At 42.8% G+C, this 62,601-nt stretch overlaps 1 protein-coding gene across 1 annotated transcript; it reads left to right on the top strand.

Moving 5' to 3' along the window:
• The first annotated feature begins 7,161 nt into the window (after positions 1–7,161).
• Positions 7,162–50,100, top strand: galnt12 (UDP-N-acetyl-alpha-D-galactosamine:polypeptide N-acetylgalactosaminyltransferase 12). The gene is made up of 11 exons (XM_083788042.1): positions 7,162–8,218; positions 9,856–10,135; positions 13,315–13,484; positions 21,085–21,274; positions 22,899–23,084; positions 28,713–28,830; positions 32,194–32,370; positions 37,068–37,199; positions 38,534–38,644; positions 40,653–40,808; positions 49,938–50,100. Exons 1-11 carry the CDS (start codon positions 8,098–8,100, stop codon positions 50,079–50,081), a joined length of 1,785 nt encoding a protein of 594 aa, XP_083644168.1. The 5' UTR covers positions 7,162–8,097; the 3' UTR covers positions 50,082–50,100.
• The last annotated feature ends 12,501 nt before the right edge of the window (positions 50,101–62,601 follow it).

Below are 62,601 nucleotides of genomic sequence, written 5' to 3'. Positions count from 1 at the left end.
AGTCGGGTAGTCTTACAGCTTAGCTGTGCCTCTCGAGGTTCACGTTTTGTACCTGTATTAGCCTGTCCTATTCACATCCCTTCACAGGTCCACAGGCTTCACTTACACTTGGCAAATATCCGATCTTCAAGCTCACAACGTGTGTCATTGTGAGCTTGTTGATCGGCTATTTTCGGGTCATTCCGGCGGTGTGCACCTTTTCTCTAAGAAGCACCTGTCTCAGTACTTGAAACAATAGAGCTACAGAAGTCCTGACGTCACTCGTTCATCCTCTGGTTCGCAGACGTTTTTCTCTATGGAGAATTATATATGTTTATTTTTTTCTGTTTTTTTAATCGTCTCAAGGATTGTGGTCCACAAATAAACATGGGATTTGAAGACCGATGGAACTGTAGCCTATAGGAACTAGAGCGGCTTTTAGAAGACCAGGATTTCTCGCTGTATCGCTGAATAGCTGCTGCATCGTTGTTGAAGACCGCTGCTCGGTGTCCTTGCGGTCCTTTTGCACCTTATGAATATCAAATATTCATACTAGTCAGTGTGTGTGTTGGGGGGGGGGGGTTGGGTGGGGTGACTGATCATTCAAAATGACTCCAGGCATCGTGAAGGGTTGCTCAATTTAGTTTGTGCTGTTTTTTTATCGACTTTCTTTTAACTATTGCTGTTTTTATGGTTTAAAAGGGACCTGAGTGGGACAGTGCATCTCTGGAACTACTGAGCTAAGAACAAGGGATGTTTGGTTGTGTGTGGGTAACCAGAACGCTCCCCCCCCAAAAAAAAAAAAAATAACGCCCCCATTTTGTTAATTTTGTCATTTTAGATTTGTAACCATTATTTCATACTTTTGCTGATCAAACAATGGCAGAAATACAAGCTCACAAAGTGGTGCACCATGAGCCTGCCATCTTTGAAGAATCGTGAACATTTTGCAAATCTTTGAATATATATTTTTAAATGGCTTCCAACACAAAAACTAAAGATTGTATCAACTCAGTTCATTTTTTTCCTGGAAGCAGATACATGTAAGTCAAGCATTCTCTGAAGGTCTTTCGTTGTCGCACATTCACAGCAGAGAATTTTCAATAAATCATCCACAAACGCCATTCTGCCATAGAGAATCCTATCAACTACGTTGAAATGCCTTGGATCTGGAAAAGAGTTAAAGCGAACATTTTTATTTCAAATCTTTGCTCCTGGTGGTCCCTAAACAAACAAAATATTTTGAGATGGGGCCAAAATACATTACAGTTACAACAGTTTTTAGAAAGATTATTTTAAAAGTTTGCTAATAAGGTTATGTTTAGGCATAGTTTTACTTAGGTTAATACGTTTAGGAATAAGGTTAGGTTTAGGTATAGTTTAGTGAGGTTAATGTATAGCAATGCCTGGATTTGACCCGGGGCGAGCGTGTTTTGGGGGTGAGCGTTCTTGTATTCATTGTATGGTATGATTGGATAATTGGGATGGGGGTATTGTGTGTGATTTGTTTCAGGTGGGGATCAAAATGATGGGAAGGATTAAAAAAAACTTTATTTGTGAAACTCACTTGTGCTGTATATTTGTCCTTTGCTCCATATATTCAAACTATAGGCTACTTGTTCTACAATTATAACAACATACATAATTGGCTAGCTCGTTTATCTGGCCAATGGGAACGGGAATCCAATCTGTGAACGTGAGTTAACTTTATTTTTGCCATGCACTGAAACTGAATACTGCGTATCATTCCATCTCCATTCTGAAGCACTAACCACTGTTGGTCTGTAGGCCTCTGCTCGGTCCTTTAGCACCACCTACTGACAGGAAAGCAAAACTACACCTCTGTCCAAGTAGTTGGACTATAGGATCATCGTTCAAAGTTCAGATCATCTTTTATAGTAGATTGAAATAGATATGGCATGAACCATAAAGATATGACATTGACCTGAAAGTATTATTCTCCGGGGTCATCAACATGTCCGTCGTACACAGACAAATGTGTCAAAGACTTGTCCTTGTCTGTGGCAACTTTTAGATTTTCCTTTTTACATAATGTTCTTATTTTGCCCAATTACTGAATGTCAGTGTCCAGGTTTTCATATTTCATGACAATATTTAGGACACTTATTTACTTAGACACATTAGGAGTGCACTAGTAGGCTACTATAGGTGCTCAAATGTTTTATTTGCAAGGACCCCCTTGAGAGTGTACGGATATTAATTTACCCAATTCTCTGCACTCCATCACAATGGGCCTATTAATAAATTTTTCTGGCGGCTTTCACCTTTATTTTATACAGTAGGCTGACAGGAAATGGGGGTGGGGGGGGGGGGGGTGACATGCAGTGAAGGCCGTCGGGATCGGGAGTCGAACCCGTGGCACACTGCCAGACTCGATTGCCAGCCAAACAAAAAAACAAAGCAATACTACCTCATCAAAGTTGGTGTTGTGACTTTATATATTGCCAATGACTTCCATGAGAGGGGGAGAGCTGGAATTAGTTACTTTAGCAGACATTCTGAGGGTCCAATATAGTTAAGTGGTTTTGTCCAAAGCACTTTTTACTACTTTCCATCGGTTCAATATTTTCGAAACGACACACAGACATGAAGGGTGTTCAATAGCACTGATGTATGAAAACAAAAAATAAAAAATGGAGTTTGATGTTTCCTCCCGACAGCAATAAGTTAATATATAAATGCACCATTTACTGGTAACAACCCCCAGTTTGCCAACCACTGTATTAATAATTATATTTACCATCTGCTAAATGGCTAATTAACACAATATTATTACATGGTCAGGCCACATATCAGCCTTCATATCAACACAGTAGGCCTGGTACTGTCGTGTGTGGTTCGTTGGCGGTACAATAAAGCCAGTGTAGCATTGGCACATTACAACACTGGCTTTTGTGCTTCAAACACAATATAACATGTCATCAATCAAACTCAAACCTACTATAATGCCACTCAAATTACCTCTTGGCCCCTGAATGGAGAGGGCATTGCATTATTCATCATTTTAATTTAATCCTCAAACATACACACTTTGTGTCAGATGGATTTCAACATGGATAATTAAACTTTTTTTTTATTTTTTATTATCGGCCTCATTTGGATGAGGCTCATTTGGAAGAGGCTTGTAGCCGATCTGCAAGCTCACAACGCGTTGCGTTGGGACGTGTTGTGAGCTTGTAGATCTGTTATTTTCAGCATGCAGCCAAGCACAAAATGACTTGTCTTTTAGTTCTACTGCATCTCCTCTCCACTATAGTACCTCCATAACATTTTAGTCTAGTTTTTTATTTTGTTGACAGAATCGTCAAATTAGTCTTAGTTTTAGTCATCATAGAATAGCTTTTAATTGTTTTTTTGTAAGTGAAAAAAGGTAGTCGACAAACATCTTTTGTCATAGTTTTAGTAGCTAAAATAGCCTGCTTTTTCGCATGGCTGCCAGTTCCCACCTGATTGTGTGGGAGTCCTGACTGCTTCAAACCATATTTTTTAACTGCTAGCTTGCATACTGTCTTGAGACTAGGACTTAAGTCTAAGACGTACTGGCCATCAAAGGGTAGGTACGATGATGTATTGTATCCACCGAAGAGAAAGATGAGATCTCCCACCCTGCAACAGCTCAAGTGGGTTTCTGAACGTGGAACATTGCCCTTAGCCTCAACCTTCTTCCAGGAGAGGGTCTCTGGGTTGAATTTCCACAGGTCACTGAAGTTCTGGCTCCAGTCCTGACCACCAAATATGTACAGCTCTCCATTGTAGGTAAAGGATGAATGATCTGAACGGCCTTTTGGAAGAAGCTGTGCCGTGCTCAGCCAGCAGTCTGTCTCTGTGTCAAACACTCTGAGAGTATCGGCGTAGATAGTGTCCATCATACCCCCAAATACAAACATCTTTGTCCCGATGATGGTGGCACTGTGAAGTATCGAAACAGGCGGTGGAGTGCCCCTGTTGTTAATTATACACCAGACCATCGTGGTGGTGTACATGTCATGATAAGTGTAATCTGTGAAGTGTAATAGCTCCACATTAGTGTATCCTCCATAGATATACATGCTCTTCCCCAAGACACAGGCTGAGTGGCCCGTCCTCTCCTCTGGAACTCTCCCAGATGTTTGGGGCTCGGACCATCTGTGGGTGTCGACGTCGAATGCGTAAGTGGGCAGTGGGCCATGGTGGAGTCCTCCACCCCAGATGTAGACGACGTTATCTCCTATCAGCACAGCTGTGTGGCCGAAGCGCATGGAGGGAAACTTGTGGGGACAGTGTCCGCTGCCGGTTGTCTCTGCAGGGGACAACTTGACCCAGCGTAAAGACACTGTGTTGAAGACGTGGACAGCCATCCTCTGAGAGCTGAAAAGGGACCCTCCATAGCCAAAGGTGTACACCTTATGTTCCACTGTGACGGCAGCGTGATCCTTTTCAACGAACAGCGGGAAGATTGGTCTGTTCCTCAATATTCCAACGTCCCATTGTCAGTTTGCTGTTCCGAAGGACCAGGTCTGGTCAGATCAATGGACCGTCGGCATATCGACGTCCGCGACACGAGCTCATACAGCCCATTGTTCCGAAAGTAAATGGGCCCCCGAGTGCCACGAAACAAGCTTGTATATCTGTTATTTATTTTTCAATAGCTAAAATAATGGTTAAAGTGGCTAAAAGCGAAGGTGGGGTTAGGGGCATTAACACAGCATGAAGCCTGCATGTATATGGATAATACAGCAGGTGTAATGGAAGATAAGCCTTGTTTGTTTTCAGATTATGAACGTGACGTCTCGTGACAGTGGGAAACAAAACAAAAGATTACATCTGCCACATTGTCCATTAACTTCTCGTCAAGTCAACAGTAGATAACACTCGTTATAGTTCCTGTATTTAGGCTACAAGCTAAGCTATAGAGCAGAATGTCCATTAGCCTTGTCGAGCCATGCGGCCAATAGGGCAGGAGCCTATCTGCTGTTTCTGTAGCGTGAGGCAATGCGTGGCTTTGGAAATGACGTCATAGTAGTCTAACGTTTGTTTAAGGCACTTCTAACAAAAATCTCATGGCAGCCAAGTCTATGGACTTTTAATGTTTGTTTAGGAAACTGACGTGCCGACATGAGACGCAACGTGGCCAATATAAATACACCTTGTGTTGTATTGTGACTGGTTTCGTTTTATATAAACACACTGCATACATTCATGTCTCGAAGTGTAGATAGTGGCAGTGAATCTGCAATGAATGAAAATGACTCTGCCGCATATGTGTAGGATTCTAAAAGTCAAAAGTTTCATTTCAACATTACCAGGCACCCCTCACTTTTTTTTTTTTTACTTTACTGGAGTATTTCCAGTTCTCAATGCTTCAATTTACATCTACTCAAAGGAAAGGAAAGGTATTTATCCAGGGTAACTGGACTAAGCTCAATAACTTGTTTACAGCCAGGCCCTGCTCATAGAACATTTCATGGTAGGGGTTCAATGCCTTGTCCAAGGGCACTTCAGTCCACTACATCTCCACTACATCTCCACTAACTAAATCTTTGGATTTATTTTTTAGGCCTTTGGTTATTTGAATATAGCCGATCGATCTACTAGCTCACAACGCATCACTTGCTTGTAGATCAGCTATTTTCAAAGGTTTTTTATACATTTGGAAATGGGGACATTCCTTCCCTGGCCTACTTGGAACGATGCAAGTTGGAAATGCATGCCCCACCCAGTTATGTCTGTGTCCCTTTTATGCCCATATATGGAGTTCTTTGTCAGGCATGCTCAAATGTCAATGTGATGTCAGATCAGGCCAGCTCCATATATGGAGATCTAGGTGTGATCAATAAAGAGGTCAAATTAAGCAGCTCATTGCATTTATTTAAAAAAACTCTTAAAAACAATATGATAGACAATTATAAAGTGGATTGATATCATAAAAGTATACCCACAATACTCCTTCATCCCTTGTGTTTATTATTATTACTATTATCATCATCATTGTCATTACCATTATTATTATTATTATAATTTTTGTTGTACTTTTCCGTTTTTTGTTTGTATGTTTTTTTTTTTTTTTTTTTTGTCTTGTTTTTGTTTTGTTATGTTTGTTTTGTTTTGTTTTTTTCTGTCTGTTTTGTTTTTTTGTTTTGTTGTATCTTCATCCTTTTTATAGCTATTTTGAATATTAAAAGGGCTGGCTTTATAAGCTGAGGCTTCTGCCAAACAATCCCTTTTGGTCAAAACAGAAAACCCTGAATACATTGTATAAGGTGTGTGTGGCTAATTTGGGCCCTGTCCAGAGCCTCTAGAGTGGTGCCGGCTGGGCACTGGCCTACTTGGAAATGAATGCCCCACCCAGCTATTATGTCTGTGTCCCTTGTATGCCCATAAGGGCAGAGGCTTTTGTGGCGGTTCTGGACAACGGTGTATACGACGGACTCAACAGCGGGCACAGCACTATGTGGTGGCATGGAATATGTGTGTCGAATTTGAAAAATCTTGTCTAGGGGTTTTCTCTTTTTCTGAGGTAATCTCTCTGCGATATCGGTAGAGGGCACAGTGGAGTATTACTAAAAGTATTTTTGTTCCGGTGGAAAGAAATGTGTTTATTATTATTATTATTTTTTTTCTAGTAAAAAGTCAATGCCCCCTCCCCCCCTTTACAGAACATATTTCTATGATGTTTTGGTGTAGTCATTCTCTGATGAATTGAAAATGGTGGACCCTGGTGTAAACCAGTGTAACGCTTTATCAGTGTGTTGTCCACACAGTAACATAACAGCCCTTGTATTGAGTTGTGCTTTCATGTGAAATGTAGGCTACCCATTCTGCAAACCGTTACGAAAATGAAAGCCTCATGGGCATGGGTACCGAGGCTAGCAAACTGTTAATAAATACTTCAATCAATATATTGTCATTAAATGTTCAGATTAATTGAATATAAAGGACCCCGATGGAAATAAGCCACGTGTTTTCTTGGGTTTAGTTAAATCCTCTTTAATAACACATGATGTAGCACTAGCAGACCTTAATTGTATTGGAACTGTACTAAGTACAGTCCGTATTATTAGTTTTCAATCAATCAGTCGTAGACAGTGGGCGATACTTTTATTTTGAAACCAAACCGGGAAACAGCGCCGACACACGTCTCCTGTCTAGACGCACCTTGCCAGCCCGGGTTGAACTTTCTCTCCAAAACTTCAAGACAAGTAGCTGAAACGAGCCGAGCCGCTACATGTAGCCAGCCAACCTGAGCCGGCTACTATAGAGTCCCGTTAGCCGTTACAAGTAACACAGACAAGCAACAGACAGTTGGACTCTTGGAATGGATACAATGATGCCACGATGAAAAACAAACCTCAATAAGGGCAGCCGGCAGCGCGAAGATTAAAACGCATCCGACAACAAGTTTAAAGGGACATGATCGGACTGTTGGTAAAACTTTTCTGAACAGATTGCCGAAGAAGCAGGAAGGACGTCGGATCCATGATGCAGCCAGCCAACAGAAGAGAAGACGCCGCGGCTATTTAAACCCCCCCGTACAATGATGATTTGACCTGGATTTCACACTGATAATCCCTGCTGGAGCCTGGAGGTGTAAACACACGTTACCTATACCCTACAATACTCCTGCTAATCCTACGATCCTTGTCCAATGACCATTATCATACCACAGCACGTCTACGGGCTCAGACAGCGAGACGCGACGCGAGAGGCGTGTTCCGTTCAATCATCAATATATAACTGGCCCCTTATCAAGATGAAGTGAACGTCTGGTTTAGCTGCATGGAACTCAACTCAACTTCGCCTCCGAGACAAAGTTGACCAGCCCCGCAGCGCTATAGCTACTCCCCCTCCCCTCCCTTCCCAAAAGACTTATTTTCTAAAACTGTCGCTGCGTAAAAATGCTGGATTGTTTAATACGCGTTTCTGTTATAGTGCCAGCCAGGTTGAGTTGCGTGTGTGTGTGTACGGTACCGTATAGGGTGGTAGAATGAGTGTGTGCCGGTTACTGGGTGTTGTTGGCAGTGCCAGGAAGAAGAAGACATGATGGCAACTGAACGACCGTTGACTCCAACGACATAAAGGAAGGAAGGAAGAGGGTTTTTTTTAGACACGTAGAAGTAGATGATGGCAACGCTGTGCGGCCGCAGGACCAACCGAGCCCGGCTGCTGCTGCTGCTGATCGGGGCGAGTCTGGTGGGATACCTCCTGCTGCTCAGGAGCCACGCCACCGCCGGGGCCAGTGGTAGGGGCCGTGTGGGTGGGTGGGTGCTACTCAGTACTCACTCACTTTATTTTATTTTATTTTTGAGGGGCGCTAGCCTTTCCTATGTCCAGCTTTGAGCGTTCGTGTAAACACACACATTGTCCTTTTTGATTGATTGATTGATTTAAATATGTATTAACAGTTTGCAGAATTACAGTACATTTCAAGCACAAACTCAATACAAAGACTGTTAACTGTGAGTGGACGACCCAATTAAGCATTACACTTGTTTACAAGAGGGTCCACCATGTTCAATTCATCAAAACATTTAGAGACGTACAAATAGACACTACTATATAGACAAAGAACAGAACAGGAATTCATCATATATTCATCCTAACACAAACATTGGATGCCATTGATGATGAATGGCCAGTTTTGAGTGTTTGTGAAAACACGAACATTGAGTGCCATTCACAACGAATGGCCAGTTTTGAGTGTTTGTGAAAACACGAACATTGAGTGCCATTCACAACGAATGGCCAGTTTTGAGTGTTTGTGCAAACACGAACATTGTTTTAACACAAACATTGAAGACAAAAGTGAGGACACAAATTGTGATTGGTCGAAATGAGATGATGTATGATGACGATAGACTTAAGTTCACACAGGTGTGATATATAAAAAAGAATTACCACCACCAGTGAAAAAGTAGGCCTACTCAATTGTTGTAGCTAAAGTACCATTGCCAATACTGCAATGCAGAAATATAGGCCTACTCTGTTACGACTCACGAGTGAAAGACTGGAATTCAAAATGTAGGCTACTTGACTAAATAAAAGTAGGCCTACTGGCTTCAAAATTTACTTGAGTGTAGTACTGAAAGTACTCGTTATGCAGAATGTGTCCCATTTAAAGTTTTCAAATGTATAATATTCGTTTGAAAATGGATCTACATACAAGCATGGTGAGCTTGTAGATCGGCTATTTTCAAATGCCTGAAATGTAAACTTATAGTTTTTGTATTGACTTGTGCTTTTGTTTGAAATGTATACCCATTCTCTAACCGTGAAATAAAAACTTCAAAGGTGTCTGAAGTGGGTAATGCATGTTTTGTAAAAGTAAGTGTAAAAGCTCTGTTGCAAGTAAAAGTCATGGTATTCAAAACGTATGCACTTAAGTAAAAAATGCAAAGCTATTCAAAGTAGGGAAAGTATGCAAAGGTCAAAGTATAGGCTACTTTAAAGTAGGCATATTGAGCTGTTCTTGAGCTTAGTCCAGTTATCCTGCAGGGTAAACAATAAACATAGTATCCTTTCCTTACTATACTAGAGTGTTGTTAGCTAAGTGTCGTGCCACAGAGTGTCTACTTATTAATTAGTCGTCTGATTAGTTTCCCAGGCTAATTACCAAAAAGCGGCACAAATTAGCTGACATCACCCTACGATACCTTAATGTATACTTCTGTAGAATGATGGTTTAGTTAAAAATAAGTATTTTGGTCTCTAAATGGTCTCGTACTCCTTTTTCGTTTTTGTGTAGGACGTTGTTGTACTGTTAAGTAACTTGAAAAATAACCATAAAAACGTGTGTAATAATATTGTGAATTGTGATACAGCTTGGGAAAGAAAATGATTGTGATATTATGCTTTTTCCATATCGCCCACCCACCGTAGCACACGGACTGCCCGAGGCCGCCGCACAGCGAGGAGAGGTGGATGTGGAGGTGGAGGAGAGGGAGGTGGCGAGGAAGCAGCGTCTCAAGAGGCCGGTGTACGAGAAGCCGTTCCCGTTGGACCTGAGCGCCCCGGGGGAGATGGGGGCGGCCGTCAAGCTCAGCCTGGACGCGGAGGAGAGGAGGAAGGAGGAGGACGGCATCAAGAAGCACCAGATCAACACCTACGTGTCCGAGAGGATCTCGCTGCACCGCACGCTGCCCGAGAGATGGAACCCGCTGTGAGTGGAATTTAGAACTCATTCCCTGCCAGGGTCGTTTTTTATACACATCTTTCTTTTTTTATTATGGTTTGCCCAGAGGGCCAGGGACATCTTTCACATCTTTGGGGGCGGGTGGGGGGGTGGGGGGTTATTGATTCAAAATGGTCACAATCTCTAATATCTACCGAGTAGTATGCTTCCCTGTCGTTAAGCAACGCTCGCTTCCTCTGCGGTCCCGGTCCGTCAATGAAATGATTCCCCGCCCGTCCGCCATCACGACGTGTCGCGAGCTTGTAGATCGGCCCATATTCACTACTACTTAAACATTTGTTTTCTAATTTATGGAATTTCTTTGAACTTTCTTTTATTTCTTCGGGGAAAAAATAATTGAATTTATTTTTAATTGCCTTTTTGGGACTTTTTTTTAAATGTTTTGAAATAATAATAATTAAAAAAACATTTTGAGAAAGGAAAAATAAAGCGAACCATAAAAATGTGTCTGCGACCCACTGTTTGGGAAGCAGTGGTCTATATGGCACTGCATGGTGGAAAATGATGCCCATTCTGACACCCATATTATGACACATGGTGAAGGGGGTTGGGGGGGTGAGATCATAGTTGGGTGTGTCTTACTTTTAGTTTAGGCCAGTGGCAAGCTTAACCGCTTGATCCACAAGTATCCCTAAGTATTCTGGGGGGAAATATCAGCCAAAAGGTTACCGATCTACAAGCTCACAGTCACAACTGCACATCACGTTGCAATTGGGTCCTTTTTAAGAACTTTAATGATTCCCTCCCTTAATTTTCAGTTTCCTTGACCAGTTCTCTTTAACGATTTGTATAGTGTGGGGTTACAAAATACAAATGGACCTTTTTGCAGGGCTGTAACTCTGAGAGTACCAAATGGAATCTGTTTGGTTCCATTTGTACACTCTAAGAGTTATGGTTGTCCTTGCTATTGTAATTGTATAGCAGAGGCAAAGTCCACATAGCAACTCTGACAGTGTGATAAAACCGCCTTCCCAAACTGTTTCAAGTGATGTAACCGATTATCTGTTTCCTCAATTCCTCTCTTGGCCGCTTCAGGACTTCCTTGTATACACTCACACCTCAAAACCACTAAACCTGTTCATGCTATTAGCATATTACTTGTACTACTGCTTATTTCTGACCTTTACACAAGGTGTTGTATTGTATTTTCCATTTATTTGTCTAAAATGAGTTGAGGGCTAGGGATGTGTGTGGGAGAGCATGAGCACGCTATCTGTATCTGGTTCCATGTACAGTTTCAACTCGGACCCATTTCACTAGTAAAGGGTTTCATTTGTTAATAGATCTAGGACAGGTTGGATTTGCTTGATACCCTTAATACCCTTAAACCCATTTTGACCTGAGGACGATTAAAAAAATGTCTGTTTGAAAATGACAGTTTTCTGAAAAAGCTATGTTTCTATGTCAGTCGTTTCCTCGATTTTTCAAACATAGCAGACCTACAAGCTCATAGCTCTACTCTACTCTACTCTACGAGTTTGTAGATCTGCTATTTTTCAATAGCTAAAGCATAACATGATGCTAACACCAAAAGTGGGTTAAAGATCCAGTAGGTAATAGATGTTGTGACGGGTGACAAAGGGTGACAAAAGAAACACCTGAATAACTGAGTGGACACACAATGAATTTGACCTAGATTTCTGTTTTTATTGAGCCCACCTGAGAAGCAGAAGGTCCACTGTTCGATTCTCGGCCCTGGCAATGTGTTTCCTCTGTCACCCGTCTAGGGAAATATACAATAAATAATACAATCTATTCCCTACTGGATCTTTATGAAGGGTATCATTCTGGGAGACAAATGTAGACCTAGATTTATTAACCAATTGATTGATTGAATAGGTTTTTTTAGACTGAATGTATAAACGGCAAAAGAGTACAGTCAAACACTCCAAAAGGGATTGCACCAATCATCCTTGCGGTCTTGTTTCCATTTAGGCCATTGCAATCAATTCATAGACATGACATGAACAATAACGACAACAAAATTAAACCCTCTACTAGTCTAGTCCGAGTTGAAACCAGATATGTGCATTTTGCATCCCAAAACGCAGTTTATATTTAAGGGACGCAATACAACAACGACCTCTGCATCCACGGGATACAATACTGTACTGTTTTTTTATTCTAGTTTTTTTTACTATAGCTTTAGTTATAATAATCATTTCTTCTTCTGTTTTCTACATGAATATAACCACATTATAACCATATAAAATGAAATGGGAGTTAGATGCTGCAATTTGTAAAAAAAATGGCAAAATATGACTCCTAACGTCGCTGAAGTGGGACTCATCAAATGTCCCTGGGACTCATCTAAAAGAGCATCCCTGCATCCCGGGACTCATTACATTGAAAACCTATTTACACCACTGTGAAACTGTACTTTGAACTTTTTCTTCCATCTACCAGTACATCAAATCTCTTTGAAAAAGGTTGCCACTCTACAAGCTCAAGCGATGCTCACAACATATTGCAACTAGGTTTGGGGAGCAGTGGCGTGCACAGTCGACATTTAGAGGGGCAGGTGCTCAAGTGAAAAAAAGGGCACCTTGTGCAGCACGTGGCACCGGCCGGTTGCCTTAACCCATTCTGACCTGAGATCAGATTCTAAAAATGTCTGTTTGAAAATGACAGTTTTCTGAAAAAGCTATGTTTCTATGTCAGTCGAAAATAGCAGATCTACAAGCTATGAGCTTGTAGATCTGCTATTTTTCAATAGCTAACACCACAAGGGGTACCCGCCCAAAATGGGTTAATAGTGTGAGTTTTTTAGATTTTGGGGCATAAATAATATATTAGAAGCTTCTTTTTTTTAATCAAGAATTGATCAATGTCACCATGGTCCACACACTGTACACGTGTACAGTGTGGTTTTTTTTCTTTCAAAAGGGCACATTGCTGTCCAGAGGGCCAAGGGCAGGTGCTCTATAGCACCACCTAGTGTCTACCTGTGCACGCCACAGTTGGGGAGGAACCGGACATCAAGGAACCCCTGAGGGTCCCTGGACACCACACTGTCCTAGATTGTTTTTAAATGATCGGATCGGTACTCGAGTTCTGGGTATTAGGGAAGGAACAAAATGCCACCGGTGGTACATTCTCTACCGTGTCCATTGCTAACACTCGCCCCGTCCTTATGCCTGGTCCAGATGCAGGGATCTGCAGTATGACTACAGCTCGCTGCCCACCACCTCGGTGGTCATCGCCTTCTACAACGAGGCCTGGTCCACGCTGCTCAGGACGGTCCACAGCGTGCTGGAGACGTCGCCCGACGTCCTGCTCAAAGAGGTGGTGCTGGTGGACGACTACAGTGACAGAGGTATGGAATGGATGGACAGAAACCTGATAGAAGTCGCTTGTTTTCAACCTTTTTCACATCACGGTCCATATTTTATTTGGCTTTTATTCACTATTTTAAAAGGGACATTTCACCGCTGGCAGTCACTCAATGTTCATTGCAGAGCCCGATTGGTCATTCCCGGATGCCATTCCCCAAAAGGCCCCCGCCCGCCCGCCCTGCGCAAAGTCGGCAAAGAGCGTTTCCAGGAATTTCCAGGAATTACATTTTGGTCAGGCAAGATGTGTTAAACACATTTGGGTAGATTTTGAAGGTGCGTTTTACCAATGGAAATACATAAATTGGCCTCGCTCTGCGCACATTCGTATTATGAAAGGCATATCGGCCCGTGTTGAACGCACTGACCCGTGTTGAACGCACACACATTATGGCTTACCGCGGTCCTGAATATTTTAGCATTGTGGGAGTGTCCATATGTTAATTATTTTCGCTTTGCGCAATTTGCTATTAAGCCCCTTGACCTAAAGACACTCAGCGCATAACGATTAGACGTGGGTCTGACCACCTCATAAACGCAAAAAGCACTGTTTGATTTGACACTTGAGCGGCTCTGGGAAGCTGGTAGAGTGTTGCCATGTCTGTTTATTATAAGCGGCTTATTTTTCTGTAAAGTTGCTTTCTGTGTAGTTGTTTTTCTTGTTTCTAAAGTGGTTATTTGGGCTTTTCTCCTAATGTTGTTTAAACCAGTGATCCTCACACAGCACATTCCGATGACAATGATCCCCAGATGAATGCATTTGCCCAACTAAGGACAGCTAATCCAAAAATTAAATAAAAAGATTACTTTTGAAAATAGCAGATCTATACCAGCTCACAATGCATCACATTCATTCATTAAAACTATGAACTCTGACTGCAGGGGGATATATAATGATCATTATAACAATGTGCAAGAACATATTTAAAAAGAAGGAAGAACTTTATATTTGTGGACAATCAAAATATGTTTTTTTATTTTAATGTGGTGTCATTCAAATTAATCTGGATATGGCAGACTCACTATTTAGAAAATAAAAACATGGCACTTCATTTAAAATAGGTTACAGACCCCTGTTATATGCGCTTATTTTTATAGACCTATTTACTTGTTTTTATGAGACATGGCAGTTTTGCGTCTTTTTTAAAAGAATGTTGAGATTAGAAACGGCCATAATTCTTTCATTTCTCAACCTTAAAAATAAATAAAAACATCTCCATAATCCGTGGGAAATGTGCTTTCATATGCTGTATCACACCCGATTCAAGTCTCCTTCAATAAAATGCTACGAGCGAACTCAGCGAAGACCATACCATCGGGGCCACAGCATTACGCAGCACGCATTCAACTCATTCCTTCGTCGTGACTTGAATGAAATAAAATATAATAAACGTTATTTTACTGGTGTTTTTCAATAGAAACAAATAAAGAGCGTGTGTAGGCTACTGTGTGCAAGTGCAACAGTGCATATACATGCATGCACTAGGCTATATTTCTTCCGTGTCGGGATGGTGATTGAGCTCTTCAAGTTCACAGCCCGTTTGGTCTTTCATAAAAAAACGTTGATATTAGCCTATAAACACTCATGGTTCTCTCATTTCTCAACCGTTTTATTAAATGTAAAAATCTCCATATTCCTTAGGAATCTTGCTTTCATTCGCTGTATGGTACATGGTTCTATCGTTATCGAATTAATTAATTAATTGCCAATTTGCCAATATGCTGCTATCTACTCGCAATTCCATTCCGATCTGAAAGGTGGGTCTGTTCTTTTGAGGCATAAAGGTGACAGCATGCAGTGCAATAGGAATAATTAACCCAAATGTGACAAAGGCATGTCATGTCTTCTATGGTGCCAGCCTGAAGAAATGTCATACCACGATCCCCAAAGTGCGCATTCCGTATGTGACATCAGCTGACTGGTAAAGAGAATAGTACGGACATGTTGATTGGGTACGTCTCAAACACGCCTTAAACACACCCATGACTAATTCAAGGCCGTTTTGCGCACTCCGCGGGGTGTCAAAAGCGCTTCTTAACATGCCCAAAATTGCAATATGACATACTACACGCCCCCAGATCATAATACTGTAATTAGATTAGTAATATAGAAGTAAGTAAAATAGAAGTCCTAAATCGACCCCGTTGTGTGCCCACACAACACTTTCAAAATAGTAACCCAGGGTGCCCACTTTTTACATTCATTTTTTTTTACATTTTGTTTTTGCTAAGACGTCTACAGACGTCTTGGGCACTATAGCGGGATTTCCCAGGACGTCTGTGGACGTCTTGGGCTCACAACCTGTTTTAACAGATGTTATGAGGACTGAGTTAGTGCACAGAGATCCATTCAATCCAGGACCAGATTTTTCTTACCCCAGAGACCAAAATGAGCTTTCCATACATGCTTTAATATTACAGAGTTGGCTTTCATACTCCACAAAAAAAAATGCTGTGTATTGTTTTTGCTGTAAGCTCTTTTCTACAAAAGACTACAACATAATAATGACTGGTCAAATATCAATGCTGTTCTTCTGCAAAGCCATGAGGGTAGTTCTGAACACACAAGTAATATGATTAAGTGGAGAGAACTTAATCTACGCCTAACGTCGCGGACAGACGCTAGTTGGCCATATTCAAATGACACTTTTGGACGGCTGAAAGAACGAGATGGCGAGATGTCCTTACACGGTTCATAAGTATCACCCAGTCTCATGGCTGAAAGAAACCTAGCATTCACCCCTGAATGCTGGTCATCAAAACAACTCTTCCAACCAGATAATGGAAACTTCCTGAAAGAGGTTGAGTTTCCGGCCCGCGGGCGTGAGACCCCCCCCCCCCCCCCTAGTCCAGGAAGGAAGGGAGACCAATGAATTTTGAAATACTAAAATATCTAAAACCCACATATTACACAAACAAAAAACCGAGGAAAGTGTTCTAAATGTTCTAAAAATCCTTTTTTTTTTGCAAAGGGGTGAAGTGGCCCATTTTAACCTATTGTTCGTGAGTGTATACATGTTTTTTTTTCATCATAACATGATGCTAACACCAAAATGGGTTCCCGTTCAGAATGGGTTCCAAAGCCATGCCCATGATGTAAGTTGAGATAATGTATTTGCCTTTTATTACTATTTGAAAAACATTTTAAAATAGTTCAACTAGCCGATCTACATCGACACCTTGTGAGCTTGTAGATCGGCTATTTGAACTATTTTGATATACATTTTTCAAAATGGTAAAAACTGGCAAATACGTTTAGGGATAAAGGGTAAGGGCCCTTTAACCCTAAGGGCCCGTAGTTTCTCTCTGTCGTTTTTTATCTGGCAGGCTATAACCAACCAGGGCCCTGTATGCAAATATGGGGCGGGACATTGCAGGGTAAAAGAAATGGAATACTCAGAGGGACGAGACTAATATCCACACAGTGATATTTATATCACTACGCAAGGCTAGGTTGATATATTGCAAGACCAGTCCTCCCAATGTTGACTTTGAACCCCAGATTTGTGTGTACTCTGTCAACAGGTTTCTATCAGACTGCAAAGTAATTAAAAAGTACTTAAGGTTGTTGCCAGTCACAGGAAGGAATGTGCTCACTGACTCTACGGTATAGCATTTAAGTTGGGGCATCACTCTCCCCTATTTTGTCTACTAGCTCACACTGTGTGTGTGTGTGTGTGTGTGTGTGTGTGTGTGTGTGTGTGTGTGTGTGTGTGTGTGTGTGTGTGTGTGTGTGTGTGTGTGTGTGTGTGTGTGTGTGTGTGTGTGTGTGTGTGTGACTGCACGCACGTTTGCGTGGCTGCGTGCGTGCGCGTAATATGTCTGCTGCTGCTGCATTTTTCAGAGACAGTTTAAATGGGCATGGCAGCCATATTGACATGAAATGGCAGGGTAAATACAGGTGTTGCTAACGATACCACCTGTAATTAAGGCTCCATTCCATTCGGAGTATAGCGGCAGTCTTTTTCTTTCCACTGTGAGCCGTGGGTGCAGAACAATATAAAACACTCACACGCTGGTTGACCTGAATGGAATGCAGCCCGTAATTACTTTCAAAGTAAAGCATGCTAAATTGATGCAGCACCGGTTACTACATTCCCAGAGTAACTTTGCTATAGATCAGGGCAACTGTTTGACATGCCCATGTTTTTAATGTTTTAGTCAGTGTTTAATTATGACACCATATCAAATCAAAATAAAATGTTTTTTATTGACTATTTTTCAATATCCTTCACACTTGCTAGGGGACAGTGTTGGGGGTGTTGCATGGCACCCGTGGGTGCTTGCTAGGGGACAGTGTCGGGGGTGTTGCATGGCACCCGTGGGTGCTTGCTAGGGGACAGTGTCGGGGGTGTTGCATGGCACCCGTGGGTGCTTGCTAGGGGACAGTGTCGGGGGTGTTGCATGGCACCCGTGGGTGCTTGCTAGGGGACAGTGTCGGGGGTGTTGCATGGCACCCGTGGGTGCTTGCTAGGGGACAGTGTCGGGGGTGTTGCATGGCACCCGTGCCTAAGGTTGCCTACTCCTACTTTTTCAGTAACGGGATCTTCTCCATCTCTCCAGTTAACCCATTCTGACCTGAGATCAGATTCTAAAAATGTCTTTCCCGCCCAGAATGGGTTAACAGACAAATACACTTTCAGGTCAGACATTTTTGATCGGCGATATTTGTGTCTCGTAATAATTGCAGCGGAGTAAAAAGTACAATGAACATAGGCTGCTGAGAGTAAAAGTACAGTACAGTACAGTACAGTACAGTACAGTACAGTACAGTACAGTACAGTACAGTACAGTACAGTACAGTACAGTACAGTACAGTACAGTACAGTACAGTACAGTACAGTACAGTACAGTACAGTACAGTATTGGAAAATGGAGAACCTGAGAACATGCACTTACTTACTTACTTGCTTCACTGGCTAAAAAAAGAAAAACTTTAATGAAGGTTTCTCTACTAAAATAAAATGATGAAGCATCTAACGAGGCCTTAACTGTGAATCCCTTTTTAATATAGGCAAAAATTCCCGCCCCTGTATGCTCTGTCACATTTGTAATTATATCCGATTGGTGACATAGCAACGAGGTGATTAAAGATGCCGTGAGGATGTGTGCAGACTCTCTCTCATTCATGACAAAGTTAACCCATTTTGGGCGGAAGCATCATGTTATGCTTTAGCTATTGAAAAATAGCAGATCTACAAGCTCATAGCGCGCCACCGAGTGGCGCGCTACGAGCTTGTAGGTCTGTTATTTTTGAAAAATCGAAGAACGACTGACATAGAAACATAGCTTTTTCAGAAAACTGTCAGGATTTAGAAGACATTTTTAGAATCTGATCTCAGGTCAAAATGGGTTAAACTCATTATGTAATTGCATTTTCCTAACCCATTCAATCCGGGAAAGCATCTAGTGTCATTTTCGGTTTGTGGTTCTCAAAGTGGGGTCCGGGGACCCCCAGCAAGACGGAGTTAATGCCGTCACAATCATTTTAACCACTTTAACCATTATTTTATACTTTGGCTATTCAAAACAAATGGCAGATATACAAGCCCACAGCGCGTCACTTCATGCCACGCTATATGACCTTGTAGATCTGCTATAAAAACAAAACCTTAAATGTGTTGCATATTTTTAAACTGAAAAGGAAAGGAAAAAACAGCGCCCTTTTTTCCTTTGAATTTATTGACGGAGTCAACTGTCTGTCTCGAGAGAGAGACTAGAGATTTAGTAGACATCTGGAGAAGCAACATCAGGTCTTTGTGGTTTAAACGCTGTAAAGTGCTGTCGTCCCGAGAATGTAAAGTACTGTCGTCCCGAGAATGAACTAACTTCAGCAGGGAGACAATGGTGGAAAAACCAAAGAGTCTCCTGCTCCCTTTTCTTTTTAAATTAAAACGCACCAAGTATAGCTAAATAATTATAGATAAGACCTCGACGAATTATGTGTTTTAAAATCCCTTCACCTCGTCGCCAACAATTTCCATGCATATTTTGTTCCTCTCTCTCATTTAGTGAATGTCACCGGACACTTGAGTCTAATGAGTACACCTTCATCACTGACTGTCCTGCTGTTACCTTTTGTCCCCAAAATGTTCCCGGGCTAAAATTATAATGGACCATATATTATTCGCATGGCGGCCATGTTGGCAGGGTGGCAGGGCTGGGGAACGTCGTTGACGCCGCCCTACCCTACTGACCCTGCACAAGCAAACAGTGAAATACATGCACAAGCAACGGAGTGCATGGCGCTCCAAGGTTTCGCGCCCAAATCAAGAAAATCAAGTAGAGTGCTTCAAATGTCCACTGAGCAACTTCCATTGAAATGAATAGCAGGGCGAGGGGCGGTCTAGTTTATATATTACTCTATGGTAGCAACGGGTGGCCAGTGGCGTGCACAGATAGACACTAGGGGGTGCTAGAGCACCCCCTGCCCCTTTGGCAATGTGCCCCTTAAAAATGCAGAAAAAAATCATTTTTTGTACAGTATGTGGACCATGTTGACATTGATCAATTCTTGATAAAAAAATATTATTTAGGCCCCAAAATCTATAAATCTCACACTATTAAGACAACTGGCCGGTTCCACGCGCTGCACAAGGTGCCCTTTTTTTCACTTGAGCACCTGCCCCTCTAAATGTCTGTGCACGCCACTGCAGGTGGCATTTCATCAGTGGTGGAAAGTAACAATGTACATTTACTCAAGTGAGCACCTGGTTATTCCTTTTTTTCTCTCCTCACATTTACTCAAGTACTGTACTTGAGGTACTTTACTGGGAGAATTTCCAATTTTCAATACTTTTACTTCGATTCCTTTAATGATTCCAATAGGGAGGTCTGTACGAAATGATCGTTCCATTTGTACACTCTCAAACTTTAACATTTTCACCATACATGTGATGAAGTCCACATTCACACTCCAGCTCTGACGGCGTGTAAAAACTACGGTTCAAGAAACGGTTCCAAATAATTATGATGGCACAATGGTTGGATCGGATTCATCCGGTTCCGGGATCCCGACCCAACCCTGGTCACACCATGACGTGGCTCTCCCTCCATCTGCACCAGGTCTTCTTTGTGTATTTAAGATAACGGAGAAAGAAAAGCAAACTCTGGGCCGGAATTACACACAACTGCCTTGAGCTACGCCCGTGTAAGCACACACTCACTCGGCCGGGTACACACACACACACACACACCTCGGTACACGGATATGCGCACGCACACTCGCACGCACGCGCACACACACACAAGACTCTTATCTACCTGAATGTAACAAGCATTCTGATAGACTGGTGTTATCCATTCAGCAATATTGTATTACTGTTCCTTTTGTACGTTTTTACAAACTGTTATAGTATTTAATCAATCAATGCAAACGTTGGTCATAGACATGCCAACAGTCATTAGTCAGACAACCCCGTGCTGCGGGTTAAAAATCACCCGTGGCTCCAGACATGCGTGGCGGGTTAAAACTAACCCGTGCCGCGGGTTAAAAAAAAATCACCCGTGGCTTTCTGTGAGCTTAGGGTATTTGGGGGGAGGGTGTCTGTCTCATGGTGTGTCTATCCTGTCTTAACTCCGCAGCTCACCTGAAGGAGCCGCTGGAGAACTACATCGCGGGCCTCAGGAAGGTGCGTCTGGTCCGCGCCACCAAGAGGGAGGGGCTGGTCCGAGCCCGCCTGCTCGGCGCCTCCATCACCACCGGGGACGTGCTGACCTTCCTCGACTGCCACTGCGAGTGCCACGAGGGCTGGCTGGAGCCCCTGCTGCACAGGTGGGGAGACCCCGTTGGTGGGCGACCGGCGACCGCGCCTCTTTTTGAGATTTAGGACGGTGGTTCCCCCCAACCTTTTCATGTCAAGGACCCCCCAAATTGACACTAATTAGCCCCGCGGACCCCCATTTGAAAAGATATGCCACTGACCCCCATAAGATAAGATTTTTATGTCTCTAAGCAATGATTCTCAACCCGTTTAATTTCAAGGACCCACAGTTTGACATGCATATTAGTCTACAGACCCCCGTTTAACCCATTCTGACCTGAGATCAGATTCATACGAGGTTTCCGCCGGACACACACTGGTCTGATGAACCCATTCTGACCTGATATCAGATTCTAAAAATGTCAGTCGTTCTTCGATTTTTCAAAAATAGCAGACCTACAAGCTCGTATCGCGCCACTCGGTGGCGAGATATGAGCTTGTAGATCTGATATTTTTAAATAGCTAAAGCATAACATGATGCTGACACCAAAATGGGTGCCCGTTCAGAATGGGTTAATGGCATTTCTATCTCTGAGACCCCAATTTATATTGTAAAATCGATATGAATTTAACGGGTCCATTTGGTTCCATTTGTACACTCAGAGTTCCAGACCCATAAGGGTCCATTTGGTTCCAAACTATCATTTAGCTGGGGACCCCCTGGAACTTCCTCAAGGACTTTTCAGAAATTAGAATGGAATTGCAACCAAGATAATTTCATGAATAAAAAAAAAGAAAAAATAAATATTATAATTTTTTATTTTTTTACAAACTATAAAAATATACAAACTAGCAGATCTACAAGCTACAAGCTGTTTTATTTTGTTATGTATTGTTTTGGTTTCATGAAAGGCGCTATAAAGTTTGGAAACCTAACTTTAGCTTATCATTTCTCGCCCCTCAACCAGTCCATTGTAACCAGATAGACTGATATATTGAAGGGGAGAAACCAGTCCATTGTAACCCGATAGACTGATATATTGAAGGGGAGAAACCAGTCCATTGTAACCAGATAGACTGATAGATTGAAGGGGAGAAACCAGTCCATTGTAACCCAATAGACTGATAGATTGAACCCTCAACCAGTCCATTGTAACCCGTTAGACTGATAGATTGAAGGGGAGAAACCAGTCCATTGTAACCCGATAGACTGATAGATTGAAGGGGAGAAACCAGTCCATTGTAACCCGATAGACTGATAGATTGAAGGGGAGAAACCAGTCCATTGTAACCCGATAGACTGATAGATTGAAGGGGAGAAACCAGTCCATTGTAACCAGATAGACTGATAGATTGAAGGTGAGAAACCAGTCCATTGTAACCCGATAGACTGATAGATTGAAGGGGAGAAACCAGTCCATTGTAACCAGATAGACTGATAGATTGAGGGTGAGAAACCAGTCCATTGTAACCAGATAGACTGATAGATTGAAGGGGAGAAACCAGTCCATTGTAACCAGATAGACTGATAGATTGAAGGTGAGAAACCAGTCCATTGTAACCCGATAGACTGATAGATTGAAGGGGAGAAACCAGTCCATTGTTACCCGATAAGACTGATACATCGAAGGGGAGAAAATAATCGACCAAAGTTATGTTTCTGATCTTTTTCTCCTGTCCTTTTCCCCGTCACAGGATAAAAGAGGAGCCGTCTGCCGTGGTGACTCCGGTGATCGACGTCATCGACTGGAACACCTTCCAGTACCTGGGCAACTCCGGGGAGCCGCAGATCGGCGGCTTCGACTGGCGCCTGGTGTTCACGTGGCACAGCGTGCCCGATTACGAGCAGAAGCGCCGCCGCTCGCCCACCGACGTCATCAGGTGTGTCTGCGCGTTGTAAAAGGAACGCGTTGTAACGGGAAAAGGCCGTAGCACTTGCCGTAGCACTTGTCGTAGCACGACCTTACAGGCGTTATGCAAAAGGCTCAACTTACAGTATATAACTTATATAGCATTTTATGTGGACATACTGTAGTACTCTATAGTGTACACTGCATGAAAAGAGGAGTTAACGGGCAATTATGGGCACTAGATTTTCCCGTAAACCTCACGTTTAGCAGGCATATACAGTAATATACAGGTGTGATGGTGCAATTTGGGGGTTTACTGGAGTTTGTTGGAACGTTTAACGGGAGTTTCCTGTAATATACTGTACACATCCATATTCCATGCTTTTTGCGCAGTGGTATACGTATGGTTTAATTATATAGATAGATATTCCACTGTTGGGTTCTCAACGTACGTATGATTCTTGATGACAATCTTTTTTTATGTATTTGATGTGTTTTTGTTCTTGCTGACTGTAAGTCGCTTTGGAATAAGAGCGTCTGAATCGGACCGCTAAGAGGGAAGAAACTACAAGCTATGATGAATTAAACTATGACTGAATGTAGTGACATTTCCGTCAACAAATAAAAACTTGACTCAGATGTTATAGAGAGGGACTATAGTGGAGAAGAGATCCAGTAGAACTACAAGACAAGTCATTTCACGTTTGGTTGCGCTCGGGCGTTGCGCTCTGAAAATAGTCCTATCTACAATCAACTGCAGATTTAGCCGACTACAATCTTATGATAATTAGTGGTAGCACTTTACAATAATGACCCGTTATAAAGCATTTATAAACGTTTATAAGCAGTTTGTAGACTATTAACAAATCATTAACAACCTGCTTGTTTACATTTGTAAATGATTACTAAAACCTTTATAACAAATTTACAAATAATTTATAAAGTATTAGTAAGTAGTAAAACTATTCATGAATAAGCCATGTATAATACATCTGTAAATGATTATTAAATCATTTGTAACTGATGTTGTATAATATATACAAGCTATTTGTATATTTGGGAAATGTGTTTGTTCATGTTTAACATATACTTTGTAAAACATTCCTAAAATATCTATAAATCCTTAGTACATGTTATTAAGTGGAGGAGGACAGTCATACTCGGATACGAGTGACCGCCGATGATGATGAAAGTGACGACAGTTCATCATTTACAACTGTCTGTTAATGTTTGTTCATGTTTAACATATGCTTTGTAAAACATTCCTAAAACATATATAAATCCTTAGTACATGTTATTAAGGTCCCTATAGTAAAGTGACGACAGTTCATAATTTACAACTGTCTGTTAATGTTTGTTCATGTTTAACATATGCTTTGTAAAACATTCCTAAAACATATATAAATCCTTAGTACATGTTATTAAGGTCCCTATAGTAAAGTGACGACAGTTCATAATTTACAACTGTCTGTTAATGTTTGTTCATGTTTAACATATGCTTTGTAAAACATTCCTAAAACATATATAAATCCTTAGTACATGTTATTAAGGTCCCTATAGTAAAGTGACGACAGTTCATAATTTACAACTGTCTGTTAATGTTTGTTCATGTTTAACCCTACATCATTTTATGTTGAAGATGTTGTGTTGCATTGTGGGTAATCCTCAGTACAGAGGAACTCCATACTGAGGGTCTCCTGTTTGCTCAGGGACAGGCACAAACAAATTAATTACAAACATCTAAGCTTCATATAAGTGGCCAGATATGCACTCATGTTTACATAGTGTTATTCAGTAACATTCGTTTTTGTATGACATGGTATCATATGACATTGTTTATTTAATTGTTTGAAAAACGGTTAGCATGTTAGCTAGCTGTTAGCACAGCTGTTAGCTGTGCTGTGTAGCCTGTGTTACATGAGAATTATGTAGGGTTCATAATTTACAACTGTCTGTTAATGTTTGTTCATGTTTAACCCTACATCATTTTATGTTGAAGATGTTGTGTTGCATTGTGGGTAATCCTCAGTACAGAGGAACTCCATACTGAGGGTAAGATGGTCTCCTGTTTTCTCAGGCACAAACAAATTAATTACAAACATCTATGCTTCATATAAGTGGCCAGATATGCACTCATGTTTACATAGTGTTATTCAGTAACATTCGTTTTTGAGAATTCACTTACATGAAGTGTCAGTGAATTCTCATGTAACACAGGCTACACAGCACAGCTAACAGCTGTGCTAACAGCTAGCTAACATGCTAACCGTTTTTCAAACAATTAAATAAACAATGTCATATGATACCATGACATACAAAAACGAATGTTACTGAATAACACTATGTAAACATGAGTGCATATCTGGCCACTTATATGAAGCATAGATGTTTGTAATTAATTTGTTTGTGCCTGAGCAAACAGGAGACCATCTTACCCTCAGTATGGAGTTCCTCTGTACTGAGGATTACCCACAATGCAACACAACATCTTCAACATAAAATTATGTTGGGTTAAACATGAACAAACATTAACAGACAGTTGTAAATGATGAACTGTCGTCACTTTACTATAGGGACCTTAATAACATGTACTAAGGATTTATATATGTTTTAGGAATGTTTTACAAAGCATATGTTAAACATGAACAAACATTAACAGACAGTTGTAAATTATGAACTGTCGTCACTTTACTATAGGGACCTTAATAACATGTACTAAGGATTTATATATGTTTTAGGAATGTTTTACAAAGCATATGTTAAACATGAACAAACATTAACAGACAGTTGTAAATTATGAACTGTCGTCACTTTACTATAGGGACCTTAATAACATGTACTAAGGATTTATATATGTTTTAGGAATGTTTTACAAAGCATATGTTAAACATGAACAAACATTAACAGACAGTTGTAAATTATGAACTGTCGTCACTTTACTATAGGGACCTTAATAACATGTACTAAGGATTTATATATGTTTTAGGAATGTTTTACAAAGCATATGTTAAACATGAACAAACATTAATAGACAGTTGTAAATGATGAACTGTCGTCACTTTCATCATCATCGGCGGTCACTCGTATCCGAGTATGACTGTCCTCCTCCACTTAATAACATGTACTAAGGATTTATAGATATTTTAGGAATGTTTTACAAAGTATATGTTAAACATGAACAAACACATTTCCCAAATATACAAATAGCTTGTATATATTATATAACATCAGTTACAAATGATTTACAGATGTATTATACATGGCTTATTCATGAATAGTTTTACTACTTACTAATACTTTATAAATTATTTGTAAATTTGTTATAAAGGTTTTAGTAATCATTTACAAATGTAAACAAGCAGGTTGTTAATGATTTGTTAATAGTCTACAAACTGCTTATAAACGTTTATAAATGCTTTATCATGGGGTCATTATAAATGATTTAATAATAATTTACAGATGTATATAAATGGCTTATTAATTAATAGTTTACTACTTACTAATACCTTATAAATGATTTGTAACCATAGTTATAACGGTTTTAATAATCATTTACGAATGTCAACAAACAGGTTAATAATGATTTGTTAATAGTCTACAAACTGCTTATAAACGTTTATAAATGCTTTATAACGGGTCATTATTGTAAAGTGCTACCTTTAGGTGCCTAAAACTAGACTTGAAATAAAACATTACGGATGACTAAAATGTGACTAAAACTAAGTGTAATTTTATTCAAAAGACTAAAACTAAATCAACAGTGCCACAGACAGCCCAGGCCAGACTGCTGCTGACCTAATTGGACCCCCGGGCGGCAGGGATCAATGGCATTCATTCTTATTATCATTGGATGGCTGTTGATCACAGGCCTTTATGGGTTCTGAAAGAAACCCGTGGGTCGTCAACATTTACTCATTAACCCGCTGAGCATTCGGTGAAAGCCAAAGTAGCTGCATCTCAGTATTGTTATAGGGAGGGTGCAGTTCATCTCAGTATTGTTATAGGGAGGGTGCAGTTCATCTCAGTATTGTCATAGGGAGGGTGCAGTTCAAGGAAGTGTCCTTTCTGTGTAGAGTTTGCATGTTCTGTTTGTGTCCCCTATAGGGTAGGTACCCTCACAAAAAACATCCTGGTCTCTATACTGCCTCCCCCTGGCCAAAAAACATCCTGGTCTCTATACTGCCTCCCCCTGGCCATCCTGGTCTCTATACTGCCTCCCCCTGGCCATCCTGGTCTCTATACTGCCTCCCCCTGGCCATCCTGGTCTCTATACTGCCTCCCCCTGGCCAAAAAACATCCTGGTCTCTATACTGCCTCCCCCTGGCCATCCTGGTCTCTATACTGCCTCCCCCTGGCCAAAAAACATCCTGGTCTCTATACTGCCTCCCCCTGGCCAGCCAGAATGTCCTACTGCCGGGAAAACTCCCCCATGTCAGGTGATAAGAAGGAAGTATGAGCTCATTTCGGGGCTCTCCCCATGTTGGCAGAGGGAGAGTAGCGGCCAGGATTGCAATTTAGGCAGTTGGCACAGGGTGAAATGAAATTTCAATAAATAAATAATGGAAATACTCAAATGTAAATACTTTACTTACTTACTTACTTATTTATTTACTTACTTTCCACCACTGCTGGGTACCAACCAAGGCAAGGCACGCCAGCAGCAACAGCTCTCTGTGGGACTAAACCCTATACAGTTGAAGCTGGCTGCCAACCATTGGGGACCATTCTAGGCGAGGCGAGGGAAGGCCATTTTATTTGTATTGCACATTTCAGCAACAAGGCAATTCAATGTGCTTTCCACAGAACATCAAGCAAAAAGGAGACATTAATATACAATGACATTCAGGATGCATAAAACAAAAGAAGTAACAGAGAAAAAAATACAGTGCAGAAGAGAGAGGGAAAATTTAAAGTAACTCAAGTCAAATGCAGCGGCAACCGGAAAGGTCTTAACTTCCCGGTCTCTGTGCGAACACTCTGACCACAAGGTCACAGTGGGCTGGTATCGACACTGACCACAAGGTCACACTGGGCTGGTATAGACACTGACCACAAGGTCACAGTGACCTGGTATCGAGTCGTATTTTTGAGCGGTGCCAAACGTGCCTTTAAGTGACGGATTGTGTCGGTCTGTGCGTATGTCTCTATGTTCGAGTACGACCTATTGACCCCTGCAGCTGATGCTGATTGGGGTCAGGTCTCACACACACACACACACACACAGGCCAGGAAGGAGGGGTCATTACAACCCTCGTGCTTAGGTCAACAACTGTCCAAAGGCACCGCACACTTCACATTATGGTGTGATTTATTATAACATGGAGACTTGAACACTTAATGCAATGTTCTTGTCGTCTTTGTGAATAAATACGGCTATGGGTAGTATTACGGTAGTATTACGGTAGTATTACGGTATGTTATAAACAAATGACCACCTGGGATTCTCGGTCATCGCGAGGATCCCGTGCTTCGAGCTTGTAGATCTGCGACTTTTGATGCTTTTGGGTGGCGCTGTGGTACGACCATGTAGGGCGTTAATCGCAATAAAATAACACGAAAAGTTCAAATATGGAGACAAGCGGTTTCTGCCCGACAGCAACGATATATAGTATATGACTGAATACGTAACTGTGTGTGTGTGTGTGTGTGTAATTCACAGATCTCCCACTATGGCGGGCGGTCTTTTTGCCGTGGGCAAAAACTACTTCCATTACCTGGGCACATACGATACTGGCATGGAGGTCTGGGGCGGCGAGAACCTGGAGTTCTCCTTCAGGGTGAGAAACTGTGTGTGTGTGTGTGTGTGTGTGTGTGTGTGTGTGTGTGTGTGTGTGTGTGTGTGTGTGTGTGTGTGTGTGTGTGTGTGTGTGTGTGTGTGTGTGTGTGTGTGTGTGTGTGTGTGTGTGTGTGTGTGTGTGTGTGTGTGTGTGTGTGACTCGCAAGTGTCACTGCATGCATGTACAGTACAGCTTTATAGATTAGATACATACTGTGCTTGCTTTGTAATGCTTATCTCTGTGTGGTGTCAAATTTCACAACGGTGTTTGTCTAAACCACACCCTGACGCTGTAAAAGCTCCACGCACACACACACACACACACACACACACACACACACACACACACTGCTGTGACACATTTATGGCTGCGTGAACGATGGCCCCCTCGGCAATGTGAAGTATTCCCAGCCCATTTGCACCGAGCCACAAGACGACAGAGAGCAGAGAGTTCAGTCCAATCTGCTTCGCATTTGAGACCCGAGACCAGATTCCACAAAATGTCTTCTAAATCATGACAGTTTTCTGAAGAAAAAAAAAATGTTTCTGCATCAGTGGTTCACGTCAAGGACCCCAAAAAGATCTGTATTTGGCTGCTGACCCCCCCCCCCCCCCCATCTGAAAATATGTGGTTTCAGGGACTCCCCCCAAGAAGCAAATATTTGAGTTAAGAACGTTCGCTGTGATAGAGAATAGATATTCCAAGATTTGCACACATTTTCACGATTAAAGAATAAGTAGCAGATCTATAAGAGTGCAGCGCTACGAGCTTGTACTGTATGCTATTTTTCAACAGTTTAAAGTTTAAAATAATTACCAAAAGGACCGAATTAATGATATAAGGTTCGCTTTATTGTCTCTTGTGGGAAATTGGTTTGCAGCCAGATAATAGTAAAGAATACACACAACAAACAACATTCAAAACACTAATTATAGAAGACTAAAAGCTTTTTTGTTAGCTTTGATGACCTGCTGGCCAGTGAAAGTATAGTCTGAGAGATTCTGCAAAGGCCTTCTACAGCGGTTCAATACAAGTTCTCAAATGTTTCCATGCCAAGGACTCCCAAAATGATGGAAAGGTTTTGTCCCATGCAGGGACCCCCCAGGAGAGAAATTAAGGTTTTGTCCTATGCAGGGACCCCCCAGGAGAGAAGTTAAGGTTTTGTCCTATGCAGGGACCCCCCAGGAGAGAAGTTAAGGTTTTGTCCCATGCAGGGACCCCCCAGGAGAGAAGATAAGGTTTTGTACCAGGGACCCCCCAGGAGAGAAGATAAGGTTTTGTACCAGGGACCCCCCAGGAGAGAAGATAAGGTTTTGTCCCATGCAGGGACCCCCAGGAGAGAAGATAAGGTTTTGTCCCAGGGACCCCCCAGGAGAGAAGTAAAGGTTTTGTCCCATGCAGGGACCCCCCAGGAGAGAAGATAAGGTTTTGTCCCAGGGACCCCCCAGGAGAGAAGTTAAGGTTTTGTCCCAGGGACCCCCCAGGAGAGAAGTTAAGGTTTTGTCCCATGCAGGGACCCCCAGGAGAGAAGGTTAGGTTTTGTCCCATGCAGGGACCCCCAGGAGAGAAGTAAAGGTTTTGTCCCATGCAGGGACCCCCCAGGAGAGAAGTAAAGGTTTTGTCCCATGCAGGGACCCCCCAGGAGAGAAGATAAGGTTTTGTCCCATGCAGGGACCCCCCAGGAGAGAAGATAAGGTTTTGTCCCATGCAGGGACCCCCCAGGAGATAAGATAAGGTTTTGTCCCATGCAGGGACCCCCCAGGAGAGAAGTTAAGGTTTTGTCCCATGCAGGGACCCCCAGGAGAGAAGATAAGGTTTTGTCTTAGGGACCCCCAGGAGATAAGATAAGGTTTTGTCCCATGCAGGGACCCCCCAGGAGAGAAGTTAAGGTTTTGTCCCATGCAGGGACCCCCCAGGAGAGAAGTTAAGGTTTTGTCCCATGCAGGGACCCCCCAGGAGAGAAGTTAAGGTTTTGTCCCATGCAGGGACCCCTCAGGAGAGAAGATAAGGTTTTGTACCAGGGACCCCCCAGGAGAGAAGTTAAGGTTTTGTCCCATGCAGGGACCCCCAGGAGAGAAGATAAGGTTTTGTCTTAGGGACCCCCAGGAGAGAAGATAAGGTTTTGTCTTAGGGACCCCCAGGAGATAAGATAAGGTTTTGTCCCATGCAGGGACCCCCAGGAGATAAGATAAGGTTTTGTCCCATGCAGGGACCCCCCAGGAGAGAAGTTAAGGTTTTGTCTTAGGGACCCCCAGGAGAGAAGTTATTCTACATTTTTCGGAATACTTTCAAGATTTTTCTGGCGCACAAGCTCACAGACACTTCAACTATGTTGAAGAATGCAGCCAGGTACCCAACTTTCAATCCAATAGCCTCTGATTTCCTCAAGGCAGTAAAACAATCTCTCTCTCTCTCTCTCTCTCTCTCTCTTTTCTCTTTCTCGCCACAACAGCAAAACAGCTTTTGTCCTCACTCACAACAAAGGCTGTCCATTGTACTTGTTTGATTAAATCATGGCTGAGGGACTGACCAGATCCTTGTGGTGTTTTTGTGTGTGTGTGTGTGTGGGGGGGGGGGATATCATTTTACAGTGTGGCTCCCAAAAAGTAGGACCATATTTCACTTATCCTTGCATCGGCTCGCGGTCTTGTTTAGAATTGATTTTTCAAATGTTAATTTCATTTTAAGGCCGTCTCTGGGTCTGGCCTAGTATATCTCCAACCTACTCGTACTAAAACGTAGTCGTCACAAATTCCCAGACAAAAAAAAACAAAAGGAGATCAGGGCGTTTGCATCCATAGCTCCGTCCCCCGCTTTAAATCCCTCTTGAAAAAATAAACTTCCTTTATTCCCCCGAAATGTCTTAACCCATTGTGTCCTCCTGCATTCGCTGGAAGTCACTATAATGTTGCTCTGGAGAGGGAAGTCTGGAGCTCTCCAGAGCGACCCGACTACGGATAAGCGGTTGAAGATGGATTGATGCATGGAATAATGAATTGCATTTTTATAGCGCTTTTCCAAGTGCTCAAAGCGCTTTACAATGGTTCATTCAGTCGACGTCAGCGTCCTCACTTCCCACATTCACACACCAATGGTTGCGAGCTCACACCGACCAACTCATTGGAGGCACTGTGGGGTTCAGTGTCTTGCCCAAGGACACTTCGACATGTGGACAGGAGGAGGAGGAGCCGGGATTCGAAACGCCGACCCCAGGGATCATTGGACGACCTGCTCTACCTCCTGAGCCACGGCCGCACCATGTGGATGTTTTCTCATGTCTCATGTCTTGTCATGTGACGTGTTTGTTTTGAAAGGAGCTCCTATATAAACAAAGCTTTATTATTCTTATTCTTATCCTTCCAGATCTGGCAGTGCGGCGGCACCCTGGAGGTGCACCCGTGCTCCCACGTGGGCCACGTGTTCCCCAAGAAGGCTCCGTACTCCCGGAACAAGGCGCTGGCCAACAGCGTGCGGGCCGCCGAGGTCTGGATGGACCAGTACAAGGAGATGTACTACCACCGCAACCCTCACGCCCGCCTGGTGAGTCCTATTACTGCCACCCCAACCCACCACCGCCCCCGCCTGGTGAGTCTTATTACTACCACCGCAACCCTCACGCCTGCCTGGTGAGTCTTATTACTACCACCGCAACCCTCACGCCTGCCTGGTGAGTCTTATTACTGCCACCGCAACCCACCACACGCGTGCCTAGTGAGACTCTATCCCATTAACCCAGATCAGATTCTATAAATGTCTTCTACATCCTGACAGTTTTCTGAAAAAGCTATATTTCTATGTATTTTTCAAAAATAGCAGACCTACAAGCTCGTAGCGTGCCACTCGGTGGCGCGCTATGAGCTTGTAGATCTGCTGTTTTTCAAAAGCTAAAGCATAACATTATGTAAACACCAAAAGGGGCTCGTGCCCAGAATGGGTTAAGGACAGGGGAGCCCGGGTCGACATGGGACAACCTTTGCGGTTCCCATCCGGCCGCTCTACCCCCTGAGCCACTGTCCACCCCTGTGTGCAGCTGTAGTTATGATCATCATCACGTATGGTGCTCATTTATGGAAGAACACACAGAAACCTATAGGATATATGGAGATTAAGAGGAGTCTCACAGTGCTGTCCTCACAGTATTCATTCACACAACGCACACGGCATGACGTGCAGCATCCTCTAGGCTACTGACTGCAGCTCTACTACTGTACTTTACTCTATAGGAAACATGACGTGCAGGCTCTAGGCTACTGGCTACAGCTCTAGGGAAGCTAAACAATTTCACAACTACTGTATACTGTAAGCTCTCTCTCTCTCTCTCTCTCTCTGGCTTATCGTTGCGTCTGAAGAATATTTCTTTACGTGAGTGGTGGTGTGCGGGACGGGTGTTTCCCCTTTTTGGGATTAACGCACGTCTTTCGAACCCGCCATGAGGCCATCATCGTTAATTCTAAAGTCTGGTGAGTTGAGCACACCAGTATACTTTTGCACTACAATAATAAGTATGGCGAGTGTTCCAACCACTGACTGCCCTGCTATATGGCGAATTACCTCTTTACTCAACCATATCATGTCTCCAGTGGCTGGATTACACGCTTTCAGTGTAATCCACACACACACACACACACACACACACACACACACACACACACACACACACACACACACACACACACACACACATTGTCTGTCTTAAAGCAACAATGCACACACAGACACACACACACACACACACACACACACACACACATTGTCTGTCTTAAAGCAACAATCCACACACAGACACACACACACACACACCCCCCCCACACACACACACACACTGTGCCAGAGGGCGTGTGGGCCACACCAGTCACCTGAGCGGTGGACGGACGGGTGCCCGGGCTGACAGGGAGCGTCAGGAGGTTGCGGTGTGTGATTACTTACCGCCTCACCTTAAAGCCCCGTGCCAACGAGTGTCATCATCTGCCTGTCCCCGAGGCGTGCGTGCGTGTGTGTGTGTGCGTGTGTGCGTGTGTGTGTGTGTGTGTGTGTGTGGGGTTACATGCAGTACATACCTTTTTTAGAATGAGGACAATCTTGCTCAGTCGGCTCAGTAATGAAGCTGTCTCTTCCCTGCCAACAGGATTTTATTTAGAAACCCCCGAAATTCATCCCAAAGAAAAAGAAAAATCTGATATGCCGCGATCATTACTTTCACGTTCATCAGAAGAGTTAATATTGTAACCGCGAGGTATTGCTGATTTCCTTTATCTTTTTGTTTACTACTGGCACTTTACTACTTTTGGGAATGTCGTTCCAGGATATTCAAACGAGCAGATCTCATCGCGGTCACGTCGTGATTCGTGGCACGCTGTGAGGTCGTATTGAGCGCCTATCTTTGCACCGACCCGTCTTACAGTACGATAGTACAGTACGATAGTACAGTACGATAGTGCTCAACCCATTTTAGTCTACTTAATGCCAACCCATAGAGCCCCATCGTGAACCCGGACACGTTGAGTACACCAAGGTTTTATGTTAGAAATGTTGAGTATGTACTGTATGGGTCCCCAGCATGGAGAAACTGACGGATGCTAACTTGCAATATGTTGAGCAATTTTCATATTTGGCATAATATGTGACCATATAAAAAAGATCACACCCGTGTGAACTGAGTGGTGCAACTCCCCTCCCCCCCTCTCTCTCTCATTAGCAGGCAACAGTGCAGCACTCTCTCTCTCTCTCTCTCTGTTTCTGGCACAACAGCGCCCCTACTGGTACTCATAGTCATATACTGGTGCTCATTAACGTCACATAGGTGAACCAACACATAGGTGAACACGGACATTGCTGTTCCTTGGAGTGGTTGCATGCACCACTCAAAAACACATGTTGGGCTAAAAACGGCCATAGCCACCTACCCAAAATTTGGGTAGATGTCAGCCCATTTAATGGGCTGACATCATCACCGCTGTGATGACGGCTATGGTCGTTTTTTAGCCCAAGGAGTGTTTTTTTGTGCAAAATTAATGCTTGGAATGGATTCAGCATCATGAAAACCCCCTAGTTTGACACGTCACATGCTAATTTAATAAAGCATGATGAAATTTCGATTTTAGTTTTTGGTTGTTAATGGTCACATATTATGCCAATCATGCTCAACATGCAAGTTTGCACCCGGCAGTTTCTACTTTCTACGTGCAGGGGACCCATACTCAACATTTCTAACATAACAACACTTTTGGTGTACTCAACATGCCTGGGATCACATTCTGGACAAGTGGACTATTAACGAATAAATACGTCATCCCATGCCTGCGATTTTCTGTTTTTCCTTAACATTTGAAGGAGTCACCGAATATTTATCTCCACTATCCTCCAGTCTGGTGCCTTTCTTCCTCTGTGCTTTAGTGTTTATTTGTCCAAGCGACGATCCGCTCAATGGTTTAGGATCCGTGCTGGAAGAGGGACGACACAGACGCTGAGATAAAGGCCAACATTATTAACCCATTTTGACCTGAGATCAGATTAAAAAAATGTCTTCTACATCCTGACAGTTTTCTGAAAAAGCTATGTTTCTATGTCAAGTCGTTCTTCGATTTAAAAAAAATACCTGGAACAACATATTATCCGAAACGGGTCGGCAGCCAATTACATATATTTTTTGGGGCGTCCTTGACATGAAAATCTTTGAGAACCACTGACATGGAAACTGGATTTCTATGTCAGGATTTAGAAGACATTTTGTATAGAATCGTCCTCGGGTCTAAATGGGTTAAAGGTTGGGAAAGAAATGTAGAAGATGGAAGGTCAATGGCGGGTCCTCAACAAACTGTGTGTGTGCGTGTGTGCGTGCGTGTGTTTGCCGTGGCAGATTGGGTTTGCCCTGGCACGAACACCTTGGCACAGACTCACCTCCTCTCAGGGAGACGAGCTGAGAGAGTGAGCGAGCACCACCTGATCCGTGTTTAGATGGCCTCTCTCTCTTAACTACACCACACTGAGACACACGCGCGCGCACGCACATGCACACAATGTGTCGCGATGCGACACATTGCGAGCTTTTATATCTGCTATTTTCCAAACAATTTCTACATTTGAAAACTTGAAACGGGACATTCTGCATCATGAGTACTTTTTTCGTACTTTAACCCATTTTGGGGCGGGAACCCATTTTGGTGTTAGCATTATGTTATGCTTTAGCTATTGAAAAATAGCAGATCTACAAGCTCATAGCGCGCCACTCGGTGGCGCGCTATGAGCTTGTAGATCTGCTATTTTAGAAAAATCAGTGTGCAAAACAGTCAAACCACAGGCTGTGAAAACACAATCACACCTGCATAATAGATCGCCGTCCAATGGCAGGGTTTCTCTGCCCTGCTATCCTCTGGGGAAGGTTTGCTTTCAAACCAAAAGCCACTTCTTTCAGTATCCATGTCCCCAGTGTTAATTTCGTCGACTGAAACCGATGTAAACTAAACAAAATTAGCCAAATAAAATCTATGCTGTGGTGACTATAACTGAGACTATATATATTGACAATGTCGGCAACGGATAAAAACTATACTAAAATGTTAGTAATTTTGCTCTTAAAATAGGTGTGTGTGTGTGTGTGTGTGTGTGTGTGTGTGTGTGTGTGTGTGTGTGTGTCCGTGTGTGTCCATACATTGCACACACAATCTAGTTTGTCCATTCAGTCATGCAGATGACACACACAGCTGCGCAAATGCTCATACAAGCCTGGCTTTGCACGCTTAGTTCTTCAAAATGTTGTGTGATTGCTTGCTGTAGTGTTGCGGACAGAGCTGTAGATGGAGCTGTTGCACACAGATGGTGCAGGCATGCTGCTGTGTCCAAATGAAACAGTGAACAGCAGAGGCCCCCAAATGTGTCTCAAAAATCACACCTGTGTGAACCGAGTGGTGCAACTCACCTCTCTTTCTCCCCCCCCTCCTCTCTCTCTCTCTCTCTCTCTCTCTCTCTCTCTCTCTCTCTCTCTCTCTCTCTCTCTGTTTCTGGCAAACAGCGCCCCTACTGGTACTCATTATACTGGTGCTCATTAATGAACACATAGGTGAACATAGGTGAACATAGGTGAACATTGCTGATCTACAAGTGCAGAACGTGGCACTGTGTGGCGTGTTGTGAGCATGCAGATCGAGTGTGTGAAATGGCGGTAGGGTAATAATACTGAAAAAGATGGAACGATACCGTAATAATCTTATTATGATGATGTTGCGGCGTTTGTTTTCCAGGAGGCGTACGGAGACGTGACGGAGCGCAGGATGCTGAGGGAGCGTCTGGGCTGCAAGGACTTCCGCTGGTACCTGGAGAACATCTACCCTGACATCCATGTCCCAGAGGACCGCCCGGGGATGTTTGGCATGGTGAGTAGTACTGTACCTGGAGAACATCTACCCTGACATCCACGTCCCAGAGGACCACTCGGGGAGGTTTGGCATGGTGAGTACATGGAGAACATCTACCCTGATATCCATGTCCCAGAGGACCGCCCGGGGATGTTTGGCATGGTGAGTACCTGGAGAACATCTACCCTGATATCCATGTCCCAGAGGACGGCCCGGGGAGGTTTGGCATGGTGAGTACCTGGAGAACATCTACCCTGATATCCATGTCCCAGAGGACCGCCCGGGGAGGTTTGGCATGGTGAGTACCTGGAGAACATCTACCCTGATATCCATGTCCCAGAGGACCGCCCGGGGATGTTTGGCATGGTGAGTAGTACTGTACCTGGAGAACATCTACCCTGACATCCACGTCCCAGAGGACCACTCGGGGATGTTTGGCATGGTGAGTAGTACCTGGAGAACATCTACCCTGACATCCACGACCCTCAGGACCGCCCAGGGATGTTTGGCATGGGTGAGGGAGAACGGTTTACAATCAGTTTACAATTTATCCCATTTTGACCTGAGATCAGATTCTAAAAATGTCTTCTAAATCCTGACAGTTTTCTGAAAAAGCTATGTTTCTATAGAAATAGAGGAATGGAAGCGCTGCAGGAATCTGTTAGTGGCTCTTAGATGGGTGCTCTTTAGTGATACAGGTAAAACCATATAGACAAAAAGGTATCCTTCGTCCAAGTAGTACTGCTTGTCAAAATGTGAATTGCAGACTTGAAAAGAAAAGAATCCAAGGCACTCCGTCTTTGGTGAAAAATTAAATAGTTTATTTGATGATGAGCAAGGCAAATAAATAACAGGACCTACGCGTTTCGACCAAAAGGTCTTCGTCAGGGTCTATCTGAGCTATGTTTCTATGTCAGTCGTTCTTCGATTTTTCAAAAATAGCAGACCTACAAGCTCGTAGCGCGAGCATAGCATGATGCTAACACCAAAAGGGGTTCCCGCCCCGAGAATGAATGGGTTGTTATGGGATGGACAGTGTTGTCCCTGAACACGTTCAAAGAACGATCGTTCACGAACGCGTTCATATTTTGGGTGAACGTGAACTGAACGTACTGTATTTTTGCCTGATGAACGTCATTGTGAACACGTTCGTTTCTGGCGTCCTGCGTGGCCAGTGGCCACATTTACAGTAAAGCATTTTTGTGTAACAAACAGATCTACAAGCTCAAAATAGGGCATGAAACGGCACGTTTTGAGCTTGTAGATCTGCTACTTTTCTGAATCACATGATGTTTCCAACTGTCAGACGATATATATAACTTAGAGATTGTGAACTTGTTGGTTGTTTACAGCTGAAGAATCGAGGCAAAGTGAACTTCTGCTTCGACTACAACCCTCCGGACGAACTGGTGACCGGTCACAGGGTCATCCTGTACGCCTGCCATGGCATGGGCCAGAACCAGGTACATATCTGCCTTCAGACAATTCATTTGTATTAAAGTGTCAAATCACAACGTTGTTATTCAAATTCGAAAGCATCTATATAGTAGCAGATCTGCAAGCTCGAAATGTGTTGCTTCACGCAGCGTTTAGAGCTTGTGGATCTGCCATGTTGATGCTTTTGTGTGATACAGTATGATCAAGTAGGGCGTTAATTTAGAAAGAACAATATAATAAAACATGGGAGATAAGCGGTTTCTGCCCTACAGCAACAATATACTGTACAACTATACCGTATGTTTTGATGTGAGCTTGTATGTCTGCGAGTGACCCTGCCGTACCACGGGCTATAAATGAAGCAGGGTTTTTTTTTCCTGTGTATTTTTCACATCCTGCATTTTGGATTTCTATTTCATTGAGGCTCGCGCTGATGCCCTCTTCACCGGCAACGGGGCCTTGTTGTTGCTGCTGCTGCGCACTGCTGGGGTGTGTGTGTGTGGGAGTGCAGCACGCACGCACGTACGCACACACGCACGCACGCACGCACGCACGCACGCACAGTGTACACTAGGGGAATACCACCAGCTCACTCAACAACAACACCCGTCACACTCACCTGCGTAACCCGCACTACTATAGTACTACAAACACCCACACACCATGCCTGAGTTACAGCATATCCCCACGCACACACACACACACACACACACACACACACACACGCACGCGTGGGTTGTGTGAATATATATATGTTACAGTATGATTGAAAAAAGAAAGAAAATGATTATATTTTCATATTGGGCCCTGGTTGTTTTAGCAGATTTGTCTTGTTTCCATGCAGGCTCCATTTTAAGGTTAATAGAAGTTGCTTCTACTGGTTGAGTGAGGGAGGCCCAATAGCAGTCGCTTCCGGTTTCATTTTCAGCAGATAAGAAATTCCAAGATGGTGGATTTGAAATTTGCCAAAGTGTCTTCAAAGCCTAATGTGTCACGTGACGGTTCCCCATTGGTCCATATACTTTCTACTGTGTCTACTCTATGGCACTGTTTCCCAAGCAGTGGGTTTGGACCCATTTGTGGGACACGGACACATTCTTATGGGTCTGCTTAGTTTTTGTTTCCTATACATTCGGTTTTTGAGTGGTGCAACCACTCCCAAGGAACAGCAATGTCCGTGTTCACCTATGTGTTCACCTATGTGTCTGTGTTCACCTATGTGTCTATGTGTTCACCTATGTGTCTATGTGTTCACCTATGTGTCTATGTGTTCACCTATGGGTCTATGTGTTCACCTATGTGTCTATGTGTTCACCTATGTGTCTATGTGTTCACCTATGTGTCTTATGTGTTCACCTATGTGTCCGTGTGACGTTAATGAGCACGAGTATGACTATTAGTACCAGTAGGGGCGCTGTTGTGCCAGAAACGGAGAGAGAGAGTGCTGCACTGTTGCCTGCTAATGAGAGAGAGAGAGAGAGAGAAAGAGAAGGGGGGGGGGATGTAATAAATTAAAATTCCCATAAATTAGAACAAATAATATGCTTATATTTGTAGATCTGCTATTTTCACTATAGTTTGGGTCCCGGGGGCGCATATCTAACTTCTGTTTTGGGTCACGGGCTGAAAAGTTTGGGAACCACCAGCCTATGGTATACAGTGCGACGCGTTTTGACCTTGTAGATCGGCTATCTTTGCTATATTCGAATTGGAATCCTGAAAATTTAAATTTTTATGTAATTTCAAATGCCTTTAATTATACGTGTGTTGAGCATTGAGCTACTAATTTAGACTGAAGTAATTAAAGCGGGTCATGTTTGCATGTTGTGGAATTGTAAACAGCTGGAACCAATATTATATCAGTATTCTGATGTTAACCTGAGGGCCACATTAAGTGAAGGTGGGGGCCGCATGTGGCCCCCGGGCCGCCAGTTGCCCACCCCTGGTACACACACACACACGTTCTCTGACCACTGGTCTATGGTATACACACCTTCTCACGTTCTCTGACCGCTGGGTTTCGACCTCCCGCAGTTCTTCGAGTACTCCTCGGACGGAGAGCTCCGCTACAACACGCGCGAGCCGGCGGGGTGCATTGTGGGAGACAACGTCTCCACCTACCTGACGGTGGCGCTGTGCAGGCGACCAGGGCAGCCCCTCCCACAGGACCACAAGTTCATCCTCAGGAAGGTAAGACGCGCACACTGTGTGTGTGTGTGTGTGTGTGTGTGTGTGTGTGTGTGTGTGTGTGTGTGTGTGTGTGTGTGTGTGTGTGTGTGTGTGTGTGTGTGTGTGTGTGTGTGTGTGTGTGTGACCTAGAGTCATTCACACACCTATGGCAGAGGACACCATGTGAGGTGCCAACCTGCTCACAGAGAGCAGTTAGGGGTTAGGTTACAGTCGTTGTCTCGCTCAAGGATACTTTGACACTAACCCAGGGGGGGGGGGGGGGGGGGGGCTACTGTAGGCCAAGGGTTCTCAACCCGTGGGTTTTGGGAGGGGTCCCCAAATTGTTTAAAAAACCAAAAAGAAAAACATATTTTCTTTTTTTTTGCAACTGTATGGCTGGAAACTGGAAATGAAGAGTTTACTTATAGTACACATATACACCTTCCCTAATGATTATCTGGTTTCAGTATTTATTTATGGTGTATTGTCTCTATTATTAAGGTTATTGTAGCAGTCAATTTATATTGGGGGTCGGGAGGGGGCGGGGCGGGGCGGGGGGTCCCGAGACACTGCCAAAGCATCTCCGGGGGTCCCCGCCGGCCAAAAACGTTGAGAACCCCTGCTGTAGGCTGCAGGTAACACAACACACCAAAAAGGTTGAGAACCCCTGCTGTAGGCTGCAGGTAACACAACACACCAAAAAGGTTGAGAACCCCTGCTGTAGGCTGCAGATAACACAACACACCAAAACGTTGAGAACCCCTGCTGTAGGCTGCAGATAACACACCAAAACGTTGAGCACCCCTGCTGTAGGCTGCAGATAACACACCAAAACGTTGAGAACCACTGCTGTAGGCTGCAGATGACACAACACAAACGTTGAGAACCCCTGCTGTAGGCTTGTCGTATCTGGACAATAATTCTATACTATATCATAATTTGGGTCAACTACATTTCTGTGCTAAAGTCAAATGTTACTGCAAGTTGATGCTAAGTAAGTCAATTGTCTATGCAGATAACACAACACACCAACATAGCAAACACAATATGTATGCTTATCGACAACGGGTAAATATCTGCATCGGTTAATGTCAGTTTTATTTGCAGATTGATCGATAACGGCAAATATCGTCCGATAGCGATATGTGGCCGATATAACGGTGTCTCCCTACTTTGGAGAAGTAGTTAGCCAGATATGAGGACACTGAGGGTCTCTTTGACTGTCTTAAATACCAGATATGAGGACACTGAGGGTCTCTTTGACTGTCTTAAATACCAGATATGAGGACACTGAGGGTCTCTTTGACTGTCTTAAATACCAGATATGAGGACACTGAGGGTCTCTTTGACTGTCTTAAATACCAGATATGAGGACACTGAGGGTCTCTTTGACTGTCTTAAATACCAGATATGAGGACACTGAGGGTCTCTTTGACTGTCTTAAATACCAGATATGAGGACACTGAGGGTCTCTTTGACTGTCTTAAATACCAGTCCCTGCTAGTGGTGGACAAACGGACCGAGCAGATTGAATCAGCGTGCTGATTGAAAGGCAGATCTGCTCGCCTTCATCATGCTGCCGCTGAGGGATGTTTTCCCTCTGCACGAGAAGCCCCGCTACGTTATTTACTATAGCCTACACCTGTCACCTGATACTGAGAGTTAGGGTTTCCAAACGTGTCTTGACATCAGTTATGTTGATTTTGTCGACTAAAAGTGTTTGTTATTGTTCGTTTCACTGACGAAAACGAAATAAAATACATTTTAAGCTATGATGACTAAAACTGAGACTACATAATTATATTGACAATTTCATCAACAAATACAAAAATAGACTCAAATGTTATTGACTAGTGGGGAAGAGATCTAGATCTAAGAGATCTAAAGACACAAGTCGTTTCATGCTTGGCTGTGCTCCGAAAATAGCCAATCTACAAGCTCACATATACAGACTCGTTCCTTATTTTTTGGGGGAATCAATGAATGACAGCAACGACATACAAAAACTGTAAATGTATACACTGAGATTGTATTTTTTTTTTTCTCGAGCGTCCCATATTTGTCTTGGAAATATGGGACGCACAGCCGCATCGAATTTAAAGTAGTGGGCAAGTGACAACCCTGTACTCACTATTCAGAGCAGGCGCCCTGCAGCTTCTCAGAGTAAACAGTACGCCTGGCAAACTCATCTCTCAAACTAAACAACCAACAACTTCAGTTGATGAGCACACATGCTGTCTGAATATGCAGTGAATCACATGCTGTCTGAATATGCAGTGAATCACATGCTGTCTGAATATGCAGTGAATCACATGCTGTCTAAATATGCAGTGAATCACATGCTGTCTAAATATGCAGTGAATCACATGCTGTCTGAATATGCAGTGAATCACATGCTGTCTGAATATGCAGTGAATCACATGCTGTCTGAATATGCAGTGAATCACATGCTGTCTGAATATGCAGTGAATCACATGCTGTCTAAATATGCAGTGGATCACATGCTGTCTAAATATGCAATGAATCACATGCTGTCTAAATATGCAGTGAATCACATGTCTAAATATGCAGTGAATCACATGCTGTCTAAATATGCAGTGAATCACATGCTGTCTAAATATGCAGTGAATCACATGCTGTGTAAATATGCAGTGAATCACATGCTGTGTAAATATGCAGTGAATCACATACTGTCTAAATATGCAGTGAATCACATGCTGTGTAAATATGCAGTGAATCACATGCATGTCTAAATATGCAGTGAATCACATGCTGTGTAAATATGCAGTGAATCACATACTGTCTAAATATGCAGTGGATCACATGCTGTCTAAATATGCAATGAATCACATGCTGTCTAAATATGCAGTGAATCACATGTCTAAATATGCAGTGAATCACATGCTGTCTAAATATGCAGTGAATCACATGCTGTCTAAATATGCAGTGAATCACATGCTGTCTAAATATGCAGTGAATCACATACTGTCTAAATATGCAGTGAATCACATGCTGTGTAAATATGCAGTGAATCACATGCATGTCTAAATATGCAGTGAATCACATACTGTCTAAATATGCAGTGAATCACATACTGTCTAAATATGCAGTGAATCACATGCTGTGTAAATATGCAGTGAATCACATGCTGTCTAAATATGCAGTGAATCACATGCTGTGTAAATATGCAGTGAATCACATGCTGTCTAAATATGCAGTGAATCACATGCTGTGTAAATATGCAGTGAATCACATGCATGTCTAAATATGCAGTGAATCACATGCATGTCTAAATATGCAGTGAATCACATACTGTCTAAATATGCAGTGAATCACATACTGTCTAAATATGCAGTGAATCACATGCTGTGTAAATATGCAGTGAATCACATACTGTCTAAATATGCAGTGAATCACATACTGTCTAAATATGCAGTGAATCACATGCTGTGTAAATATGCAGTGAATCACATGCTGTCTAAATATGCAGTGAATCACATGCTGTCTAAATATGCAGTGAATCACATGCTGTCTAAATATGCAGTGAATCACATGCATGTCTAAATATGCAGTGAATCACATACTGTCTAAATATGCAGTGAATCACATGCTGTGTAAATATGCAGTGAATCACATGCTGTCTAAATATGCAGTGAATCACATGCTGTGTAAATATGCAGTGAATCACATGCTGTCTAAATATGCAGTGAATCACATGCTGTGTAAATATGCAGTGAATCACATGCATGTCTAAATATGCAGTGAATCACATGCATGTCTAAATATGCAGTGAATCACATACTGTCTAAATATGCAGTGAATCACATACTGTCTAAATATGCAGTGAATCGCATGCTGTGTAAATATGCAGTGAATCACATGCTGTCTAAATATGCAGTGAATCACATGCTGTGTAAATATGCAGTGAATCACATGCTGTCTGAATATGCAGTGAATCACATGCTGTCTAAATATGCAGTGAATCACATGCTGTCTAAATATGCAGTGAATCACATGCTGTGTAAATATGCAGTGAATCACATGCTGTCTAAATATGCAGTGAATCACATGCTGTCTGAATATGCAGTGAATCACATGCTGTGTAAATATGCAGTGAATCACATGCTGTCTAAATATGCAGTGAATCACATGCTGTGTAAATATGCAGTGAATCACATGCTGTCTAAATATGCAGTGAATCACATGCTGTCTAAATATGCAGTGAATCACATGCTGTGTAAATATGCAGTGAATCACATGCTGTCTAAATATGCAGTGAATCACATGCTGTCTGAATATGCAGTGAATCACATGCTGTCTAAATATGCAGTGAATCACATGCTGTCTAAATATGCAGTGAATCACATGCTGTCTAAATATGCAGTGAATCACATGCTGTCTGAATATGCAGTGAATCACATGCTGTCTAAATATGCAGTGAATCACATGCTGTCTAAATATGCAGTGAATCACATGCTGTCTGAATATGCAGTGAATCACATGCTGTGTAAATATGCAGTGAATCACATGCTGTGTAAATATGCAGTGAATCACATACTGTCTAAATATGCAGTGAATCACATGCTGTCTAAATATGCAGTGAATCACATGCTGTGTAAATATGCAGTGAATCACATGCTGTCTAAATATGCAGTGAATCACATGCTGTCTGAATATGCAGTGAATCACATGCTGTCTAAATATGCAGTGAATCACATGCTGTGTAAATATGCAGTGAATCACATGCATGTCTAAATATGCAGTGAATCACATGCTGTGTAAATATGCAGTGAATCACATGCATGTCTAAATATGCAGTGAATCACATGCTGTGTAAATATGCAGTGAATCACATACTGTCTAAATATCCAGTGAATCACATGCTGTGTAAATATGCAGTGAATCACATGCATGTCTAAATATGCAGTGAATCACATACTGTCTAAATATGCAGTGAATCACATACTGTCTAAATATGCAGTGAATCACATGCTGTGTAAATATGCAGTGAATCACATGCTGTCTAAATATGCAGTGAATCACATGCTGTGTAAATATGCAGTGAATCACATGCTGTCTAAATATGCAGTGAATCACATGCTGTGTAAATATGCAGTGAATCACATGCATGTCTAAATATGCAGTGAATCACATGCATGTCTAAATATGCAGTGAATCACATACTGTCTAAATATGCAGTGAATCACATACTGTCTAAATATGCAGTGAATCACATGCTGTGTAAATATGCAGTGAATCACATACTGTCTAAATATGCAGTGAATCACATACTGTCTAAATATGCAGTGAATCACATGCTGTGTAAATATGCAGTGAATCACATGCTGTCTAAATATGCAGTGAATCACATGCTGTGTAAATATGCAGTGAATCACATGCTGTCTGAATATGCAGTGAATCACATGCTGTCTAAATATGCAGTGAATCACATGCTGTCTAAATATGCAGTGAATCACATGCTGTGTAAATATGCAGTGAATCACATGCTGTCTAAATATGCAGTGAATCACATGCTGTCTGAATATGCAGTGAATCACATGCTGTCTAAATATGCAGTGAATCACATGCTGTCTAAATATGCAGTGAATCACATGCTGTGTAAATATGCAGTGAATCACATGCTGTCTAAATATGCAGTGAATCACATGCTGTCTAAATATGCAGTGAATCACATGCTGTGTAAATATGCAGTGAATCACATGCTGTGTAAATATGCAGTGAATCACATGCTGTGTAAATATGCAGTGAATCACATGCTGTCTGAATATGCAGTGAATCACATGCTGTCTGAATATGCAGTGAATCACATGCTGTGTAAATATGCAGTGAATCACATGCTGTCTGAATATGCAGTGAATCACATGCTGTCTGAATATGCAGTGAATCACATGCTGTGTACATATGCAGTGAATCACATGCTGTGTAAATATGCAGTGAATCACATGCATGTCTAAATATGCAGTGAATCACATGCTGTCTAAATATGCAGTGAATCACATACTGTCTAAATATGCAGTGAATCACATGCTGTCTAAATATGCAGTGAATCACATGCTGTCTAAATATGCAGTGAATCACATGCTGTGTAAATATGCAGTGAATCACATGCTGTCTGAATATGCAGTGAATCACATGCTGTGTAAATATGCAGTGAATCACATGCTGTCTAAATATGCAGTGAATCACATGCTGTCTAAATATGCAGTGAATCACATACTGTCTAAATATGCAGTGAATCACATGCTGTGTAAATATGCAGTGAATCACATGCTGTCTAAATATGCAGTGAATCACATGCTGTCTAAATATGCAGTGAATCACATGCTGTCTAAATATGCAGTGAATCACATACTGTCTAAATATGCAGTGAATCACATGCTGTCTAAATATGCAGTGAATCACATACTGTCTAAATATGCAGTGAATCACATGCTGTCTAAATATGCAGTGAATCACATGCTGTCTAAATATGCAGTGAATCACATGCTGTGTAAATATGCAGTGAATCACATGCTGTCTAAATATGCAGTACAATTGGTAGAAAAGGATGTGCCCGTATTGACATACCCAAAATATGGACGACAGGACTTTTTTTAACACGTTTATTCTGAAAAAGCCTGCATCGCTTTTGCTATAAAAGAATTGCTGATATAGAAGGCTCATAGAGCGTCACTTTGTGCCTCGCTATGGGCTTGTAGATCTGCTATTTTTTATTTGTTGTGCAAATCTGAATATTATTATTATTATTATTTATTTATTTTTAGCAAACATTTTTTTACTCAAATTTTGCCTCTAGGGGAATCTGGAACTAAATATTTTGAGATGGGGCTTGGCGGCCTGTTTTGATGGAAAGCGTGGGATATGCACGGGAATACCAGACGACACCCCTTTACCAACTCGCCTCGAGGGTACAGCCGGCGGAGCCGCGGAACTGCTTGGCCTGGTATTCCTAAAGTAACCCAAGTAAATTACGCTTAAACGGTTGAACCTAACCTTAACCTCAGTAAAACTATGCCTAAACCTAACCCTATACCTAAACTTAACCCCAGTAAAACTATGCCTAATACCCAGGGGACAAACCACCCTTATTTTAGGCAACCTGCATTCGTCATAACATACAAAGTTGTCCACAACCGATCACAACCTATTATGGACAACCTTTTTTTATTTTGTAGCGAAAGTCCAATTAGGCCGCCCCCAATATTAGCCCAAAACCTAGGACAACTTTATATGTTATGACGAATGCAGGTCAACCCCCTTTGCCCCCTGGGTATAACCTTAAACTTATTTCTAACCTTATTCCTTGAACCGCGGCATCGTGAAAATGTACTGGGAAAACATGAGCTTCAGTTTTCTGCTCAGTCTCATGCTTTGGATTAGTCCATGTTTGATGAAAGGTCACTTCTTGAGAGAGCGTTTCTCTCTATTAAAAAGCATTAGGTTCACACATGGTGATCAAAAGGCTAGAGGCAGCTGTGATGCTATTCATCTTAACATTTCACCAACCTAGAATCACCCTTTTATGTGCGTGAAGGGCAGCGGAGATCACACGTGACCTTTTGTGAGTATTCGGTTTGATGAATGACCAACGCAACCCATTGGCAAGAGCCAGAGTTATACTGTATACAGTATTAGTAGTGTAGTATAATTTAATTTAAGTCATAGTCTTTTGAAAAAAATTCCATTTACTTTCAGTCTGGTTTATCAGTAGAGTAAATCTACAGTTGATTTTGTAGACAAAATGTAATTTAGTGGGTCTTGATGGTGTCTTAATGCCTGCTTTTACACATGCTGAAAATATCTACAAGCTCTGCGACCTGTTGTGAGCTTCTGTAAAGCGCCTTGGATAAAGGCGCTATATACTGTAAATGCACCATTTACCATTTACTAGATCTGCTATTTTCAGAGCGCAACACGTGAGCGCAACCAAACATACTGTAAGTGGAGGGGATTTCGAGTGAAAATCAACCGATAATTCCCAGTAGGTTACTCGGTCTACTGCACATTCTGGGAGCCTAGTGAGAAAGGACAAGCCTCCTCATACCCTCACCTAAACATAAACGCAAGCACGTAGCAGCGCGGTCCCAACCTTAATCCATTTTTGGTGTTAGCATTACGTTATGCTTTAGCTATTTAGAAATAGCAGATCTACAAGCTCATAGCCCGCCACCGAGTGGCGCGCTACGATCTTGTAGGTCTGCTATTTTTTTTTAAATCAAAGAACGACTGACATAGAAACATGGCTTTTTCAGAAAACTGTCATTTTCAAACAGACATTTTTATAATCTGATCTCAGGTCAGAATGGGTTAATCATCGTTTTCGTTTTATCAATGCCAATCGCAGCCAGTAGGCTCCCAGACTACATGCAGTAGGTCGATGAGATCGGCTTGATAAGTAAACCTACTGGGAATTATCGGCTGATACCATTCGAAGCGGGTGGTAAGTGTGTAAAAATGACTTGTCTTTCCAGTCCTATTGGATCTCTTCTCCACTAGAGATAGTCGAGGTAGTCGCCGAAACATTTTTCGGCCATAGTTTTTACTAGTCAAGGAGATTAACATTTCTTCTCCATTTGTTGGTATATGGAAACCTAAACGTAAAGGACAAAAACCACCTTGGTAGGATTGTGAGAACGGCCTCAAAGATTGCCAGAGTTAATTTCAGTAGTCTAGACCAAGTATTTAAAAATCAGGTGCTTAAGAAAGTCCAGCCAAGTCCATTTGTACAGACAACTCCCATCCCCTCAGCTCTGAGTTCAAGCTGCTTCCCTCTGGCATTCGCCTGAAAGTTCCAGGGGCCAAAAGCAACAGGTATAAGTTCTCCTTCGTGCCTGTAGCTATCCAGGCTCTAAATGACGATAGGAGTAGGTAACTTGTCACCTGACTCACTTGTATTAATTATTTATACAACTTTCTGGAAAAGTTATGAATTATAATGTTACACTGATACCTTGAACTGCCATCCTGTTTTAATGTTCTATGTGTACTATGTGCCTTTTTTTTTTACTGTGTTTCTGTGTTTCATGTTACCTGCCTGTGTTATGCCTTGCTGTGTAAACCAAATCGCCCCACGGGGACAAACAAAGAAATGAACCTGAACCTGAACCTAACAAACCCATCTCCCTCCAGGACGGCAGCCTGTACCACGTGATGAGCGGCCAGTGTGTGCAGGCCGTGGAGGAGACGGACAACGGCAGCCCGGCCCCGGCGCTGCGGCCCTGCCTGCCGGACTCCCCGCACCAGAAGTGGTTCTTCGAGGAGAGGGGAGCGTAGCGGACCGGACCGGAACAGAGGGGAGCGTAGCCGACCGGACCGGAACAGAGGGGAGAAGAAAGAAGGGTTCAGGTTCACAGACGTGTAAAGGCTCATACATAGTCTGGATTTTCGGTGGTGAGGTGACCACCGAACTACAACATGACGTCACGAGCCGCGGTGAAGAGCAAACCACCGCCACCGCCCCAGCCTATCTCTCGGTTTTTACTCACCACGCGGTGGTCGTGGTGGTCAGCGGTGGTCACCTCACCACCGAAAATCCAGACTATGAATAGGCCTTTAGGGGGGTGGGTCCACCGTAGAGTTCTCTTATTAAGGCCTGACCCTAACTGGGCCCTACTGTAAGTTGTCCGGGCCCCCAAAGCCCGGCCCCGACCTGACTAATTAGCATAGATTTTAGGCCTGACCTGGCTCTAAAAAGTCGGGTATAGGGTCGGGTTCTGGCAGAATTTGAGAACTCTTATCACAGAGTAAAAGTGAAACCAGTCAGCACCATCTTCATAATAGATAAATACACAGACAGAACAAAACTTTTTTTTTAATTAAAAACAAACAATATATATATATATATATACATATATATTTTTTCATGGAGCCCAATAAGGCCTGGTCCCGGCCCCTAGTACTGATTAGCATATATTATTTTAGGGCCGGCCCGGCCCGAAAACGTCGGGTCGGGCCAGGTCGGGTTTGGGGCAGAATTTGAGAACTCTAGTCCACCGTCAATCTGAGAGAGGTGGTCCCTGGTGGTTCTCCAAGTCCCGAACGGACCGGACCAGACCTTGAGTACATGTGCTTTACTCCGATCCAGGACCTTGAGAACCTGTGCTGTAGTCCGATCCAGGACCGGACCTTGAGACCCTGTGCTGTAGTCCGATCCAGGACCGGACCTTGAGACCCTGTGCTGTAGTCCGATCCAGGAATGCTGATATCTGCGGGAAAAAAAAAAGGAAAAGGTTGCTGTCGTGGTAGAAACCTCGTATCGCCGTATTCAAGTCTTTTTGTTGTACATTTAATGTGTAAAAGCATCAAAAGCAGCAGATCTACAAGCTCTCTTAGACAGGCCCCGGCGCCACAGGGGGGGTCAAAATGAGTCATTGACCCCTTAAATTAAAAGGACCACCTTGAACACCTTTTTTTTTCAAAGGGCGCACCGCTGGCAACAGACGGACGGACAGGCGCAGAGCGCCCCGTAGGTATATATGCAAATGTATGTATGGCTGCCCCCATAGGCCCTCTACTTGTGCAAATGACCCCTACACCGTTGTCTCAAGACCCCTACACCGTTGTCTCAAGACCCCTACACCGTTGTCTCATGACCCCTACACCGTTGTCTCAAGACCCCTACACCGTTGTCTCATGACCCCTACACCGTTGTCTCAAGACCCCTACACCGTTGTCTCATGACCCCTACACCGTTGTCTCATGACCCCTACACCGTTGTCTCATGACCCCTACACCGTTGTCTCATGACCCCTACACCGTTGTCTCATGACCCCTACACCGTTGTCTCATGACCCCTACACCGTTGTCTCATGACCCCTACACCGTTGTCTCATGACCCCTACACCGTTGTCTCATGACCCCTACACCGTTGTCTCATGACCCCTACACCGTTGTCTCATGACCCCTACACCGTTGTCTCCACCGGCCTGGGCCGGTCTGTAGATCTGCTACTGTTGAATTTGAATCCGGAAAAGTCACCGTTTTTTTCCCGACAGAGACGATGCCCTTGTTTTCAAAGTGAGAATACACGTGTATACGCCTGTTTGTTTTTTGCGGCATTAACGTTTGCACACTCTCTCTTTTTTTTTTGTGCCTGCTGGAGCTCATTGAGAAAAGTGCAAGTTCATGAAGGAAGACTTTCTGGGATTAATATTATTTTAGTTCTTCCTTTTCATTGCATGATAATGCTGGTGGTGCAAACCTCTGGGAGACTGGAGCCGATTGGAATAGTATGGACGATTATGTGCAGTATATATATTGTATTATTCAACGTTTCTTTTAATCGCACATGCTGGTAGTTTTATCTTGTTTATATTTCCCGTCACAGGCTAAATTAACTTGTGGTCTCGGGTGGCCAGACTGTTTGTTGCCTCACAAACAGAGTCCAAATGCAGTTGGGTCACGGAAACTCTTTTAATGATTAACCCATTCTGACCTGAGATCAGATTCTAAAAAATTCTGAATTCAGATTCTGAAAAAGCTATGTTTCTATGTCAGTCGTTCTTTGATTTTTCAAAAATAGCAGCTATGAGCTTGTAGATCTGCTATTTTTAAATAGCTAAAGCATAACGTAATGCTAATACCAAAAAGGGTTCTCGCCTAAAATGGGTTAATGATTAAGTGAATAATTAATGTGAAGCGTTTCGTCTTTACAGTCGCGCACATTTATCCTAATATAAATTAAAATCATCAAAGATACTTGTGAGACTAGTCCACTTGTAATAGCTTTTTGGGTGAGAGTTGAACTCTCTCTCACACACACACACACACACACACACACACACACACACACACACACACACACACACACACACACACACACACACACACACACACACACACACACACACACACACACACACACACACACACACACACACTATTGATCTTATTCCAGACCAAGCCCGGAAGCGTGTGGCAGCAGCTGTTGACTGCATGATGGCACTATGGAGTGACTGTGCGCTCCATTTTCGTCACCGCTAAACCCCTTATCCCTATAAACTTCTTTGCCTTTTTTCTTTTACTATTTTGCAAAACATTTTTGAATAGTTAAAATGGCCAGTCTACAAGCTCACAACGTGGATTGTAGATTGGCTAGTTGAATTATTCAAAAATGTTTTTCAAAATAGTAAAAAAGTTTAGGGATAAGTGGTTTAGCGTGACGAAAATGGAGCCCCTGTGTCTCTCACTGCGTCACACCAGTCACTGTGTACAGTTCCACTCTTACCCTGTAGAGGGAGCCAGTACTCCCCCCTCCCTCTCCTGCAGTCTGCTGTGTGCTTGTCTGTTGAAAAGTGGAACCAGCACTCCTTGGGGTGTTGTGATGCGATGTCACCATCTCTACTTTATTTAGTTCCACAGCCATATTGTACACCTGTGATTTTAGCCCCCGCCCCCCATTTGATTAGATGTATTCTCTATGCCAGGGGTTCTCAACCTGTGGGTCGCGAGCCGCGACCCATCGGGAGGGTTGCCAAATGAATATATTATTATTATTATTATTATTAAATAAATAAATGCAACACATGGCCAAAGCATTTCCGGGCGTCCCCAGCCAAAAAAGTTGAGAACCCCTGCCTTTGGAACCAGAATCTATACACCGTAAAACTGTCAAGCATTTTACACAAATTACCATTGTTCCACACGCTGATAATGTTTAGTCTTGGGGTCAACGTTGATCTTGATGCAGGACATTTTCATGTCCCTTTGCTTATTGTCGGCAGAATTCACCACCAGGGGGACGCACACGCAGTTTGGACACATACCAACGGACCGACATGGGGAAACAACGATCGGACGTGCGGTCCAGTGTTGTTTTCGTCGACTAAAACTAAGACGAAAAATGTTTGTCGACTACCTTTTTCCACTGAAAAAAACGAATGGAAACTAAATGAAAACTAAGCTATGATGACTAAAACTATAAGACTAAATATACTGACAATTTCGTCGACGAATAAAAACTAGACTAAAATGTTAGGAAGGGACTAGTGGACAAGAGATCCACAGTAAGTCATTTTACTCTTGGTTGCATGCTGAAAATAGCCGATCTACAAGCTCAACGCGACGCGTTGTGAGCTTGTAGATCGGCTATTTTCAGCAAGTGTAAAAACACCCATTAAGACGGCATCAAGGCCCACCAAAACACATTTTAGTCGACTAATTCACCTGTAGATTTAGTCGACTAAATGTCATATGATTTTAGTCGACTAAAACTAGACTAACACTAAGACATTTCCAGGTGACTAAAATGTGACTAAAACTAAATGAAGTTTCAGTCCAAAGACTATGACTAAACTATAAAAATCGAAATTTGCTGCCAAAAACAACACTGTTATGTCCCCTGTGGAACATGCGCTGCTCCGTGCTTGCGGTTAGGGTTAGGTTAGGGTTTGAGGTATAGGTTGTGGGCGCATTCACAAGGATCTCATCAAAGATCTTGTATGGAGCCTTATTGGCACACCTCTACATCGTACACCCACATTCCCTGTGTGACAGACGGGCTCCACAGAACAAATGTAGGAGTCGGGTCTGAGCAGAATTGATATATAGCTATCCTGACTTTGAAGTGCTGGCTATATACTCGCATTTCTTTTCAGTGCAGTGGATTTGACAGTTATACTGCTCTGTGCAAATACGGAATCTATAGCTTGCTGCTTAGCAGAAATGGAAATACAAAAATATTTTTGGGATCCCAACTCTACCAGGGAGGACACGACTTTGTCCTGCTCTTCGTCGGAAAATAACTAACTCGCATATTAATCACCGCTCCACAGTTATACCCTGTGTCTCGCCTATGTCTCCCAGACTACAGCTGTTTTTTTGGGATGGGGGTACGGGGGTGTGTGTGTGTGTGTGTGTGTGTGGATGGATGGGGGGGCAGGACAGCTGTTGACATGCCCAGAGCGCTAGGACACCAGATGGGATCCTGATTGATGCCTCGCTCCCTGCCCACCTCCCACCTCCCAATACTGTGTCATTGAGAGAGAGAGAGAGGGAGGTGTGTTAGTTTTTAACAGTGACAACTTTCTTTGCCCCCCCCCCCCATCTCTCTCTCTCCCCCCATATTAATGATAACACGACATTTATTTGAAATGTTGTTTACATTTATCTTTGTAATTCTTTTGTATCCAAGAACTTCAATTAAAACACTTTGCGATGCATGGTGGTAGACCGTCGCGTCCTCCTGTCGCACGTCGTAGGGGAGGGTCGACGGCAACGCTCATCGTCTTTCCATCGTCAGGATAATAGCGGGGCTTGTTGTTGAAAACGACATCGAACCATAGTCTATTTTTAGCACCATAGTAGACATCTGTCGGTGTCTGCACTCGGGTGCATTCAGCAACTTTCCTTTTCACACCTTCCAACTAGGCTATATTTGACACGGCTTAAAGGAGAATTCCAGATTAAGCATTTTCTTACGCTAGTAGTTTGCCTTTTTATGGAAGCGTAATGCTGAATTCTCCTTTAGGTGGCTGAGCATTAGATCTCTCACTCTGAGGAATAATTTAGATGTTGGATGAATTGGGAGGGGCCTTCAGGGTTTGTGAGGCATTTATTCCCATGGATAAGGCGGCAGGCCGTTATACTGTAATGTGTGCAGACTTTATGAGCAGCGCATGATTGCCCCCCCCCCCCTAACCCTACCCCCACCCATCGACTGATCTAATATACGGCAGCCTTCTCCATGTTTCTTCACTAGTCCAATCCAGAAGAACACAGTTTGCCGGCCACTGCTATACAGAGCTGACTAATGAGGTTATATCTTCCCTTCTTCTCTGGAGTCCTGCCTCAAAGCAAATCCATGATCTCGACCACGGTCGAAAAATGTCTTCTACAGCCTGACAGTTTTCTGAAAAAAGCTACGTTTCTATGTCAGTCGTTCTTCGATTTTTCAAAAATAGCAGACCTACATGAGTTTGTAGATCTGCTATTTTTCAATAGCTAAAGCATAGCATAATGCTAACACCAAAAGGGGTTCCCGCCCCAAAATGGGATAAGTGGGGTGGGGGATGTGTGATGTGTCATAAAATGCGGCGATGTTCTAGGGACGCGGATCCCGCGTGCATGACTCGCTGCCGGAGCGCCTCAAAACCGTCGTTATTACATTTTTGTCTTGTTTTTTGTGTTCCGTTTCGCTGCTGAGCGGGACGCCAATGGTCCGTCCCAACGCTGTTTAAAACGGTGCTTCTCAAAGGGAGAGGGTCCGTGCCAGGAACCCCGAGGAGGGGTCCCCCTATTAGGGGGGGTTCAATAGCCAAAACAAATCGGATTAACTAGTTTAACATTGTCTATTTTCAAAAGATCTTTTGAAAGACTTTGAATACTGTTTTTTAAACAGTCCCACAACACTTTTCTTTTCTTCCAGATGTGACCAAATAGAGTCCCTGACACAAAGGAAACATTTTGAGAACCACTGATTTAACCCATTTTTGACGGGAACCCCTTTTGGTGTTTAGCATTATGTTATGCTTTATAGCTATTGAAAAATAGCAGATCTAGCGCGCCGCGCGCTATGAGCTTGTAGGTCTGCTATTTTTGAAAAATCAAAGAACCACTGACATAGAAACATAGCTTTTTCAGAAAACTGTCAGGATGTAGAAGACATTTTTAGAATCTGATCTCGGGTCAAAATTGATTAAAATGCTGAGGAGGCGCAACAGTTTACAAATCCCAGAAGTAACATATCAATTTATTGAGGCCATGTTAAGAACATGGCCTCACACACACATAATATTATGCTGGACTTCCACTCTGCAGTGAGGGTGGTTTACATTGCTGTCAAATAACTTGTCTTGTCCTTTGACCTTAAACTGCCATCCGCGAATTAAAGGACTCAAAGATTATTGTTTTATTTTGTACTTGCTGGCTCCATTGAATGGATCACATTTGATATGAATTATTTCAAAGTAAAACACTAAGTAATGGCTTATTTTGTCTTGTCTTTATTTGCCATTAACATAACCTGTGTGTCTGTCCGCACGCAGTCAGTGCCATATTTCTTGAGTCTCGCGAGCCTCCCACACATTTCAAATGCGTCAGTCATACAGCTTCCATTTCGTCCTTACAGTCGAGCAAATGTTTCCTCCTGTAATTTCCAATTGATAAAAGCCTATATAGCTTGCTGCTTATCAGAAATGGAAATTATAAAATATAAAGTAAACATTTTTGTGAATGAAAATGACAAACGGATGATGGCTTCTGTTCTTCACTTCCGTGATGTGTAGTTCCAGATTAGAGAATTCAGGATGTGTAGTTCCATACTAGCGTTCAGAGATTGTGGAATTGTGGAATAGTTGTCTGAAGATGTCGTTACCCCACATTGTTACTGTCGGGCAGAAAACTAACAGACATATTTAATTTCTTTTTATGCTGGTGATTAGTGGAAATGGCCTGCTATACTAGTTTTTTTTTATGATTCTGAATCCATTCCAAAAGTTTGTTTTGTATGAAAAACACTCCTTGGGCTATAGATTTGTTTTGCCTTATAGGTTGTCAATGGTATGGTCATATATATATATATATATATATATATATATATATATATATATATATATATATAGCTGGCAATTTGCTACTGAATTGGACGTGGCCCCTCTTACAAAATGAAACATATGGTGATGGAGAGCATGTGGGAAAATATGGCGCTTTTGTCAGCCGTGTCCACATTTTTTTGCTACACAAAAGCATCAACATAATCTCCTAATAATAAAATATGTTTTTTATAGGGGAAAGCATCTCACACTTCTTTTCATAAACGTCTGTTATGAAGCGTGGAACATGGGTTGGAGTGGGACTTTGGTTCGGCCGTGACCTTGATTACAGTTGACAATGGTAATTTCCCACTAGGTCTCTAGTGTTGCAAGATAAAAACGAGTGCTACATAGACTAGTATGATCACTATCAGTATAGGCTACTGAGAAACTAAAGCAAAGTACACATTTTCAATGTTTTTGCAAGTCTCGTCCTGAAGCTATACACTTGCCACTTTTGCATACACACACACACACACACACACACACACACACACACACACACACACACAATAAAAAGTACTCTCATCTCTCTTTTTTTCTCCAAGTAAACGATCAATACTGCAAGTAAAAGTCCGGAATTCAAACTGTACTTACAAAATGGCATCGAAATGTAAAAATATTTAGAAAGATCACATCGCAGTGTGTTATGAGTAAAAGTATATTTGCCTCTGAGATAGTGGATTATCTTTTATAGTATAACATTGGAAATACTCCAGTAAAGTAAAGATACCTCAACATTTTACTTAGGTACAATACTTGCAAAGTAAATGCACGTAGTTACTTTACACCTTATAGGCCTATAAACAACAACTCTGATACAGCCTTTCCTCTGCATCAGATATGCATGTACTGTAGGCCTGTCACAATATGGGACTCCCTCTTCCTTTGGTGTGTCGCTCACGTGGCGCCTGAACCCTAACCTTTAACTTCACAGAAAGTATTCCTAAACCTAACCTCAAAACCACACGTCGTCCATCAGGGCGAAACACCGGGGAAAAGAGAGAGAGTCCTGTCAGGCTGTCACAAATATTACACAATCCTTTCCACGGGTCTTGGCAGTGATACTACAGTAATGAAGGCTCTGTTCCATTCTGGTCAAAGTTTAAACGGAGTCAGTGGGTGCTGCTATTGTTCACTGTGCTATACAGTAAATGGAACAGAGCCTTCATAATAATCATTGGTAACACCTGTGACGACAGTAAGGAAGAGGCCCAATTTCTTTCCAATACGGCTGCTGTGCATAGATCCTATTATTTGGGATAAAGTGATTGTTTCTGTTCTTCTGTATAAATTAATCTCTTCAAAGATATCAGATATCAAGCTCGCCATCATTTCGACCGTTGTGAGCTTGTAAAGCTGAGCTACTTTTTGACTGTTTTGACCATAATATACATTTATTTTGACTATAGGTGGTCATTTGTCAGTCATTTCTTTATACATTTAAGTTATTTTCCATATATCTGTCTCGTGCAATTACTAAAAATGACTAATTCAAAATATGTCAAATAGGGACAGCAAAAGCAAAAGAGAGACAGGTTTGTTTTCAATTGGCTTAAGAAAAGATATATTATGGAATTGGGGAGAGAGACAGAAATACTCAGGCTATATAAAAGAGTTATCTATATTTAATATGAATGCATTACAGACACCCTGCAGTACAAGTCAGTGGATTAAATCAGACAATCCTGTCATTAGGGACACATTATACGAGTTGCACAAACAGAAGAATATCGATTAGAGCATGGACAGTCATTCCATCTAGCTCCATAGTTTGTCTCTGCACAGTTCTGACTTTCACCACCATTTGGAGTTCCACTATGCCACATGGTGTACCCCACTTTGCACCCATCAGACCACGTCCACCAACCCTCCTGGTGAATGTCACTCATGCCAATCCAGGTGTATCTCTCATGTATGTCAAAGTTCTTGATCAGGTCTCGGACAAAGTTGTGCTCCCCGTTACTGTGGATGGACACCAGGTTGGCACGTTGAGAGACACAGTTCTTCTCTGCGTCGGCCCAGCTTAAATGTGTAGCGACGTACTTGTAGCAGCGACCGTTATAGCTGTACCAGAACTTTGGACAGGATCCACGCTGCAGCTTCACCTCAGCCGAGGCAGCAGCGTGCACGTTGTCTAGTGCCAGGGTTTCATTCTGTAGCTGCACCTCAGTCAAGGGACTGGCGTGCATGGTGTCTGCTGCCAGCAGGCCCAGCAGCAGGCATAGGAGATGAGGAAACGGCAACATGTCAGCCTGAGGTTGTCTCTCTGCCAGTGAAGCTTGGATTGGAGTCTTCTTGATGTCTCTCTGTCGATGTCTGTATCTTGAAGACGTTAGACTGCTTGTCTTTATATCTGCTCTACAGAGGGTGTCTGCACAGCTGATGTAATATGAATGGTTGTAATGCTGTTGATACATTGGCAGTGATAAAGATGATATAAAGAGATTAAAAACTGCCAACATAAGGGATAATAGAAAATACTGCAGGTGGAATGGAGAAAAACACATTCAAGATAAAGATAATAAGGAAGTAAAAATAGATCAAAAATAGTCTATAACATGGATACAATGTGGCAACACAGAGCATAACAAACTATAAAATAAGACAAAGGGACAAAGAAGAAATGGGTCTGAAAAGTGTTTTATTTTCAAGTAATTTAAAATATTTGGACTTATGTAAACCTCAGATTCATGGACCAGCAGTTCCACAGCCGAGGAGCCCTGAGAGTAAAGACTTGCGCTCTACTGTACACCCTATTGTAGTTATAAATGACCTTGCAGGTCTTGTAGGTCTGCTATTTTTTTTAAATCGAAGAACGACTGACGTAGAAGACATTTTTAGAATCTGATCTCAGGTCAGAATGGAAAACTGTCAGCATGTAGAAGACATTTTTAGAATCTGATCTCAGGTCAGAATGGGTGAGGAGGAACAGTGAGGAGGCCTCTCTCTGCCTGAGACCCGGCCTTCTGGCTCACTGGGAACCAGCATGTCAGTAATGTGTGTCAAAATACAGAGTCCACGATCACAACACGAGGGGGTGTTCCACAAACCACGTTCAACACAGATTCGGCCCAAACACGGGGTTAAATAAATGTTGCTCCTATGCCACTAAAATGTGGAACACTATACAGCCATTAAGAAATGTGAGTCCCTATAGATTCCCTACCCACCTTCAAAACCGCTCTCAAAGAGCACTTGCGGGTGGCTGCAATTAGAAACTGGCCCCTGTAAAATTATATACAGGGGCCAGTTATACGTACTGTACATACGTTTTCTGTGTATTTGCAAATGGAGGACCCTTATATAAACAAGCTAGTGTACACACACACACACACACACACACCCTTTGTGCATGGATTTATCTACTACACTTTTGACTTTATGTACAATTATTTGATGTCTTCACATATGACCACAATACACATCAGTGATACAGATGCATTTTCAATTGGTTAATACAGTAAAGACTAAGTGAGCATTACGAGGTCGTGGAACTCGGGAGAAAGAGACAAGTAATTACTCTAAATGAGGCTATACGAAAGAGTTTACTTTAATGTACATTTTATTGTGGAGACCCAGAACAAGTCAGCAGGTTGAATCAGACAATCTAGGGCGGCATTAGGGACACGCTGTACGAGATGCACAGACAGAAGGATAAGTAACAGAGCATGGCCGGTCATTCCATTTGCTTCCACCGTGGTTTATCTCCACACAATCTTCTGTTCCACGAGCATTGTCTGGCTGCGGGGAATTCCACAAGGTGAATGTGACTTTGCACCCATCCGACCACGTCCATCTGCCCTCGCTGTGAATATCAGTCAGTCCAATCCAAGTCAATCCCTGTCTTGGGTCAAAGTTCTGGATCAGGTTTCGGACAAAGTTGTGCTCCTCAACACTGTAGATGGACACCAGGTTGGCATCTTGAGACAAGCAGTTCCACTCTGCATCGGCCCAGGTAAAATCTGTAGCAACGTACTTGTAGCAGCGGCCGTTGAAGCTGGACCAGAACATTGGACAGGATCCATGCTGTCTGTCTGTCTGTCTGTCTGTCTGTCTGTCTGTCTGTCTGTCTGATTCACACTTTAATCCATAAAAAAATCACCCTCTGTTATGAATGAGGGATCGAGGGCCTTTGAGTTTGTGCCCATGACCTTGAACAGTTGCTCAATAGCACACAGTGCCTTTTTTAATGTCGATTTGGCCTTTTTTAACATTGATTTAGAGGAATACAGACATCCCACCCCAGAAAAAGAATCACACCCGTGTTAAGTGAGTGGTGCAACTCTGTGTGGGGGTTCCCGGGGGGGGGGGGGGGCACCCCGTGTCCGAAACGGTAGAGAAATGACAGAGTTACCATGTGGGGGGCCCCAGGAGGTCTCCGGAACATCCAGACCCCCAGGAACTCGCCCGGGGGACCGGGCCGGTTCCGATGTGCCGCCCCGCGTCCGAAACGGTTGAGGAATGACAGAGTTACCATGTGGGGGGCCCCGGGAGACCCGGGGGGGTCCCCGGAACATCCAGATCCCCAGGAACACGCCCGGGGGACCGGGCCGGTTCTGGTGTGCCGCCCCGCGTCCGAAACGGTTGAGAAATGACAGAGCTACCGTGTCGGGGTCCCTCTTCTATACTGTACTGTACTGTACTGTACTGTCACTGTACTGTACTGGCACACCCGAAATTATACAGTTAATATGTGCGTGTGTGTTTGTGTGTGTGTTAGGTTGCGCACAGGTGGTGAAAAACAACCATGCTGTTTTCGTGATAAGACCCAGCCAGCCAGCCAGCCAGCCACACACATAGCTCCGTAAGGGACTCAGAAAATCTTCAAAAAACTGAAGAGGCTACTGGAGATTGGAGAACCTGATTTGGACAGGGACACATGATCTGATGCAGGACAATGTCACTCTGTTGCCACATTCATTCACCCCATAATCTCAGTGGAAATTGGGGAATATGTTGTGAAATAAAAAGTCAGAATCTAAAACTGGAATTTGGGAAAATGCCTTATTTTCACATTTTCTTAGTTCAAACCATTCAATGATTTCCCCATGCTTGTGCCTGTGGGCCCTCTCTCTCTCTCTCTCTCTCTCTCTCTCTCAGCTGCTCGCAGCTCAAACAAAAAAAGTCATAACTCGCTCAAATCTTGACGGATTTTCAAACGGGTTGGTTTAATACAAACGTTATCAACGTGGCTATGATTCAGGCATATCTGTTTACTTTTTTTTAATATAAAAATGTCATATAAAAGCATATAGGCCTAA

The sequence above is a fragment of the Protomyctophum parallelum genome, assembly GCF_964188405.1.
Source record: "Protomyctophum parallelum genome assembly, chromosome: 1".
In the NCBI taxonomy this organism is placed as follows: Eukaryota; Metazoa; Chordata; class Actinopteri; order Myctophiformes; family Myctophidae; genus Protomyctophum; species Protomyctophum parallelum.
The sequence above is the reverse complement of the archived record's forward strand: the minus strand, read 5'-3'. Positions and strand labels throughout refer to the sequence as shown.

What these genes read in the sequence shown, in the direction of transcription:
- galnt12 (XM_083788042.1), top strand. Translation starts at nt 8,098, where the DNA reads ATGATGGCAACGCTGTGCGGCCGCAGGACCAACCGAGCCCGGCTGCTG. An exon ending in CGCCACCGCCGGGGCCAGTG is followed by an intron (nt 8,219 to 9,855) that starts GTAGGGGCCGTG and finishes CACCCACCGTAG; the next exon opens with CACACGGACTGCCCGAGGCC. An exon ending in GCAACCCTCACGCCCGCCTG is followed by an intron (nt 32,371 to 37,067) that starts GTGAGTCCTATT and finishes TTTGTTTTCCAG; the next exon opens with GAGGCGTACGGAGACGTGAC.